Below are 72,089 nucleotides of genomic sequence, written 5' to 3'. Positions count from 1 at the left end.
CCCCCTTAAACAGAACAACTGTCGGCCAGGAATTTTGTATCCCATAAAGCTAAGTTCCATAAATGAAAGAGAATTAAATCATTTTCAGACAAATTCTGATGGAATTTGTCACTACCAAACCAGCACTACAAGAAATACTAAAAGGAGTTCTAAACCTTGAGATAAAAGTTCAATATGCACCAAAATGGAACCTCTTGAAAACTTAAAACTCACAGGTCCTATAAAACAATAACACAATGGGGAAAAAACCCTATCTATGTGACAATTAATATGATGAAGAGAACAGTACCTCATGTCTAAATATTAACATTGAATGTAAAAGCCCTAAATGCATCACTTAAAAGATACAGAATGGCAGAATGAATTAGAAAATCACAGTAGAAATATCTGCTGTCTTCAAGAGACTCCCCTAACACAGAAGGATTCATATAAACTCAAGGTAAAAGAGTGGAAAAAGGTATTCCATGCAGATGGAAGCCAAAAGTGAGCAGGAATAGCTATTCTTAGATAAAACAGACTTCAAAGCAACAACAGTTAAAAAAAGACAAAGACAGTCAATATATGATGATAAAAGGATTAATTCAGCAAGAAGATATTACAATAGAAATTTATATGCACAAAACACTGAAGCTCCTAGATGCATAAAATAATTACTACTAGACCTAATAAATGAGATAAATAGCAAAACAATAATAGTGAGAGACTTCAGTACACCACAGGCAGGACTAGACAGATCTTCAAGACTTAAAGTAAACAGAGAAACAATGGACTTAAATGACACACTAGAATAAATGGGCTTAACAGATATTTATAGAAAACTCTACTCAAGATCTACAGAATATACGTTCTTCTCATCAGCACATGGAACATTCTCCAAGATAGACTATATAATAGGTTACAAAACCAGTCTCAATACGTTAAAAAATTGAAATCATATCAAGTATCTTCTCACACTACAGTGAAATAAAACTAGAAATCAACTCCCAAACAAATCCTTAAAATTCTACAAATACATGGAAATTAAATAATCTCCTGAATAATATCTCGGTTAACAATAAAATCAAAATGTAAATTTAAAAATTCTTTGAATTGAATGACAATAATGAGAAAGTCATCATAATCTCTCTGGGATACAGCAAAAAACAGTGCTAAGAGGAAAGTTTATAGTACTAAATGCCTACATCAAAAAGTCTGAAAGAGCACAAATTGACAACTTAATGTCATTCCTCAAGGAACTGGAGAAACAAAAACAAACTAAACCTAAACCCAGAAGAATAAAGGAAATGACAAAGATCAGAGCAGAACTAAATAAAATTCAAACAAAAAATTACAAAATATCAATGAAACAAAAAGCTGGTTGTTTGAAAGAGAAACAAAATTGATAGAACATTAGCTAGATTAACCCAGGAAAGAGAGAAGGTCCAAATAAGCTTAATTAGAAATGAAACTGGAGACATTACAACTGACACCACAGAAATACAAAAGATCATCTGAGACCACTATGAACACCTTTATGTGCACTAGAAAAACCTAGGGGAAACTGACACGTTCCTGGAAACATACAAATCTCCTAGATTAAATAAGGAAGAAATAGAAACCTTGAACAGACCAATAACAAGCAGCAAGAGTGAATCAGTAATTCAAACATTGCCAACACACAAAAAAAACCCAGGACCAGGCTGGACGCAGTGGCTCTCACCTGTAATCCCAGCGCTTTGGGAGGCCGAGGCGGGCAGATCACGAGGTCAGAGATTGAGACCATCCTGGCTAACACAGTGAAACCCTGTCTCTACTAAAAATACGAAAAAAATTAGCGGGACATGGTGGCGGGTGCCTGTAGTCCCAGCTAGTCGGGAGGCTGAGGCAGGAGAATGGCGTGAACCCAGGAGGCAGAGCTTGCAGTAAGCTGAGATCGTGCCACTGCACTCCAGCCTGGGTGACAAAGCACGACTCTGTCTATAAAAAAAAAAAAAAAAAAAAGGCCCAGGACCAGATGGATTCACTGCTGAATTCTACCAGATATTCAGAGAAGAACTGGTGTCAATCCCACTGAAACTATTTGAAAAGATTAAGAAAAGAGTGCTCCCTAAATCATTCTATGAAGCTAGTATCACCCTCATACCAAAACCAGGAAAGGACACAAGAAAAAAAAAACTGTTGTGGGAAGTCAGGGACCCCAAACGGAGGGACCGGCTGAAGCCATGGCAGAAGAACATGGATTGTGAAGATTTTATGGACATTTATTAGTTCCCCAAATTAATACTTTCATAATTTCTTATGCCTGTCTTTACTGCAGTCTCTAAACATGAATTGTAAAGATTTCATGGACACTTATCACTTCCCCAATCAATACCCTTGTGATTTCCTATGCCTGTCTTTACTTTAATGTCTTAATCCTGTCAGCTGAGGAGGATGTATGTCGCCTCAGGACCATGTGATAATTGCATTAACTGCACAAATTGTACAGCATGTGTGTTTGAGCAGTATGAAATGTGGGCACCTTGAAGAAAGAACTGGATAACAGCAATTGTTCAGGGAATAAGAGAGATAACCTTAAACTCTGACCGCCAGTGAGCCGGGTGGAACAGAGCCATATTTCTCTTCTTTCAAAAAACTACACACCAATTGTTAGCAAAACTTAACAAAATATTAGCTAACTGAATCCAAAAGCACATCAAAAAGATAATTCATCATGATCAAATGGGTTTTATCCCAGGGATGCAGGGATGGTTTAACATATGCAAGTCAATAAATGTGGTAAACCACATAAACAGAATTATAAACAAAAACCATATGATCATCTCAACAGATGCAGAAAAAGCATTTGACAAAACCCAGCACTGCTTTGTGATAAAAACTCTGAAAAAGCTAGGCATAGAAGGGACTACCTCAAAATATTAAAAGCCACATATGACAAACCGACAGCCAATATTATACTGAATTGGGAAAAGTTGAAAGCATATCTTCCAAGAACAAGCCAAGGATGCCCACTTTCACCACTCCTATTCAACATAGTTCTGGAAGCACTAGCCACAGCAGTTAGGCATGAGAAATAAATAAAGGGCATCCAAAATGGAAAAGAGGAGGTCAGACTCTTGCTGTTTGCAAATGATATGATTGCATACCTAGAAAATCCTAAAGACTCCTCCAAAAGACTCTTAGATTTGATAAATTAATTCAGTTAAGTCTTAGGTTACAAAATCAATGTACACAAATCAGTAGCACTGCTATACACCAACAATGACCAAGCTGAGAATCAAATAAAGAATTCAATCCCTTTTACAACAGCTGCAAAAAATAGTAATAATAAAATACCTAGGAATATAGTTAACCAAGGAGGTAAAAGATCTCTATGAGAACTACACAACACTGCTGAAAGAAATCAGAGATAACACAAACAAATGAAAACATATATCATGCTCATGCATTGGAAGAATCAATATTGAGAAAAGGAACATACTGCTCAAAGCAATCTAGAGATTTAATTCAATTCCCATCAAAATACCAACATCAGTTTTCACAGAATTAGAAAAAACAATCCCAAAATCCATATGGAATCAAAAAAGAGCCCAAATAGTCAACACAAACCTGAGCTAAAAGAAAAAATCTGGAGGCATCACATTACCAGATTTCAAATTATGCTATAAGGCTATAGTTACCAAAACAGAATCATACTGGTATAAAAGTAGGCACATAGACCAATGGAACATAATAGAGAATCTGGAAAAGAGGCCAAATATATATAGCCAACTGATCTTCAACAAAGCATACCAAAATGTAAATTGGGGAATGGGCACCCTATTTAATAAATGGTGCTGGGAAAACTAGTAAGCCACATGTAGAAGAATGAAACTGTATCCCAATCTCTCACTATATACAAAAATCAACTCAAGATGGATCAAAGGCTTTAAGACCTGAAACCATAAAAATTCTAGAAGACAACATTGGAAAAATTATTCTACATCGGCCTAGGCAAATAATTCATGACTAAGACCCCAAAAGAAAATGCAACAAAAACACACATAAATAAATGGGACCAAATTAAACAAAAAAAGCTTCTGCACAGCAAAATAAATAATAAACAGACAACCCACAGAATGGGTGAAAGTATTTGCAAACTACACATCCAGCAAAGGACTAGTATCCAGAATTTACAGACAACTCAAATCACCAAGGGAAAACAACAACAACAACAACTAATCCCATTAAAAAGTTGGCAAAGGACATGAATGACATTTCTCAGAAGAAGATATACAAATGGCCAAGAAACATATAAAAATATGCTCAACATCACTAATCATCAGGGAAATGCATTTTTTTGTTTTTGTTTTTGAGGCAGAGTCTCTGTCACCCAGGCTGGAGTGTAGTGGCATGATCTTGGCTCACTGCAACCTCCGCATCCCGGGTTCAAGTGATTCTCCTGCCTCAGCCTCCCAAGTAGCTTGGATTACAGGCATGTGCCACCACACCTGGCTAATTTTTGTATTTTTAGCAGAGATGGAGTTTCACGATGTTGGCCTGGCTGGTCTCGAACTCCTGACCTCAAGTGATCTGCCCGCCTCCCGAAGTGTTGGGGTTATGGGCATGAGACACTGCGCCTGGCAGGGAAATGTAATTTAAAACCACAATGAGATACCACTTTATTTCTTCAGAATGGCCATTATTAAAAAGTCAAAAAATAATAGATGTTGGCATGGATATCGGGAAAAGGGCACTTGTACATTGCTGGTGGGAACGTAAATGAATACACCCTCTGTATAAAAACAGTATAGAGATTCCTTAAAGAGCTAAAAGTAGATCTACAATTAGATCCAGCAATCCCACTGTTGGGTATCCATCCAAAGGAAAAAGGGTCATTATATGAAAAAGATACTTGCACACACATGTTTATAGCAGGCAATTCACAGTTGTAAAGATGTGGAACCAACCTAAGTGTCCATAGAATAATCTCTTCACATAGAATAATCTCTAATCTAATTATTCTATGTGAAGTAATTTTTCACATAGAATAATCTCTAATCTAATTATTTTATGTGAAGTAACACAGGAGTGGAAAACCAAAACCAATATATTCTCACTTACAAGTAGGAGCTAAGCTATGAGTACACAAAGGCATACAGACTGATATAATAGATTTTAGAGACTCAGAAGGGGGAGAGTGAGAGGGGGATAGGGATTAAAAAAAAAACCCAATAAATTAGGTGCAATGTACACTACTTGGGTGTTGAGTGCACTAAAATCTCAGAATTCACCACTAATTCATCCATGTAATAAAAAACATTTGTAGCCTAAAAGCTATTGACATAAAACATTTAAAAACCTACACAAGGACTACTATTCATTACTAGGGGAAAGTATGTAAATATGAAGAATGGGTAAATATGTTCATTTATTCATTTGGGAGATTGTTTGCTGTTTGGCTGTAAACACAAGGTAAGTCTCCTGTGGTGGGTCCAGGTAAGATCTGCTGTATTCTATCCTTACAGATCACGAATGTCTTATAAAGTTACATTATGATTATACATGTGCAAATCCCAGTTGTTACAAACTTACGGAAGTTTTGCAAGACAGCATTGATGGGGTTGATAGAAAACATGCCAGAAAACAAAATGTTACATCCTTGTATGCGACTTGCTAATGTCAGTCTTTCCAACTATACAAGGTAGTTAAGTAGGCTGTTCAGAGTTATGTGGTTGGGGACATAGGAAACTTGGCATAGACAGGCAAAACCTCAGGGATCATACATGAGGAATTAAATAGACTTGAAAAACTGTGCTCACGAAATTCCCCTATCTGCTATTTCCTAGTATACATTTTTGAGAATAAATAATTTGTACTTATCACAGTAAACTAACACTTCCATTGTTTGTATGTGCATGTGTGTTAAAGTACTTATTTTTTATGTATATATATATTTTTATTATACTTTAAGTTCTAGGGCACATGTGCACAACGTGCAGGTTTGTTACATATGTATACATGTGCCATGTTGGTGTACCGCACCCATTAACTTGTCATTTACATTAGGTGTATATCCTAATGCTATCCCTCCCCCATCTTTAAGCTCTCTATCCATTTTTAGGCAGGATTATCCTTTCCCCATCTTGCTATTATTCATTGATAGCTGGGTTCTTAGAAGCAAACTACACATAAATGGATGGATCTTGTTGGCTCATAGGAGAAGTAAATCTGTGTCTTTCATCCTCTTTGGACGAGTGGGGAGGACATGTTCTTCCCATGACAATGACAGAGGCACAAGAGGGAGCACTTCTTAACTGCTCAAGCACATTTCATGCTCTTGCTTGGCTTGTGTCTATTAACCAGTTGGCCAAAGCAAATCACATGACAAAACCAAAGCAAAAGGCTGGGAAATGCCACATGCACATCCAGGGCAGAAGGTATGGTCAGAAAAGACTTGAGAAGACCCAAACATTTCACCTCTGACTCATCCCTGGGTTCAGTGCAAGCAGGAATCAAAGGCTAAGGCAGGGTTGTAAATAGCCCAATTAAATATTGAAGGAGGAAACCAGTGTAGAGCAAATCTGCAAAAACTGGGAGAGCGTTTCTTTTTCTTTTTTTATTCCTTCTTTTCTTCTTTTCCTTCTCCTCCACCTTCCCTCCACCTTCTACTTTTCTTCTCTGTCCTTTCAGCTGGCTTCTGGCATTCTGGAGTTCAAGAAAATCTGTCAAAACAATAGCTAAATCCAAACTAAAGGGGTAGAGACTTCAGACTCCACATATTACAAAAAGAATACAGACTTCACAAAAAATAGTTTAGAAAAGTCATTAAACAAATAGCTAGTGCCTACAATAAATTACAAAAGGCTCTGAGGAAGGGGATGAATGAGATTTCTAGAATTGCCAAATTATAATATTCAAAATGTCCATTTTTTTCAACGGCATTAGGCTGAGCAAAAAAAGCCATTCTTAAATGGTCACATGCTGTATAACTCAATTTGTTAACCTTCTTAATGTCACAAAATTATAGAGATGGAGAACAAATTAATTGCTGGTAAGTGTTAGGGATGGTGGGGAGGAAGGGAATAGGTGTGTGCTACATCTCCTCAGGGAAGCATCTGGAAGATCTTTCAGCTCTGTATCTTGATTGTGATGGTGGCTATATGAATCTACATGCATGATAATGTGATGTGAAAATATACACACACATTAGACCAGTATCAGTTTTCTTGCTTTGATATTGTACTATCATTCTATAAGAAATAATCATTGGGACATGACAGGTGAAGAGTATATGGGAACTGTCTGTGCTATCTTTGCAACTTTCTGTGAATCCGTAATTAGTTCAAAATAAAAATAAATGTTATTTAAAAATGGAAACTTAAAACATATTTTATAATTAGATATTAATGAGTTATAGGAAAGCTATTGATTTTGGGATTAACATCTATATCCAGCCTTTTAAAGAAATTTTAACTAGCACTGATTTGTTTTTTTCTTTTTCATTGTATAACCCATTACTTCAAAAAAGATAGTTTTTAACTTTTCCTTTCTGATATTAATCCCTGGTTAATTTCTCTTTTATTTTCTTGCTGAATTGTTTTGACATTAAGCGCGATAATGAAAAATAAATGTAGTAGCAGACATTCTTGGGTTTTTTCCCCTGGTTTTAAAAAGAATTTCTTTTCATTTTCATACTTACCACTAAGTATGATGCCTACTATAGGGATCTTCTAGATTCTCTTTATTTTGTTAAAAAAATTATTTCTATTCTTGATTATATTTGTGTTTACACCTTATATATACTATCTTTTGAAATTTTATATGTCGATATTTTATGTGGCCCATTTTATGTACTATGACTTTTAAGTCCTAAACTTCCTAAATAAGTTTCTAATGATAGTAGATTAGATATATTTGCCCATTAGTATTATCTTTTATGCTTTCTAAATAAAGGCAAAAGCACACAGAAGGGTAGGTTCAGAGTGATGAATAGGCAAATATGACTTTGTTTCCAAATCTGTCAAGGAAATTCCACATTGGTATCTTGTAGCTGTAATCAGGTTTATTTTATGAGAATCACATTAACTTTTCTAGCGTCTCCTGTGAAATAAAGAATCTGTTGTCTTGAGTTTTCAACCTATTTTTATTGCTAATTTAAGTAAATCAATTAAGATCTTGAGACCTTGGTTTGGCCTTGTATACAGTGGGGGACAATTTTACCTTTCTTTACCCATCTCATAGGGCTATTAGGAAAATAAAGTCATAATAGTAAGAAAAGGAAAGTTATTTATAGATAAAATATATTGTTACTTTTATCATTATTAGATTGAATCTCAGAGAATGAGTAATTCTGGTTTTCAGTCTTGTTTATTCCTTTTATAGCTGAGTACACACAGTCTTTGAGGGTTTATGTCATTGTATAGATAACCAAACAAAAATGGATAATTTTTACTCAATTTAAATATATATGACCTCTGTCCCCATTGTTTCCCATCTTTCTGATATTATCTATTAGGCTACCTTGCTTTGGCCCTTCCAAGTGTCCTCTCAGAACCTTTTTGCATCTAATAAGTTTTCCAGAGATGAGTCACAAATTACATTGTCTAAGAGAGTCAGCTAACCTGATTTAAGACCTCACTGAGTCTTACATAGATATTATCTTCTGTGATTAGCTCTCTTCATTAGTGCTGATAGCCTGTTCTGCTTGAACAGTTGCATAAGTTGGTTTCTCAACCTCAGCTGTTTAGGGTTGCTATAAAACTGAGTTTTTAGACGTTTATATTGATAACTTATATAGATGACACTTATATTGATGATTATATAAAGCTCGGCTTGCTTTGATACTACCTAAAATTTATATACTATAGGGAGGCCTCTGGCCAGGGGAAATATTTTACTCTATTGACATTATCTCTTCTGTACTAGTGGTTCAACCCGTATTTTTTATTTTTCTTTCAGTTCCATGCCAAAGTCAAGTTGCAATATACTGCTTAGTCCTGTCCCTCTGCCTCTTGAAAATACAAAAGAAAAATCATAACAATTTCAGCTTTCTGTGTGATTTTATGCTTCTGTTGAGTGAAATGTTGGCATTCCTATATTTCCTGGAAGTATTTGCACTATTGATCTCATAACAGCTCCTCCAATGCTTACTAGCTTGCCCAAGGACTTGAGCCCTATGGATAGTATCTTCATGAGATTCAAATAATTAAAAGACAAAGAGGTCAATGATTGGTGCCAGGCTAGTGTTCAAGCTAAACCATTGGAATGAGAGTCTCTGAACCATATTAATGAAAGATCTGAAGTCAATTTCTGCTTAATAGGCAACAGATTAAATTGGAAAAAAATAAGAATAAATTCAGGGGAAAAAGGAGGGGGAGAAAAACCTTGTTTATTTCCATTGTAATTTATCAAGTTTTCTTTTTGTTAAAGCTGGGAAAAAGAACAATGACATGTAATTCTTTCTGGATATTGAATGTTCAGAAAGAGATCATGTCTGAAGGGCTAAAAGTCATTCCTGTGGAGATATTGTTCTCAGCAAATTAAGATCTGATTATGACAGCAATACCGTCTAGCGATACTGTTAGTAATATCCTGTTAGAAAATGTGCTAATCTGTACAACAGGCAACTTCTTGGTTTTGAAAAAAATATTTTTACTTTCCATCAATTTAAAAGACAAAAGATCTAGATACAAGAAATATGAATGATATTTTGCTGTATGTTTGGAACTCAAATTCTTGGGAAATGTTTCATCTGAAGACAAAGAAGAGCTAGAAATTTCAATCTGATAATTCTTCATTCACATTGGGCCACCTAATCTCTCTGCTTCCCCTATTTGCCACTATCTGGCCCTGCCTTTCTTCCCAAGGTTTGATAGTGAGAAAATTCTAGAAGCTATAATGGAAGCAGATGGAAGTGACTTATGCCTGTCAGGAGTGGTTGTGGAGGAAGAAGTACCCTCAGAGCCTTCTTTCACTGTACATTTAAAAAAATTGTTGTTGACTTTGTCCTTTATTAAAATGTATGTTTACCTTTTGAAACCGATAAAATCAGCCAGTTATTTACAGAATGCTTCTCAATTTGGATTTCTATAATGTTTCTCCAGGACTTTTTCTTTCATTTTTAGTTCATGTGTAATAATTGCACATATTTATGGGATACAAAGTGATATACTGATACATGCATGCAAAGCATAATGATCAAATCAGGGTAATTAAGATATTCATCACCTTAAACATTTATCCTTTCTTTGTTTTGGGAACACTGAAAACCTTCTCTTCTAGGTGTTTGAAAATATACAAGGAATTGTTGTTATACTCACTATACAGTGCTATAGAACACTAGAACTTATTCTTCCTACCCAGCTGTAATTTTGTATCTATTAATCAATCTCTCCTATCTTTCCCTCCCCGCAACACTTCCCAGCGTCTAATACCATAATTTTCCTCTTTACTTCTGTAAGGTTAAAGTTTTTTAGCTCCCTCATATGAGTGAGAACCTGTGACATTTATCTTTTTGTGTCTGACTTGTTTCACTTAACATAATGTCCTCTAGGCTTATCCATGTTGCTGTGAATGACAGGATTTCATTATTTTTTTCGTGGCTGAATAGTATTCTACTGTATCTTATTTCAGAATGTCTTCTTTCTTTATGAAAAGATTTCTCTCTAATATAACATTGAAAGTGCGTTCGCCATTGTGGATGCTTTAAAAATTGATAATTTAATTTTTGTCGGTTTTGACCTGGTTTCAATGAATGTACTCAGCACATTCAGCCTAATAATTGATTTAAATTAATATTTATCTTACACCCATGCTGGGATCCTTTATGTAATCTTGAATCATTTGATCCTTGTGCTTCTTGCTATTAAACCATCTGTTGTACCTTTGCTTTTCTTTTTCTCTTATGACTCTGCCTCCTTCCTTCTTACTTCATTCTATATCTTGTTTTTTTAAAAAATCCATCTTTCTCCTTTTTCTTAATTCAAGTTTATTTAGTTCCCCTCTTTCTCTTATTCTTGCACATCCTAGCGAGAACAAAATCTGTGAGAAGAGAGAGAAATATTTCTCTTCTAGATGAGAGAGAAAATTACATTTAAAAATTCCATTTTGCCTGCTGACCAAATCAGAGCCTCACTGTGAGGAAGAAATGGATGCTCAGGAAAGCAAGGTGCCTCTGGGATGTGAGAAAAAGTGGGTCATGAAAAGGCAAGTGCATTAGTTTGCTAGGCCTGCTAGAACAAAGTACCACAGATTGGGCAGCTTAAGCAACAGAAATTTAGTTTCAGTTCTGGAAGCTAGAAGCCAAAAATCAAGATATTGGTTCTTCTGAGAGCTTTCTCCTTGGGATGAAGATGGCCATCCTCTCCTCCCCATGTTTTCACATAATCTCCCTCTATGTGTATCTGTGTCTTATTCTCTTCTTCATATAAGTCACCAGTCAGATTGGACTAGAGCCCACTCCAATGGCCTTATGTAACCATAATTACCTCTTTAAGCACTATTTCCAAAGACATTTTAAGTCTTTGGGTTTTAGGGTTAGAACTTCAACACACATTTTTTTGTTGGGGGTGCAATTCAGCAAGTTATACCAAAAATAAATTTGTTTTCTAGTATGTAAAGTGCTTTACTCATTTTTCCCCTGCAGCATGTGTATGAAGCCACATACACTTTTACATTAAGCTTTAATATCACTTCCTCAAAGCAATGAGTTTTCAAAGGCTAATACACACAGGTGGTGGTGGTGGTGGTGGTGGTGGTGGTGGTGGTGGTGGTGGTGGTGGTGGTGGTGGTGGTGGTGGTGGTGGTGGTGATGGTGATGGTGATGGTGGTGGTGGTGGTGGTGGTGGTGGGTAGAAGGAGAGCGTTGGAGGAACCAGCAGTGTTGGGAAGTGGGGCATAGATTTGGTTCCTTTTCTGGGAAATAGAATTGGATCCAGAGTCTATGATGAAGCAGAACAAAAGCATTAATGAAATGTGTTTCCAGATGATTTCTGAACATGACTATGACTGTGAACGTTGACTTGGCACTGTGTAATCCCACAGTGCAGATATTGCCACCTCAGTTGGCAAATACATATGTTGGAGAGAGGGGAAGTGGCAAAAGACATATTTCTATGTTGGGAAGGTCCTTTCCTGTGGAGATTTCAGAGCACTTGGAAGTGAAGAAGGAGGTGTCATTTGGCAACATGGGGCACTCTCCTTTCAAGTGCAGAAGCATTCTAGGAAGTTATCCTAAGTGTGGGCTTCTCTTAATGGCAGGAAAGCTTGTCATGCATGGAACAGCAAGCACAATTATCAATTTAAACTCTTCTGGCGAGACATTATTCCTTAAGTGATTCCCAGTCTATAGCAGCCTTTTGCCAACAAAATCAGAGCCTCATTGTGAGAAAGAAATGGGTGCTCAGGAAAGCAAAGGTGGCTCTGGGATATGAGAAAAAGTGGGTCACCTTTCTGGCTCTCAGTAATGACTCAGTTTGAGTAATGCTTTCCCTGGAGTGTAGACTCATTTGTGAAAGTTTAAAAAGTGAGACATGGGGATGTGGAGCATTATGTTCCTAATTATGTTCACTCCTCCATTTTAGTCTCTATCTTGTAAGTCTTGGAAAATGAAGAGGAGGTGGGGCAGGGTCAGGAAGGCCAGCATGGTCACTTGGCACCAGAAATTTTTCTCTCACAGACCACCTTTGGAAAACTCATTTGCATATTTAACCTTTAGATAGCAATAGTTTTAAAGAACAGTGGTATTCAACCATGCCTATATACTAGGAAGAGGTGTGTATGTGTGTGGATGCATGCACGTGTGTGTGTGTTAATATCAAGACCTTATACCAGATATATTAAATCAGAATTGCTGGCAGTGGGGTCTGGGGATTGGTATTTTAATATCTGGAGAGGGAAAGCAGGACATCCTGAGTTGTCAAGTCATTAGCATTTGGAGGACAATTGCTGAGCACAATGGGGAGTTCAACAAGCCCATCCTCACAGCCTGACAATTTGCTGAAGGCATGAAAAATGTCAACTCAAATGAGGTTGTAGTCTACAAATTCCTTAGAATGATTGGTAAAGTCAGGCACATTGTAGAAAATAATATTGTTTTACCATTTATAGTTCACAAAGACCTTAATAAATTGTAGTAGCTGTTTTGCATTGTAGACATTATTTAGGCCAGTGGTTCTCAAATGTTAAATGTGCATCAGAATCACCTGAAAGGCTTCCTAAAACCAGATTGCTGGACCCTAGCCCCAGAGTTCTGGATTGGGTAGGTTTTCAGTATAGCCCTGGAATTTGCATTTCTTATAAACTCCCAGGTGATGCTGATGGTACAGGCTTGGAACTACACTTTGAGAATACTGCTTTAATGAATCGCTTAGAAGAGGCATACTTTTAATAATATTTTGTTGTCAGTTGGTTTAGTCATATCCACAACTAGTAAGATAATTTAAGTTCCTTCTTAATAGTTACAGATTATTAAAATAACATAGTTACAAAAACATGGGGAACTGAGGGCTGAGGACATGTGAGGCTTCAATGATCAAAAGGAATAGGATGTCCTTTATTCCAAAGTCCATTTGTAAGTCAGCTGTTCCGGGCATGAGGTATTTTTTTCCCCCCAGGGAGCATTGTCTTGAGTAGGGGCTGAGATGCTCAGCTAATCTGTAAAGCCTATTCAATCAATAGAACTGGTGGTGTGCTGGTTCTTAAATTATGTGTGTCAGCTCATTGTAACTCAGTTTTATTATAGTTGGTTCTTTATCATTGCAGTGTGAAATTTAATTTTTCACAGACTCTTGGGATTCACCTGAAGCAATGAACTCTCTGAACCTGAGGAGACTTACCTTGGACTGCCCACAGCTCCTTATGGAGATATTTCAGGTTGTGGATAAAACCCAACTCCAAGTAGAAAATTCTCATGAAAGTGTTAAGTTAGAAGCAATTACCATTGAAATATATTTGCAAGAAAATCTGTTTGGAGCCTCCTCCCTGCCTCCAAAATTGACTTTTCTTTTGAGGCTAACAGAAAAAGCAATATTTGTTTAGCTTCAATTGGAAAACCTGATATTGATATTGAATATTTGAGAACAGTCAACTACAAACCCTTTTGGGAGAGGGAGGGTTGTGATTATTATTTCATTATCTTTTAAATTTTTATTAGTTATTTAAGTTCTCTATTTCTTTTTGTACTTGTGTTGGCTTTTTATAATTTTTAAATAATTTATCCTTTTAATATTGGTCATCACCTTGATTAGAGTATAGTAGACTATAATACCTTTACTCTGTTTGAATCTGTTATGTCCAGCCAGGTTCGCTTTGTTCATTTTGTATTTTGCTTATTTGCATCTTGTCTCTTTCTGTCCTTAGCCAATGATGGCAGAGGTCCATTTTATTTCCATCTGGAATTCTTTGATGTCTGAATTGTACAGAAGTATTTTTTTTAAAAAAATCAAATATTTGGGGGGTTCCTGTTGTTTCTATGTTATTTATTTCATATTTTGTTGCATTGTGGTCAAAGATCATGGTCTTAGAATATTGTCCTATGATTTTTTTTTGAGTCTTGCTTTGAGGGTTTGTAGTGGGTAGATTTTATACATGTTTCACATGTGTTTAGGGAGAATGTGTATTCTCTAATTGTTATCCTCTTTTTCTATCTTGCCCATAGATGAAGGATTTTGTGTGAGCATTAGATCATGCTTCGTAACTGTGATGGTTCAATCTTTTAGATCTCTATTTTTTCTAAAAAATCTAGTATTACTCGAAGGGTATCAATCACTTTTGCTATGATTGTCAATTTATCAACTACTCCCTGTAATTCTGTTAATATTTTTTTCATATATTTCAAGGCTGTGGTTTTTCTCTTTGATACTACAATTTATTAAGGTATTTGTGAACAATAGATGGTAAAACAATATTATTTTCCACAATGTGCCTGACTTGACTTGCCATTCTAAGGAATATGTAGACTGCAACCTCATTTGAGTTGACATTTTTCATGCCTCCAGCAAATTGTCAGACTGAGAGGATGCGCTTGCTGAGCTCCCCATCGTGCTCAGCAATTGTCCTCCAGATGCTAATGACAACTCAGAATGCTCTGTTCTCTCTCTCTAGATATTAATGAGGAGCTATATTAAAATATAACCTTATACTGTCTATAGCCCTACAAAAACCTGGAATTTACTTTTGCCTCAATAGTTGTTGTTGTTGTTATTTTTCCTCTCTCTCCCCCAGGAACTTTGAGGCTGGACAAAAATGGGTTGGCCACTAAAACATAAGATCATGGGAGTGTGTGGTATGTGAGATCCCTGCCCTGTGCCATGACCTGATTAAAGTCCACTGTGAGGCATGTCCCTCCAGAGAAGAAGAATCCTAGAACCTGCAGGGGCTTCACTTCTGGTGCTATCTAATGTTGACATGGTCTACCTAATAAGCTTCATGAGCACTGCAAATTGCAAAGAGAAATATTCTCTCTTTAATTTCCTGAAGTGGGGTTACCTCACATTCTTCAACCTCTGTAGACCAATGTTTTGGTTCTTTAAAATTGTAGTTACCTGTAGTTAAATTCCTGCTGCAGTGTTTCTGGAGTAATTCATCTGGGTATTAATCTGGAGTAATTTTTACTGCATGTATGAATCATACTATTTGGGGCCTATACATTTGTTGTTTTTTGTTTGTTTGTTTTACTGCTACTTAGTACAATGGAAGACATTTTAGGAGATTTTATGTACCAATTTAAATTTGGCAGGAAGTGAAAAACATGCTTACTTCGTATGTAAATATAGTTAAGATTTGCATAAAGAGATAATAAAATTTACCAGTTTCTGAGTATCTATTATGTGGTAGACATTGTGCTAAATATAAGGACAAATAAACAAATGTTAGAGGCTTAATTTTCGCTGTTGAAAATAAGGGAAGAGACTCTCCTTAGAGCATTTACTTTAGAATATTTGTAATTATAAGTCTTTTCTCTTTGTAATTATAAGTCTTTGAAGTGTATATAAATCTTTTTAAAAGCTAAATAAGCCCCTTGACAGCTCTAAGACCCCAGCATATCTTTCTCAAGGACCTAGGACCCATCTCTTTGGAAAGTAATAATTAAAGCACATAGCATCCCTATCTCCATTTCTGTTGGAGAGTAGGAGCCTAGCTTTGGTGGCCCATTGCTCCAAGTTGCAGAACTACCTCCTGTCACAAAGATATGAGAAGATCATTTTTCCTTTGGATAAAGCTAATTAGCTGACACAGATGGCCACCCCAATTACCAGGTGAATTTAGGATGAACTATGTGTGACAAATGATGGTGTGAAATTCTCTCAAATGGGGACTAGATACTGTTTACCTTGAGAACATGGGGGCTGTATCTGCTTGACTAGATAAAAGCATGAGTTTTTCTTTTTTTTTTTTTTTTTTTTTTTTTCCCCTTTTCTGTGTCTTAGTGGTTGCCTGTGGTCTACAACACATTCTGGCTTAATGCTTATTCAATAATAAAATTTTTGTTTCTATTTTACCTTACTGGAAAGATTATCGGGTGGGCAGAAGATTTTTTTTCTTTTCTTTTTTATTTATTTTATTTTTTTGAGTCGAAATCTTGCTCTGTTACCCACGCTGGAGTGCAGTGGCACGATCTCAGCTCACCACAACCTACACCTTCCGGGTTCAAGCAATTCTCCTGCCTCAACCTCCCAAGTAGCTGGGACTACAGGCGTGTGCCACTGAGCCTGGCTAATTTTTTATATTTTTAGTAGAGATGGGGTTTCACCAGGTTGTCCAGGCTGGTCTTGAACTCCTCACCTCAGGTGATCTGCCTGCCTCGGCCTCCCAAAGTGCTGGGATTACAGGCGTGAGCCACCGCGCCTGGCCAATTTTATTTTTAATTATATTTCTCCAACATACATTTGCTCTATTTATATTTGCTGGATAGTTTTTTTATCAGTGTGTTGGAATAGATGGGTCGAGTTTAGAGAAGCTGACTTACCAAAGTCCTTACAACTTGTAAATGAAGAATAGGATTTGAGCCCAATTTTCTCTGGACCCACAGCCAGTGTTAATTTCATTCGCACATTTCTCACAGATGGGCATATCACTTAATTATTTATTTACATGTTGCCATGTTACATTCATAAACATTGGCTTGTTATTGTTTTTGACAAGGCAATTACCAAGGTTTCCTTGTTAGCGTCATTCAATTGACTTAGGGGCCAAGTCTGAGCAGAGGCAAATCTCTTCATTTATATAGGAAGCACTAACTTTGTGCCGGTACTCCACAATTTCATTGTATTTGGTAGTGAATAATGTATTTATCTCTGGAAAAATGGCCTTAGGCCTTTTATTTAAAGTACCTAGAGCCCAGAGAAACCACAAACATTTGGATTATAGTATGTGTTAAACTAGTATCTTCTCTCAATTAAAACAAATGATTTCTTTCTCTTACCTGATTTAGCAATATAAACAAACCAAAATTGACTACCTGGTATTTTTTTTTCCTATTTGCCTTAAGTCCTGCATTAAATATTGTTATTCACTGAGAGTGCTTACAAAAATCAAATAGCATTTCCTGCCTAAAAAATCCTTGTAAAAACTAAACAGTAATGTTTATAGACACAACAATCGTAGGTTATACATTGATTTTAAATGACGTTAGCACCTACATCTTTTATATTTCTTTTCTGTTTCTCACTGCATTCTTCTTCTTATGAAACAAAACTCTTTTTCAAAGAAGGATATATGTTCTTAGCTTCATACAAATTCAGAATGTTGATGTGTTTGTGGCTTCTTGAAATTTTCAAAAATGTCCTACAAAAGAGATATCTCAAGTTGAAGCTAGCATTTTGCAGGTGGAGATGGAAAAGACATCATCTTATAAGGCACCTGCCTTGGGTGAGGTCTTTGCAGGGGGCCCAGGCAAGGGACGGTTTCTCTTAAACAAGAAGTGGGTATTTGCTACTATGAACTTGGGCATTCATGTGTCTCAGGTTTCTTCAGGCAAGTGGACTTTTCCTAGGTATCAAGGTAGTTTTCCTAGGTATCACTTTCTCTGTTAGGGCCCTGGTTTTGGTGTAGGGATCCTGCAGAATATATTTCATCTTGTAAGTGTGCCACCTGTACTGTTGAACCCTGAGCCTGAGGGCCTTAAACGTAGCCATGAAGGCTTTCTGACTTTCCTAGTGTGCTTTGAACTGAGTTGTTTAGCCTGAGCCTGTCTTGTTTTTTTTTTTTTTTTTCTTTTCAAGACTCTAAAAGCAGTTAAGGCAGCCAATTCTACAGAGCTCATAATTACCATTGACCCACAAACCTTTCAAGGGCTATCCCTACATCATAAGCCAGTGCTTCTCTGTCACCTACAACCTGTCCCAGTCCACCATGGGTTAGTGTTAGTCATTATAATGCTACTACAACCAGCAATTTTCACCACTTCCCCTACCGATGGCACTGGGGTCCTGACTGCCAACTGACTTGAAAATCATCCAGAATCATCGAGGATCCTAACTTGGGGACTTTCCCAGCCTGAAGATTTCCTGGCAAGGGTCACTTCTAGGATAATGGTTTTAGCCTGAGCACCCCTAGAAGCAGAAGTTGAGACAAAGGCTGGCCTTGCAAATAGCTTATTTTGGAATGTGATTCTAGAGACTCACAGTTGGAGGCCTGAGATGAATAAATCAAGGCAGAAGGGAAAGTCTATTCAAAGTTGTATCATTGAACTTGTTACTGTTTTGGGAAACTAGGGCTCAGTTCTGTTGTGCACCTTTTGAAAAGCAGTGTAGATTTCACCTCAGAATTTTCCATTCAAAACATGAGCAAGGTTAATATTTATCCAAGCACTCCTGTATTAGTTTTCTATTGCTGCCATAACAAATTCCCACAAACTAGCAGCTTAAAATAATAACATTTATTATCTCACAGTTTTGTAGGTCAGAAATCTGACATGGATCTTACTGAGCTGAAATCAAGCTCTTGGCAGGGCTGAATTCTTTTCGGGAGACACTACAGGAATCTATTTCCTTGCTCAAATTAGTTGCTGGCAGAATTAAGTTCTTGCTTTTTATTCTTTTCAGAATATCCATGTTTCTACCCTATATAACTTCCCTACAACTTGAAGAATTTTCTGTAGCATTTTTTGTTAGTGCAAATATACTGGCAATAATTCTTCTTAGTTTTCTTTTACCTGAAAATGTCTGTGATTTGCCTTATTCTTAAAAGAAAATATCCTTAATATCTAGAATTCAGATAGCATCTTATTTCTGAGATTTTCTATATTTTATCAAATCGAGAAATTCTTTATTATATTTCAAATAAAATTTTCTGCCTCATTCTGTCTCTCCTTATTCTTGTATTTCAGTTACATGCGTATTAGACCATTAGCTATCATCTAATCAGTTCCCTAGTCTGTCACCTCAACCCCAATCTTTTATCCTCCTTTTCTTTATCATCGGTAGTTTCCTGTTTCTTTACTGATATTTTCATTCATTGAGAAAATATTGTGTTTTAGTTAACTGATGATAATTATAAAAGTCATTTTTAAATCTTATATGTTTCAGCATCTTGTTTATATCATTGTCAAATTTTATTGATATTCTTTTCTTAAAAATGCATTCTAGTTTCTTTTTTTAACATTGGACAATTTTGAATTATATTCACTGCATTATAAAAGTTAAGTTGTAGAGATTCTGATTTTGTTATTTTTCTGTAATGAAGGTTATTTTATTTTTCAGCAGGTAATTGTCTTGGTTAGATTTGAACTATAAAGTCTGTTGCTTAGGCATCAGCTCTGATCTTGATTTAGATCTTTTGTCTTTGAGCTGCATTGAGTCTGTTCTGCTTTGAGTGTATTCAGGGTCAGTTGGAGATATGGGCAGAAGAGATTGGGGATCCTTTCTCTGGTTTTTACCATTCCAGAATTTCCACACTGCTTCAATATTTGCCATTGTCTGGCTTTACTTTTCAGTTCTCCAGACCAGAAAGACTGCACATTTTCCCATGAGAGCCCCTCTCAACACTCTATGCAGCATGTGGAATGCACTTGGCCTCAGGCTAAAAGCCAGAAAAGATGGGAACTAATTTGTAGAACATACCCTTTTCCTGACTCCATGAGAGTGTATACTTCCTATCAGATATGATGTGTTCTGTTCATTCTCCAGTACCTTCAGATAGTTGCTTTTTAAATGTCTCTTAAAGTTCTAAGTTGCTTTCTGCAGAGGAGTCCATCTAGTAGACTAAATTTGTCCTACTTGGAGGTGGAAAGTTCCAATGTAATCTGAACCTTGGCTGTTAAGGACACAGTGGTCACTATTGGTTTCATTTTTATTTCCCTCTCAGAGAAAGGCAATATTCTCAGGATCATAGGCTCCCAGCACATCCTGCAGTTCCACTATACAGAGAGGCCATGGGTACCATATGCTGCCAGTGGTCTCCCTCTTGAGATTTAGGCATAAACTCTACAATTACAAAAATTCTGGGCGTTATTTTCTTCACCTACTTAGTAGTAGAATTGTAGTTCACATTATTTTCATTTTTTCATTTAACAAATATTGAGATTCTACTAAGTGTCTGGCATGATGCTATATTTTGGGTAATAACAGTAAACAATGCATACATGGCATATTTACAACAACATATACCTGATAGGACAGTTTATGTTCTGTTGAGAAAGACATTATCATTAATAAAATAAAGTGTGATGTAAGATATTATAGGGAGAGTTCAGGGTGGTACAGAAGTCCACATAAAAGACATATAATTTAGCCAAGATACCTAGAGATGGCTCTATACCAAAGTGATGTTCAACTGGTACCTGAAGGGTAACTGAGAATTATTCAAGTGAGGGAGTAGAGGCAAGGAAAGAATAGTATATGCAGAGAGAACACTATGTGCTGATGTCCCCAACAAAGTAAAAATATGGAAGATTCTAGGAAGTAAAAGAAAGTCAGAGTGACTGTAGCATCTAGAGTGTGAGAAAATGATGGTCAGCAATGGTAGAAAGGTCTGGTGTGTCATGTGCACTCTATGTGCTGCATATCTTCTAGATTCCACATGCCCTGCTCTCTGCCAGAGGCTGACACGTGTGGATTATGTCAATGGTGGGTTCTGGTTGTGTTCTGTCAATGAGGCGCCCAGGCAGTAAACCGGGAGAGGGGAGGAGAATAAAATCAGGGTATTTTCTTCCCAATTGTCCTTCCTATGGAGCCGTCTTGAAGTAGCTTTGTTCCACACTGAAGGTCCCACCTTGTCTCAGACAGGCTTTCTCTACATGATTCTCTCCTTTTTTCCTTTCACCTTAGGGATAACAATAGTCCCGGACTACTACACTATCGGCAAATCAGGGAAGCAGAATTTCTATGGTATTGTGGAATAAAGAATTATTACAGAAATAAGACTTTACACAACTGTGGGAGAATCTGGGGGAAAATAATGGTCCAATAGGGAGAATTGGAGGATCAGAGAAATATCACAAATAAGCCTTTTGAAGCACTGGCAGAGGGGGCCAAGTCAGAGCTTGCCAGGGAATCTGTGAAGTTAGTCACATTAAGCTGCTGGCCTGGGGACAATGAAAGAGAGCCGGTGAAGAAGTCTTCACCTATGGTGAGACTGGGGTCGCTGTTGGTCAGAAGAGTCAGGAGTTGGTCAGCAGCAGAACTGGACATGGGGCAGGGAGAGAAAACAAGCGGGATCCATTTTCGTTTCTGTATCTGTCCTTTACTACTCTAAAACACCTACTTGCAGAATGTAATGGCCCCTGCCTCACTCTTGGCTTCCAAATCTCAAAATAATTTTCTCTTCTGGTCAACTTAAATCCAGAACCATACAGTAAAAATAAATGGGGGGAAAATGTGGTTCTAATTTAGCCAGACCGACATGGTAAAATCCCACCATGCTATTCTTTATGGTTTCCCTGCATCCCACCCACGATTTAGAAAATTCACCTGAAATAACCCCAATTTAAGTAGGCTATATCTTTCCCATTAGTACCCTGGCTGATACTGCATTTAAATATGCATGGGTTTATCCTCAGGAAAATAAAGAACTTTTGGATTTCACATAAGGAAGTAATGGAGTGGATCTGGATATTGAGGGATTATTTTAGACGCAATGTATAAAGAATGAAACAGAGACATAGAATTGTGTTAGCTATGAATTAGGAGAAAATGGATTTGGAAAAAAAATTTGGAAGCAGGGAGATCAAGACCAGTTGGAAATCTCTTGTAATTATTATTCATGTGTGTGGCAGTGGAGACGGAGGAAAATGGAAAGATTTAAAAATACAGTCAAGTGCTGCATAATGCCATTTCAATGATAGATCCCATATATAATGGTGGTCTATAAGTTAATAATAACTGTACCTTTTTTTTCTGTGTTTAGACACACAAAAAATTTTCATTGTGTTACAGTTGTCTATAGTATTCAGTACAGTAACATGCTGTGCAGGTTTGTAGCCTAAGAGATATAGGCTACACCATACAGCCTAGGTGTGTAGTAGGCTATGCCATCTACATTTGTGCATGTACACTTGTGTTCTTGTGTTCACACAAAGACAAAAGTCACCTAACAATGCATTCCTCAGAACATATCCCTGTGGTTGAGCAGCACCACATGACTGCAGTTATATCAGGCAGAAAGAGTGGGTTTGATTACTAATAGGGGAAAGAGAAAGAGAGAGAGAGAGAAGGAAAGAGACAGAAACAGAGAGGTTTCCCTGCAGACTGACATGACAGGCACCACAGAGGGAGATATAATTGTTATTACACCTAATAGGAAATTCATAAATATAAACTGATATGAATAAAATCTACAATTTTAGAGAGGTGGGCATTATTTATATGGTACAGTGAGCAAAAATGTAACTTCCCATATAATTCTTTATGAAGCCCTTATCTAATGTTGGTAGAAGAAAAAGGAAAACTTGCCAATTTGAGGTAACTTTCTTCTAGCCTTTAGCCATCTATTTCCCTCTGACTTAACACTGTGGTGTAAACCCTCGGCCTCTCTGGATTTCTTCCATCTCTCTTCTCCTTTATGCCTCTTCTTTCTCCAACTGTGGAGAAGGCTTCTGGAAAGCAGCCTCACTGTGGCAAGGGAGGGGAGTCTAGGTCATGTTAGTGCTCTCCGTGGGCTCTGGCTGACTCTCATTGCAGCCATTGCAGCACAGCCTGGGCTTGCATATATTCTAGCTTGATCTTTTCACACAGCCAAGGCCTAATGGAGCTCCACACTGATTTTTCCTGAAGGCATGATTGACCCTTGGAGGCCTGGCTGCAGCACCATTTTTAAAATCCAGAATTGGTATGTTCTTCCCTTTGTCTTTCTGCTCCAATGCAAGTTTTGTTCCTCATTGTGATGAAACATCTCCCACAACCACCGATGGACATTTGAGAATATCTGGATTCTTTTAACATCACACAGATCAAGGAGACTTGGGTCCAATCTCCCAGCATGGTCTACCCAGACCCATTTCTATCTTGTGACTGTCTCATTCTGTGCCATATTGGAAGCAGTGAGGAAGCTTACCACTAGCTTGAAAATCTGACAGTTTTTCAGACTTTTTTCTCAATGCTGTGTTCAGAAACCCAGAGATCAAGTTTTCCTAGTCTTATTCTCTCCACATCTCTTTCCATTTCCCAAAGATTTTCTACTTCCTCTTCCTGTCAGATGGCAACATTTCCTTTTGTCATATTATCTATCCTTTCAAAAGTAATATTTATAAAACTCAATGGACATAAAGCACTTTAGGGCTTCGACATGTAAAGGGAGGCTTCATCTCTCAATAAGGCCTAGCTATCAAGCCTCCTGGAAATCACCATGGAATGAACAAATTAAATTTGCAACTAAAACTGAGCAACATTGTCTGTTTTAAAAGCTGTATCGGTCCTTGCACTGAAGCAAGGAGTGTCCTTGGATTAATAGCTTAGGTTTCTAAAAGTCAAGGGGAATTAAAAAATACAGGAGTTTGATATATAAAAAATAGAAAAAACTGTTTATTTGGAATGATGGTTGTAATCTGTCATAAAGCGTTACCAGTCAGAAGCATGTAGAAATCTATAGAGAATCGGAGGGCTGAAGGGATGGATAAATTTGGGCCTATCTCTGCAGATATTATGGAGCCCACCTCTACAGTTGTGATGTTACAACACCCAGTATCACATAATTTGCTTAAACTTAAACATACTTAAATATTGCTTTTCACTGGTTCCAAGCAAATAGATTGCTTCTAGCTTTGCTCACCAGCTCATGTGAAATGGAGACAGAAGGAGTTTTTATGTAATATTCAGATATTATCTAACATTGAACTCTCCCTCTAGACTGGAAGGAGATCCTGAAAAAACAAAGTTATAACAGAAAGGGCAATAAACTTTGAACCTTTACTCCCAAGGTATTGAATTAAAACCTTTCCCAGGGAAAATGTCACTGTATTAAGAAAAATATCAACACGCCTACTGCAAAATTTTGACATGAAGGCTAGTAAGTTCAGGCAGAGAGCATGCATGTCCTCATTCATGTGGCACACGAAGCTATGGACTGGAGAAGAAAAGACTGAAAAATGACACCAGATTCTAAGAACATTAATATTTAGATATCATCCCTCCTCCTTCCTACTCTGAAGTTTTTTCTTGACATTTAATGATTCTGAAGGTTTACTGGTTCTTTTTGACATTCTAGAATTCAATCAAATTGAGCTAAAATATTTAAATATTCCAGGAATACATTTGAATGAACACAGCTAAATAGTGGAGAAAGGTCATTTCATTTTGAAAACAAAAATAAATTACCCTCAAGTATTAAAAGTCATTATTATAAAGATTCTGGAAGTCTCTCCTGTTGATCTTTGTGATTCTGATATAAGCTAGCCAAAGCTTCCAATTTCTGAAGGATTACTGAACAGTAAAGGGACTGCTAAAGCAGCGACTTAGCTGGTGCCTCAAAAAAGAACTCAGAAGGAATAGAGAAAGACATTGGAACCTGCATTTGAGTTACCCAAGGGCTGGTTTAGGGTTGATAAAAAGATGTTTCTCTGATATGTTTGCCTAGGGAAGAGACTGCCTACTGTGATGATACTTTTCACTGGTTTGTCTCAGAAATACATTATTTTCATCTCCATAACATGTTAGTTGTCTCCAAATGATTTCTAAAAGATAAGCTTAGATTTTCAAAATTTAGGTCATATCAAGAAAGCTTAAAGCCAGTGGTTTATAGGAAGGACATGGGATAATACGAGGAAGATACATTTTAGGAAGCAAAAAGAAGATTTTAATGAGCAGCTACAGTGAGCCACTTGATACAGAAACATACTGAAACTAATTCTTAAAATTACATTTCTAGATTACCTTTGCATTATAAAATTAATTTTTCTTCAGGTTAGAGTACATATATTTCTAAATATAGGGGCCAGCTCATTATGCTGCTTTAGGATAAGAGACTAATATCCACTGTGGCATAATTAGTTGAGACCACTGTCAAAATTGTTCTGCCTAGACAATTCTCCTTTCAGTCCCATGTCATTTAATAATACCAACAAAGGAGCACTATATTGGATGTGCTGGGAATAAGGGTTGGCTGGAGAGAGTCGAATGTGTTTGTCCTTTCTTTTCCGTGTATCAGCCATGGCAGCCTATGTTTGATGACCCACTTTTTGGGGCAGAGGTGACAATAGCCTGTATGAGGAATAATGTCTTTATAGTCCGCAAAAAAAGCAACACTTTAAGCCCATCCTATTTCATAGATGGGAATGTTTTCTTTTTTTTTTTTGAGACGGAGTCTCGCTCTGTCGCCCAGGCTGGAGTGCAGTGGCCCGATCTCGGCTCACTGCAAGCTCCGCCTCCCGGGTTCACGCCATTCTCCTGCCTCAGCCTCCCGCGTAGCTGGGACTACAGGCGCCCGCCACCACGCCCGGCTAATTTTTTGTATTTTTTAGTAGAGACGGGGTTTCACTGTGTTAGCCAGGATGGTCTCGATCTCCTGACCTCGTGATCCGCCCGCCTCGGCCTCCCAAAGTACTGGGATTACAGGCGTGAGCCACCGCGCCCGGCCGGGAATGTTTTCAATTGTTCCTGTCTCTCACTTGAATGGCTTTTTGTATTTATAGACAGATATGACATCCCCATTAATTATGTTTAGATGCCAGTAGAACTTATCATTTTAAGCTAGTTGACAGAGAAAGATATTTTCAAATTATAAAATGTATCTTATCTTTCAATCACATTTAGAAATTAAGAAAATCATTGCCTTAAACCTGGGAATTTTCTAATACATCCATGAAATCATCAAAATTATACTGGTATCTTAGAGTTGTACCACATGTTCAGAAAGTGAAATTATCCCTTTAAAGACAAAGGAAAAAATTGTCCCAGTGTCAGGAAAGTAAATTAATAGATTTTCAGAGCCAGAAGAGCACTACAAGGACAGATGCATGGGGTTGAGAGAATGTTTTCTCGGCAGTTTTGATTTATCAGCAACTGAAAAGGCTACAAATTAGAAGTCCTGTGGAGATTAAAAACACTGCCTTACATACTATTACAGCTAATTTGTTTATGTTAAGGAAATAAAGAATAATTATAGACTAAGCTAACAGGAGCAGCCATTATCAGCTTAATTAAATGCTTCTTGTGACATTTTGCAATTATTCGTCAACGAGCACTGTTTGGATGGAAGTTGCTGGTGAGGTGAGTGGACTCGTTCAGGCTTGTTCTTTACTGTTGTTGCAGTTGTCCTTTTAGTGCATAATCCTATGAAGAGACTTGCTTAGTCCCGAGGGAGAAGACCAGATATTCCTTTTGCAGTTAATCCTTTCTTCTCCCTAAATAATTATATGGATATCATATTCCTCCTCATATTCTTTTCAGTTTGGGAAATGTGCTTCAATATAGCAGTTAGGTGCTTGGTGTTTTTTTTTTTTTTTTCCTTTTTTTTTTTATCAGCTATGTTCTCTTGGTCCCCTTCCTTGTCATTTTGACACCAAATATACTCTGAGTTAGTTAGGTTGTTTCAAGTTTGAATGATCAGGGACACTTCAGGTAGTACCAGCCAATTAAGTATACTTTCCTTTACGGCCTCTGGTTTACTCATGGCTTCTGTGTACCGCCCTTTGTAGGTATATATTTGAGATTATGCCCACTGCCATCACCTTCTGATTCTTTTTAAGGTTTTTAGATTCAAACTCCCTAGGATAAGGGATGTTACTGATGTTATTGACATTTAGGCACTTCTGTCCCTATTGGGCCAATCTGTCATGCCAAGTCACTTCAGATGATACTGGCCATAAAGAGATTGGCTACTTGTGGGAGAGACATAGGTCTCTCTTCTACTCTGGAGTGATTTTTAAGACATTTTAAGGAGCTCTGAAAATGCACATAGAGCATAATAGACTTCCACTTTATACATACAGAAATGTAAAATCCTGTATCATAAGTGACACCTGCCACAATTGAGTGTTTGCCATGTTTCAGATTTTGAATTGAGTTTATCAAACGCCTTGAAACATAACAGGCCCAGGACAAAGTTTTATAAACAAGGAAGTCTAGTCTCAGAAAGGTTAAGTAATATGTTCAGCAGTGTTATATCAGTAAGTGGTAGAGCCAAGTACCCTTAACTACATTCTAGGTAACTGCAATCCTAATTTCCTTGTCTACTACATTGTATTACACCTGAGGTTATGGAAAAGACTAGGATTAAGAGGAGCTGGCTATGCTTTAACTACTAATTTGCTGAATATATTACTTCAAGTTTTTTAATACATTTTCTCACTTGGAAGAGTTTGTTGTCAGATGTTAATACTATCTTTTAAAACAATTTATGTAAATAACAAATGAGAGGTTTACGTAAAGCTCCTAACACAGTTCTTGGCATAAAATAATCACTTAGTACATTATTATTGTTGAGGCTGTTAATCTACTACTCCAGGTAAAGTTTCATGATGCATAGATTAATTACTTGCTAATTCCAAAGGCAAAATACAGGTGCGACTATACCCATTTAAATTATCTTATTTCCAATGGCTTATTATTCTTTTATCATTGATTATTTATCTCTCTCCCTTTCTCTTCTAGGCTGGGCCTCTAGGCATATATAGTGAAGTCGTGTGCCTCTCCCTGTAATGATAAATCACTGGGGAAAGCAGAGGGACTCTATAGGGTGCTTGTTGGCACAAACACCCTAATTGTTTAAAATCCTTTATTGTAATTAAGGATTTTTGTCCTTAAGCATATCCTTGAATAAGAATGGTAAAACAAGCTGCTTGTGTTACTGGGAAATAAATTAAGTAATTCATTCTTCATCTAACCAGTATTGAGTAATATTTGCTACGTAATGAGGGCATATTAACACACTAATATGTAATCTGTTGCTTTCGTTGGATTTTGATGCAAAAAGTCCTCAGATTAGCTTAAATATAAGCTTAAATATAAATGACATATTGGTTAATTATTATTTCTAGCTCATCATTTTTGAATATGGTCTCAAAATTACAACTTAGGACTCATTGTCAGTGATTCACAAATCAAAAATTCTACAACATATATACTATGGATGATTTGTAGCATCGCTCCCAACCAGCCACCAGAAAAAAATTGTGACCAGTAAGTATGCTCACATGAAAAATATAAGAAGATATATAATAAATTAAGAGTCATGTATAGCAAGCATTAACTTCACTATTTTTGCATTTTGAAGACTACATATAATTCACATAAATAGGCATGATGTTTTAATTCTAATTAGCTATGCTTCTGGTTTCAATGGGTTAATCTATTTTTAAAGGGATATAATTAAAGGCTGGGGAACTAGTCAACATATTTACCCAAGCATTGCAGAGCTTTATAATACGTTAAGAATCAACATGATTCAACTTTGAAATATTGTTGTCTTGCTACTTAAAACATGAGCTATTTTTTGAAATACACCCAGGGAAACATTTTTTAGAGTAATTTTGTGGCTAATCTGTAAAAAAGTGCATTTTGGGTTTGATATCAAGGTCTGAGCAAGTTGTTTCTACTTATTAAAATGAAAAACTGATCCAAATCTTAGTTTGCATCAAATAATCCAATATGTTGTATTTAGCTAGGATGAGATTTACATCAGTGACAACCCTGTTTGAAAAGGTTGATTTTGATTAGGCCCCAAGAGGAAAAGCACTTCAAGATTTGTGTGTCTGTGTTTGCACTTACATTTATATTTTTATATTAAAATTCATAGGCTCTGATGTCTTTATTGCATAAAATACAAGTTCTCCATAATCATGGCAACTTTGTTTTTATATTGAAATTAGAAAAAAATAGTATTGACATAGGCATTCCATATATGGTGAATACACCAGAAGGAGAAATAAAGCATAATCTATAGCCACACAGAATACTCTGTGATGGCTCCCACAAAGATAATTAAGATGGTCAGAGAAATTCTCTAAATAATAAAGGTCATGCTCCCCTTCCATATCATTTAGAAAACCTGATTATATTTGTGCCCAGTGATTGGGTTCATCAATGAGAAGAAACAGTTTTTTGCTAAAAGCAATCGCTACTGAACTGATGCTTTGATGACACTGCCACCATACGGGAGCTGATGCATTGAGAAATGAGCCCTGAACTCATGGAGCGTACACTTTAGCCTAGAAGAGGCATCAGGTTGATATTAATTACAAGTAGTATGTGTATGCTAATTAATGAACAGGTAGCTTTGACCAGTGGAACCTAAATATAACTTATCAGAGGCATCAGGAAAGGTTACCTGTCTGTTTATCTGTCTGTCTGTCTGTCTCTCTCTCTCTTTTAATATGGATTTCACCTAGATGGTGATTGTGCCCGGGAGTCTGTTTTGTAAAAGCGCACAAGGTGACATTGATAATGTTTACTATGGTTGGAGTGATTAGAAAAGTAATCATTTGGAAAACAGCATTTGAAATTCTCTATGAATTATAAATAGATTTAGTTTGCTAGTCAGCAAGAAATGGAAAGAACATTTTTGAATGGGGACAAAGGAAGAGAGAAAGACACAAAGCTGAGGGTTGGAAGTTATACTTGGAGGGAATAGAGCAGAGAAATCTATGTGGTAGAGTATAAACTGAAAAGGTAGGTAGTGCAAGGTCTTAGACAGCTTTGAAAGCTAAGTTAAGCTTGCGACCTCTTTTTTAAGAGATCTTCCATTCATTTCTACCTCTTGTGCTGTATTGGCAATTCACAAAATATTTTCATTACTGCTTCATCTGCATGGTTTTTATAAATAGTGGCAAAGTCTCACTAAAGTGTTTCATATTAACTATATTGTTAACACAGAATTTAATGGAATTTACAGTTTCCTAAAAAATGTAAAGGGAAAAAAGGAAGCTCCAACTATTTCTGTTAAAAAATATTGTTTATTTAAAGTGATGATTGGCTGAAAAGATAGTTTAAAAATAAACATTTGATAACTCGCTTACATTTTTCTTTAATAGGAACTTTTATTGTTTAACAAAAGTTTTGCATGCATATAGTTAAGGAATAAATGGTAGAAATGAGATGCTATTCAGAAATGAGAATGAATGATCTATATTCATGTGCAACAATATGGATAAAACTTTCAAGCGGGATATTCAAGGGCTTCAGTTCTGGAAGTTTTTCTTTAAAGGTTTCCCTTCCTCTTCATTTTTCCTGCCATCTCTTTTTGGAACTTCTAGCATTCAGATGATGGGCCTTTTGGGTGATCCTCCAATTATTTTATCTTTTCTATTGTGCATCTTTTGTCTTTGCTGATCTATTCTGTTAGATTTCCTTGATTTTATCTTCCAGTCCCTTCATTAAGCTCAATTTATATGAGCCATCACAGACTTAATGTTCAAAGGCTCTTTCATATTCTGTGACTTTCCTATTTAATAGCACTTTCTTTTTCTTTCTCATCCTATCTGTCAGAGGATATTAATGACAGAACTATAAAAGATTCTACTGCTCCTTCCTGTTTTGTCTGCCTCTGATTTTTTTTTTTTGTCTGTTTTTCTCTCTGTCTTTTATCTTGAATTATTTTTCTTTCCTAAGTGTTTTGTTCTCCTCACTTGTCCATAGTTAAGGGTAAGAAACTTAAAATTTTTAGAAGTTTTGTGAGTTTGGACAGATTTGCAACAGGTTCATAATAGTTTAGGTGATTAGCTTGGTTATTGGTGGAGATGTAGAACTTCTCTCTGGGGATTTTCTTTTTCCCTATAGAAGAAACTTCTAGTCTCCTGCTTGGCCTCCAGGGTCCCTGGACATAGGTGGAAGAAGGTGGCTGATGGTGGGCAAGAAGAGTGGACTTTGGGAGGCCTCATCATTCATTATGCAACCTTTCGGATATGCCTTCTCTATTCAGTCGGGGCCTCCCCACACTTGCCTGTGCCTGGTGTTGCTGAAACTGGAGCCTCCACAGTTCAATCCTCCAGATCCATATCTACTAATTTGTTTCAGGAATAGGGGAGGGATGGTTGCTTCTTTCTTTGGAGTGGGTGAGGGTATCTGGGATTCCAGCCAGACTTTCAGTAATATCTGGTATCAGCCCTTTGTGTTGTCCTTGACTTCTGTGTGCCTGTTGACCCCAAATCCTGAGCTTCTCTGGGATCCTCCAAGTGAATCTGTTTGCTTCTCCGTGTGCACAATTGCAAGCAGTACAATTTCAACTAAGTCAACAATTATTCTTGTGTCCACTTTCCATCTTGCAAAATTTGGATGACCTTTCTTGTCTACTCTTATTTACTCTCTACTTCTCTTTTTCCTTTAGGGCTCACATGTTTGGTTCCCTTATTCTAATTTTAATAAAGTTTCTGAAGGAAACATTATTTTTCAGTACAATCTACCGTGTTTAATAGAATATCTGTAATAATTTTCACTGGACTTTTATAGAGGTGTCTACATGGCTTCTGGAGAGGTAGGTCTGGAGTATAGTGTCAAAATTCTATAGTTGGGCTTCCTATCATGGGTCAAATACTTTCCCTGCCTTCTTGAGTTGAGTTTTCAGAGGCTGACTTCCTGAATGTCCCCAGGTCGTTCCCACATAGGTTCTTCCTATTTGGCTGTTGATGAGATTTCCATTCCCATCCTCTACTCTTGTGAATGTCATCCCCTTACCTGGATAGGCCAGTTCCAGCTACCCACTGATGTCAAATTACAAGTGAGGAGGCTTTGTGTATCACACGCTTAGTTCAAATAAAGTCATAAAATGGCATAGAAACTTATTTCCTGGCCAGTTAGGATTTGCAGTTGTCCCAATTTTACAAGGTGTCAACGGAGCTGAGAAAGGGGAAAGTCTTTCCTATGGTAGGGATCTGGTTTGTCGAGATGTAGGAAATGCAAAGGGAGAATAATGAAAAGATATAAAGTTAGATTCTTTCAATTTGTGGAAGTGTGACCCCATGTTACCTTCTCTAAGTGCTTTGTTACATCTTCATGCATCCCTTTCTCTACTTCAAACAAGTATTATCTAAGATCACTAGGTTCTGTTTTAAGGTTTTATTGTTGTTGCTGTTGTAAATTTTTGCTTATGTTTCTTAGTAATACAGTAACCCTACATGGGCATGTGCACTAACCCAAACTGCACATGAAAGACTTTACATACTGTCGTCCTCTATTGGGCTTCTTGGGTGTGAGACGTTCCTGTCTATAATTACATGTCTTTTCTTTCTTCAAAAGACTGACATTAACTTATATTCAATACATTTATACTGAGTTGATAGGGGGGTTCCCAAGTTAAGATAATTATTGGGACAGGGGGACAAGGGACAAGGATTTTAGTGTTAATGACATAAGCACATTCCAATTAAAGTGAAAAATATCCTGGAAAGTTATTTGTGGGGAAAAGAATATGTACGGGATGGATATAAACCTTCTTAACCCAAAGACTCATAGCCCAGGTACTCCTGGAGGACAGAACCTGTGTTTTATTTATCCATATAGCTCTGAAAACTTTGAACATAATAAATGTTTGATAAATAATTGCCGAATAAATGAAAAAATAAAAATATTAGCGAGGTGGGCCCTGCCTGTCAGAACTACTTTTTGAGCCCAGACTTACAGGAAGTTAGACAAGGCTTAGACAAGAATGACAGTTTTGGGTTCTGTCCCAGCATAGGGCACAAATGATGACTCAGGGTAGTCCAGCTGGTATGCCCAGATAGCTACTAGGCCCTTGGTGGTGATTTTTAAGGACAGTTTTGCTGTGCTGTCATCCTTTTTCTCCATTTCATGCAAAGCCACACTGTTATAATTTCCTCAAATGAGACACTTGCACATTGTCTGCATTAAATGCTCTGTTTGGCCATCATACATCTGTACCTTGAAATTTCTAAGCATCCTAAATGATAGATGAGTTAAGATACAATTAAAATATGCTTTAGTAAATTCATATATTTTAATCATTGAAGCTGGTTTTTCTTGTATTTTACTGATGTGGTTTGATGGTTTTTATACCCTGAGGCTGTTTTTATAAAGGACACATTTTTAGAAACTCAAGAAAATAAACAGATAAATTGTCTTTGCATAGCTCTACATCAGATTAAATGCTCATCACTGGAAGTTCAGTTCTTGCAGGAAGTAAATGAAATGTTCTCATCTCAGCTCATAAAAATCAAGTATAAAGTTTATCTCTTCACAGAGAGTCACTTGGCTGTCTGGGAGGCAAGAGCCTAGGAAGCATCAGCAGCTGATTTTATTGGTATTTTCCTCAATCCCAATCAGCATGTTACCTGGGCAGAGTGTGTACCCCACTTTTGTGTAAGACACAGGTTTAGTCCATGTCAGCCCTGAGTGGGGGCTGTTAAAGAAAAACATTATTTACTTCTTCAGGAACATTAAGGAAGACTTTATTCAGACCATTACAATAGGTGTAGGGACCACTGCAATGGGGTTTTGCATTGGGGAGAGAGATTGGCTCCATTCTGAGTACAACAATAAAATGTGGAAATTTACAGCCAAGGAGATGAGTTAGGGGAGTTGGTGGTTGAAATATTACTAAAAGGAAACATCAGGGGTAACGGGATTCGGGCTAAATTGACCTAACAGGATTCTTGCTAAAGGCAGGCCAGGGTGATCAGACATCACCTGGAGGGTGGTAGAAGATGAAGAACCTAACCAAGTATCAAGGGAGATCAGATATCGAGGGTGGGAGATTCTGGGTAAACTGATTAGCAATATTCCTGCTAAAAGTGGATGGTACAGAAGGAACATGGAAGCCCAAGAGTCAAGGCCTAGTTGAGAAGAGTTCAGAGGAGACATTAGAGTTTGTTCAAGCGGAGACTCTTTCAGTCACCCTCTTGTTCAAGGAAAGAAGAATGAACAATAAAAGTCCATGTCCCATTCAGTCATCTTTTGTTTATTAAGGATCTGCAGAATTATATATTGGAAATTGGTAGTAGAGGATATTTGCTGGATGATGCTAGCAGGCAGGTATTTAAAAAGGGGAGTTTCTATGAAAATAAAAGAAAAACAGAAATTAATGGTTGGAAACCCAGTTTCTGATTCCAGAGGACAGCAAGTCAATATTTCTAAACTTGGGCTGAAAGCGTCTTTAGATGGTGAAGTGAGAATGGTAGTGGCCATCCAAGGAATTTCTTGGTTTACAGTTTGAATGTCTTTGGTGATGGCACTGGTTATTCTGTGATGGCATTGGTTGTTTTGGTGAACTTTCTGAGTGGCCCATATAGCGCAGGCACAAACATTAACTACACATGATCTGTTACCGTTATTTCTTTAAAGTTTATATCAAGCTGTCCAGCTTCAGCTTGCAGGGCTTCTGTTTTAGTCCTCAGCCAAGTCAGGAGGGTAAGATAAAATTTGGAAATGTTAGTCTAGAGGGTTGTAGCTGGATATGAAAGGAAACTAGAAAAATTTAGGATTTAATCCAGTTTACAGGTACATAACAAATTAGAAAGTAAAATGGAGTTTACGCAGGTAAAAAATAGCCGAAAGACAGTCAACGGGATTATAATCAGGTACCCACCACGATGTGCTATATAGCCTTCCATTGAAACACACACTTTCTGTCTATAATCATCCTCATTTCTGTCAAAGATAATAAAAGTAATATTCTTGTTCGCAAAATAAATCTTGTCTCATTAGATTTGGCTCAATTATTTTCCTAAGTCCAGCAAAAATGGTAACTGACTACATAGGTCTTTTTCAGTTTGCTTTGCTGGAGCTTTTAATAAGGAATCTTATGAAAGGAATTAAGACTTTAAAAAGCCTCTCAAAGCTGGGAAGCCAAGCCAGGAATTCACCAGCAAACTTCACCTGCAGTACCTATAGATCTGGGGGAATTCCTCTCATCTTGAGGTTTTCAATTATCTTTGGGTTCTTTGGCCTCCAAGAAAGTGAACTTCCCTACCCATTTATAAGGTTGAGAACCCTGTAAGCCAGGGGGTAGGCCAATTTTTCCAAGAGGGCTTTGTAAGCATTGGATTCATAAAGTCAACCTTGGTTCCTTAAACTTATCTGATCTTATCTGATCATATCACATTCTATGCCTCATTCTCAAATATGACATTCCACTGAAAGCCTTTGTAAGTAACCAAGTTTTGCAATTGTGTCCTGCTGCAAGAACAGATTCTTATTGAACTTATGCAAATAACTATATTGCCATGAAATTAAGAATAGTAAGTAAGAGGTTCAGATTTTGAAGCGATTATATAGGAAGAAAAAATATTTCATTTTTTTTTTGCAAGCTCTTTTAGGAAAGCATCAGAGTAAAACAAAAACTATTTGTGGATGACAAATAAAAAAAATGCCCATGGTTAAAGATCTGAGAGTTTATTTGACAAGAAAATTTTTTTTTCTTTGACACACAACAAAAATAATAATCAGAATTATGACTGATAACATTATACCAAAATATGTCACAGACAGTGAAGTTATTGGCAAATTTCTATGAATTTCATACAATTTCTGAAATATTTATATTAAGAATATTTTCCCATACAAATATAACTAGGGAATTTTAAAGCATCTCTTCTAATTTGATAATGTTTTTAATACAATTTAATATATTGAATAAATTGATTTTTAAAAAACATTTTACAAGATGAAATAAAGAATCCTTTGAAATTTTCCAGGAGCTGTCTGGGAAATGAGTTCAGTTTAAGGACAAGAAGATTTCATTAAGGATTTCATTTTGGGAAGGCAAAATTGTCAACAATGTAAAAACTTTAGTTCATTTAAAAGTGAGAGGTCTTAGTTCTCTTAAATAATGAGGCCATGATAAAAGTTAACAGGAAGGACAAAATCTTAGTTTCCTAGTCAATTTACTTAAAGGGTAAAGAAAAACCTTTTACAATTTCTTATTGTGAGTCCACCCATAATTCAGAAAACTTTGTTATTTTAACAAAGAGAAAACCAAATTCTAGTTTTACATTGGTGTACTTTTGATATTAAAGCTCATTTTTAATAAAACATAAATTAATTTAAATGTTTAGTCAGCTTAACCACATATAAAATTCCTTTTTCACAAACTTTTGCAACTTTCTTATATGCATTCAGGGTTTTTTCACCCCCACATTTTCCTCTTTCTTATTATAGAACAGTAAGTAATTCTACCTTAGAATAAAATTGCTTACTTTTTTCCTGAACAAAAACATATCCTTCAAACCTTATGGCTCCCATAATAATACACCTTATTATTCTTGAATATTTTTCAAAGTTGTTTCCCTTCACCCATATAATTAGTAGTTTCAATTACATGTATTGAATATAATCTTAACCATTAGTAACGTTTTACAGAGAAAACTGGGAAGTGGTCAGTCTATCACATATCAGCATTCTGTATCAAAATAGCAAATGTATGAATACATCTTTTCATAATTTCTATAGGTACCATTTTCCTTATAGTTAAATAATGTGTAAAAAAGAATATTTATTAACAGACTCAAATATCTGTAGTCTCTCTGTAAAAAATTTAAAAGCCAAAGTAAATACACTTATGTTTAGCAATTAAAGTTTCAGTATTCTATCTATTTGGGAATAATCTATTCCTTGAATATTCATAATTAACCAGTGGTAACTTTAGGTTTCAAGTTACCAAAAAGATTGTAGAAACTATTTTCAGGCAGACTTACTGTAACAGTGCAGCTAACCATCTTCTTTTTTTTTATTATTATTATACTTTAAGTTTTAGGGTACATGTGCACAACGTGCAGGTTTGTTACACATGTGTACATGTGCCATGTTGGTGTGCTGCACCCATTAACTCGTCATTTACATTAGGTATGTCTCCTAATGCTATCCCGTCCCCATCCCCCAACCCCATGACAGGCCCCAGTGTGTGATATTCTCCTTCCTATGTCCGAGTGTTCTCATTTTTCAATTCCCACCTATGAGTGAGAACATGTGGTGTTTGTTTTTTGTCCTTGTGATAGTTTGCTGAGAATGATGGTTTCCAGCTTCATCCATGTCCCTACAAAGGACATGAACTCATCATTTTTTATGGCTGCATAGTATTCCATGGTGTATATGTGCCACATTTTCTTAATCCAGTCTATCACTGATGGACATCTGGGTTGGTTCCAAGTCTTTGCTATTGTGACAAACCTGACAAAAACAAGAAATGGGGAAAGGATTCCCTATTTAATAAATGGTGCTGGGAAAACTGGCTAGCCATATGTAGAAAGTTGAAGCTGGATCCCTTCCTTACACCTTTTACAAAAATTAATTCAAGATAGATTAAAGACTTAAATGTTAGACCTAAAACCATAAAAACCCTAGAGGAAAACCTAGGCAATACCATTCAGGACATAGGCATGGACAAAGACTTCATGTCTAAAACACCAAAAGCAATGGCAACAAAAGCCAAAATTGACAAATGGGATCTAATTAAACTAAAGAGCTTCTGCACAGCAAAAGAAACTACCATCAGAGTGAACAGGCAACCTACAGAATGGGAGAAAATGTTTGCAATCTACTCATGTGACAAAGGGCTAATACCCAGAATCTACAAAGAACTCAAACAAATTTACAAGAAAAAAACAACCCCATCAAAAAGTGGGAAGCTAACCATCTTCTAAAGCTATTTCTAGATCATCTATTTTTAACCTTATATGACTTGTAAGCCCAAATAGAATAAAAATGTATGCTCGTATTATATTTAATGCTGATAATGCAGAATACAAAGCTGTTTTTTTAAAAATTAAACCAACAGTATTTAATCTTATTTACCAAAGATTTGAACTCAGGAAACATTTGTGTTAGTTTTTTATTTCTGAGAGTTTGAAGAATACTTAAGTTATATAAGTGCTGTTTTTCTAAGCCAATTTTAGAACTCCAAGAAGGGATTTTACAAATTAATTTGGTGATATCCTCCAGAGGTAGAAAAATATAACATATATCTAACATGCATACCTAGACATAAATAAACACAGACAGATGCAAAAAGAGGTCTTACAGCTGTCATTATTCAATTTTAGCCCTGGGACAGTAAAACATAGCAATACAAGTCTGAAACTCACTGATTCTTCTCCACTCTATATTTTTATCCAGATTGTTTCTCTGACAAAAGTGGGGCAAATTGAGATTATCTACTCAATAAGCTTTTAAAACTTTTATTTTCTTACCAATATTTATGGAGAAGACCTTTTAAATTTTGTTTTGCCCTGATATGTAATTTTAGGAGGGCTGTGGACTATATTTTAGGCTGAGGAGACAACCACGAGCTGTCTTGATGTCTCCAAAGCCCATCTGGGTTGATAAAATATTAAATCTATTTTCATTTAGTCTTTCTGCTTTTTAGCCTCAGGTAGTTGCTTCGGGGGGCACCCTGAGTCCTTTCCCTAGGGGCCCCCGATAGTGATAGAGGCCTTACACTTCAGTGACTGTAGAGAAGTTGAGGCTGAAGTGAGAAGGGAAAGGCCTGGTAGGCCTGGAGATTTGGATGGAGAAGGTAGAGGTTCAATTTAAGGAACCTAAAGCGAAGATTGAAGGTGGCTAGAGGAGAAATAAGGAGCAGAAGCAATGGGAATGGAGAGGTCTTAGAGGAGGGAGATTTAAGTTTCCCAAAGAGACCAGTGAGGTTCCCAGTTACCCTCAGCAAAATTACGCCAATGAGAAGGAGACAGACAGAGTTGGTGGAACATACAGTCAGAAGGGGTTCAATAAGGGAGTTTCAGTAGACTGAGATGTTTCTTTGGAAGGAGCTCGATCAAACAGAACAACAAAGCCTCACAAAGAGCTAGAAAAAAATTTCTATCTCAGAAATTAGACAGTCAATCCCCACTTAAAAAGCCAGGAAGAAGTACTTTCAGCTCAGGAGTCAAGAAATAATCCCCACTAGAGACAGAAAGCTGTCCTCTGTTTGTCTGGGACTAACCCAATTTCTACAGTATACTCAGAATCCTAGGAATAAAAATCTCTCTTTACCAGCTTCCACGGATAATTGTTCAGAACAATGAATGGTTCAGGAGTCTGACTGACCAAAGGATTTGTGATCAATCAGTAAAAAGTGAAGACAAAGGCTTCATAGGTGCACACACTTAAGGTACTAAGTGAGAGGTCCAGGGGTCCAATGATATATCTGATCCTCTTTAAGTCACAGCACATAATGGCTAAAGGAAACAATAATTCATTCACTTAAAAAATGGTAAGGCAGAGTTTATTCAGGACCATCACAATAGTTATAGGGACCACCGCAATTGATTTTTTACAGTGGGGGAAAGGAATTGGGGTCCATCCCAAATATAATAAGGAAAAGTGGGAATTTATAGTCAAGAAGCAGAGTGGTGGGTGGCAGTTAGTTGATGAAAAATTACTAAGGGGAAACGTCAGGGTTAATAGGAATTTTTAGCAAACTGACCTAACAGAATTCTTGCTAAACGCAGGCCAGGGTGATCAGACATCACCTGGGAGATGGTGGAAGATGAGGAAGCCAATCAAATGTCAAGCGATCAGAGTAGAGGATTCTGGTTAAACTGACTTAGTAGAATTCTTGCTAAAATTGGACAATGCAGAGATAAACACAGAAGCTCAATAGTCTGAGTCTAGGTGAGTAGAGAGTTCACTGGAGCCTGATAAGAGTTTGTTCAAGGAGAAAATCTTTGTCAGCACTTATCTTTGAAACAACAAATTATGACATTTTGCTTTCAGTCCAAATCTCCCACAAACTTTTTTTTTTTACTATTATTGTTACTGCTATTTTATTATTTAAAAATATATTGTGATGATTTTTATACTATTATAATTCTGTTCCACTTTATATATTATTCAGAATGTCTACACATTTTATCTACTATTCTCTCACACATAAAATAAGGGTGGTAGCATCATCTATTCAAAGCCAAAAGGGAATATTAAAGATCCAGAAGTTACCCATCTCCTGTCACATTTCTAGAATTGTTTAAGGTAGACAATGTGCATCTTTACAGATACCTCAGCAAATTTTAATTTGCAGAACTAAATTAGATAAGTAGAATGAAGTGCAGAGAAAAGGCTGCCTAGGAAAATTCCTTAAGGCACCAAAACTTGAGTAATCCCATGGCAGCAGTTTGTGGGTATATCTAGCACCATCCTCTGCTTACTTGATATTGTCACTTTCCGTGTGGCCCTCAAGTTGAATGTCACATTCACAGGCTTTCACATTGTTCTCTATTTTAGGTTTGAGTTAGTCATTCTGTGACATTCTAACACAGCAGAACAAAACTTTCTAATGTATCTGTAGTAGTTAACCAAGGAATGAAATGAAGGTTTAGCCAAAACAGAGAAGAATGTATATTCATACAGACAGATGGACTATATGTATATTTGTGTAGAAACCAATCAAGCTCAGAAATTCTGAGTCTGTTTCAAATCCTTGAAAGCTTTTCTTAGAGCTATAATTACTTTCATTGTGGCCCTTGTTGGCTTTCTTCATTTTGAATTGTGCATTGCAGGCAGTTCTAATTTCTGTATGCATCCCTGCAGTTCCATTTAGAAGTTAAAGTGTAGCTTTCCTTATAGATGGGTGGCTACTATTGCCTTTGAAATTGCTTAACTTTCCAAATAGAGACGAATTCCTGAGATAACTTATGGACTCCTAAAAGCATGTGTTTTGTATGGAAATCGCTAATAGAAAGTAGTAAAACACTGGCCAGAGCAGAGCACTTGCCTTGATTTCACTGACTTCAGAAAATAAGGCAAAAGATACTGTAGCACAACCTTTATTTCAGCATCTTGATTGTAGCTTGAAGGAAATAAGCTCATTATCATTGTGCCTCCTACAAAGTAAAAAAAGAAACAGGAGCACAGTAAGAGTCTCTTTTATAATATTGCATAATAACCATCACTTTTCCACATGACTTTTTAAAAAGAATAGTTTCGGTTTTTTATAAGGAATGGAATGCCATGTGGCTCTATTATTAGGTTTTTCTTGTCCCACTGCACGGAAAGGATTTTTTTTTTTTTTTTAATCCAGCCATTTGCAGTGCTTCTGAGAAAGCAGTTTAGAAATACAGGTTGGCAAAGTCAGTGATCAGAACTGGAGTCTCTGACCTTATAGTATGCATCTATTTCAGATTAGGATTGAGAAAAAGGGAGTTGTCAGGGTCACCATGCAGCTCTTTCTTTCCTTCTTGGGCTTCTGGGTTAGAGAATCTTGTAGAGCGAATTTTTTTTTTCTTATTCGCTGTTTGTGTAAGGAGAAAGAGAGAAAAATAGGAGAGGTATTTTTTAGAAAGAATGTCTCCTCCTTTATAATTCTACCATTTTTAAATGCTTTTGTTGGTCTAGAGGTTATATATGCTGTACATTTTACCCCTATGATTTAACATTGTGTGTAGCAAGTTCCCAGTAAATACTGCTGAGTGATGAAGAAATGAATAACAATCATCACAGAGATTCTGTCTGTAAAGACCAACTTAATTTTAAGAATCCCAGTGGTCTCACCTTTAGATTTACTTCCTTCTGTAAAATTTCAGCTAAAACAAACTACTTGGACTTCCTCAATTACCGTCTCATTCTTTCCGGCTCCTGTCTTTTCTTCTTTTCCTTAGAATGCTCTTCCTTCCAAGCTCCATAAATCCTACCTTTCTTTCAAGCCCCAGCTTGAAAATTCCACTTTTCCATGAAGGTGTATAGCCAGACCACCTTGATGTTTCTCTTCTTAGCTGCTCAGAGAAGCCAAAGTCTGGGAGCAGTCAGTTTTGGCTGGGGAGGCTCTTGATGGCATAATGAGGGTTCTCTGCATATTTCACTTGGGGTTGCAATGCAGGAAACAATGATACAGAATGAGAATATTTCTTCCTGAGGTAGGATCGTTATCAAGATTTTTAAAAAGTTTTTAATTTTTATATTTCAATAGGTTTTTGGAGAATAGGTGGTGTTTATTTACATGAATAAGTTCTTTAGTGCTGATTTCTGAGATTCTGGTGCTCCCATCACCCGAACAGTGTACCCAACCCTTTTCCCCAAGCCCCCAAAGTCCAAAGTATCATTCTTATGCCTTGGCGTCCTCACAGCTTAGCTCCCACATATGAGTGAGAACATACGATGTTTGGTTTTCCATTCCTGAGTTACTTCACTTAGAATGACAGTCTCGAATTTCATCCAGGTCACTGTGAATGCCATTATTTCATTCCTTTCTATGGCTGGCTGACTAGTATTCAATGGTGTGTGTGCGTATATATATATATATATATATATATATATATACGCACACACACATATATACATACATTCACATGTGGTGTGTGTGTGTGTATATATATATATATATATATACACCACATTTTCACATTTTCTTTATTCACTTGTTAATTGATGGGAATTTGGGCTGGTTTCATATTTTTGCAATTGCAATTTATTTTTGAGGTTCATTCATGTGGCAGTGCAGTTAATTTTAATTGCTGAGTAGTACTCTATGGAATGGATAAATCACGTTTTGTTTGTCCACTCACCAGTTGATGAATAATTATATTTTTCCAGTATTGGGCTATTAATGCTGCAATAAACATTTGTGTATATTATTTGTGTGGACATATGTTTTCACTTCTTTTGGGTATATACCTAGGCCTGGAATTGCTAGGTTGTATGAGGATCGCTTCAGAGTCTGTCTGCCATATCACCAAACTGTTTTCCAATGTGTTGTAACATTTGACATTACTACAAACAAAACATGAGGGTCCCAATTTCTCCTCATTCTCAATAACATCTGTTATAGGATTTTTTTTGAATAAAGCCATTCTAGTGGGTATAAAGTGGTGTCTCATTTTACTTTAATTTGCATTTCCTTAATAACTTGTATTGTTGGCCATCTTTCATGCACTTATTAGCCATGAGGATATCTTCTTTAGTGAAATATCTATTCAAGTCTTGTCTCATTTTTTTAATTGGGTTGCTTGTCTCCTAATTATTTAGTTATAAGGGTTCTTTGTATATTCTGGATACAAGTTCTTTAATGCATATGTAATTTGCAAATATTTTTTCCAGTTCTGGGTTTATTCGTTTTCCTAATAATATATTTTGAAGTCCAAAAGTTTTCAGTTTTGATGACATTCATTTATCTATATTCTCTTGTATAAATCATGCTCTGTTGTCACATTTAACTCTTTGCCTAATAACAAGTTCTCCATGATTTTCGCTGATGCTTTCTTATAATAGTTCGATAGTTTTAGCTCTTACATTTAGGTTTATAAGTCATTTTGAGTTATGTTTGCGTATGGGGCAAACTAAGGGTCTAAATTCATCCATAATACTAACAATTTGTGCCTTCACTCTTTTTCTTGGTCATTCTTTGTTAATTTTGCTCTTTTTTTATTGACTTCACAATCAATAAAACCAATATTCTTTGGAAAAGAAATCTAATGTTTTCTTATATCTATTTAATCTACTTGGTCTCTAACCTTTATTGATTTCCCTTTTCTGTTTGCTTTGTGTTTTGTTTTATTCTTTTTGTAGTTTCTAATGGTGGAACCTTAGGTTATTGACTTCTGATTGTTCTACTTTTCTAAGATAGGGTTTTAAAGCCATAGACTTCTCACTGAGCATTGCTTTGTGGTGTCCTGCAAATTTTTATCTGTTGTTTTCATTTTTATTTAATTAACAATTGTGTTACTTGCAATTTCTTCGTCAGCCTATGTGTTATTTAGAATTGTGTTATTTAATTTGCAAATATTTGGAACTTTCCTCATTTTTTCCTATTGTTTAATTATAATTTAATTCTGTTGTGATTGGAGAATTTACATTGTAAATCATTTTGCATTGGGACTTGTATTATGGCCTAGCATGTAGTTTATCCTGGAGAAAATTTTATATTCGCTTGAAAAGACTGTGTTTTTGCTCTTATTTGTGAAGTGTTCTATAGATTTCAGTCAGGTCAAGTGGGCTGATGGTGTTAATTAAGTCTTCTTTATTCTTGTTGATTTTCTATTTTGTTGTTACATCAATTATTGAAACTAAGGTATTAACGTCTTCAGCTGTTATTGTTGAATTACCGTTTTTTTCCTCTCAATTATGGCAATTTTTGTTTAATGTATTTTGGGCTTCCTTTATAGATACATATGTGGTAATATTATTATATTTCCCCAATTAAATAACACTTTATCACTATGGAATGTTCCTCTTTGTCTCTAGTATTTTTTTGAAATTGAAAGATTATTTTATCTGATATTAGTATAGCCATTCAAATTTTTTTATGGTTATAGTTTGTGGGATATAACTTTTCCCATCCTTTTACTTTCAATCTATTTTGTAAAAGGCAATGTAATTTAATAATAAAAATACTCAATAAACTAGGAATAGAAGAACTTCCTCAACCAGCTACAGAATATCTACAAAATCCCCCACAGCAAACATCATACTTAATAATGGAACAGTGGATGCTTTCCCCTAAGACCAGCAAAAATATTGGCCACTCACCACTTCTATTCAGTATTGTGCTGGAGGGCCTAGCCAGGGCAATTAGGTAAGAAAAAAATTTAAAAAGACGTTGAGACTGGAAAGAAAGAAGTAAACCTATCTCTATTTGCAGATGATATTATCTTATATATAGAAAATCCTAAGGAATTTACTTAAAAACTATTAAACTAATAAGTTTAGCAAGCTTGAAGGATATAAGATCAATGTACAAAAATCTGTTGTATTTTCGTATAGTTATAAGAAGATTCCAAAAATGAAGTTAAGAAAGCAATTCCATTTACAATAACATCAAGACATAAAATAGGAATGCATTTAGCAAAAGAAGTTCAAAACTTTTAACAACTATAAAACGTTGCAGAAGAAAATTTAAGAAGATTAAAATAATTGGAAAAACATCCCATGTTCATGGATCTGAACACTTAATATTGTTAGAATAACTCTACTTTCCAAATTGAACTACAGATTCAACAAAATCCCTATCAGAATCTCAGCTGACTTTCTTGTAAGTATTGCCCAGATGATTTAAAAAATTCATATGGAATTGCCATGGACCCAAAATACCCAGAATAATTTTGACAAAAGAAAACAAAATTGGGGCACTCACACTTCCTGATTTCAAAACTTACCACAGAGCAGGAGTAATGAAGATATTGTAGTACTGGCATAAGCATATAGATCAGTGGAATAGAATTGAGAGTCCAGAAATAAACCTGTGGTCAACTGCTTTCCAACAAGGTTGCTAAGACTATCCAACAGAAAAAAAGACAGTTATTTTTCAAAAAATAGTGCTGGGACAATTGGATATCTACATTCACAATATAAAGTTGGGCTCTTACCATATACAAAAATTAACTCAAAATGAATCAAAGACCTAAACATATTAGTTAAAACTATATAACTTAAAGAAAAAACCTTAGGGTTAAATATTCATGACAAAGAATTTGACAATGGCTTCTTAGATGTGAAACCAAAAGCATGAAAAACAAAAGAAAAAATAGATGTATTAGACTTCACCAAAATCTAAAATTTTTGCATAAAAACAGTAAGAACATAAAGACAACCCCAAAAAAGACAATAATTGCAAATCGCATATATAATAAAGTATTTATTCTAGACTATACAAATAACTCATACAACTATTAATAAATAAAACCCCAATTAAAAATGGGCAAAGTATCTGATTAGGCATTTTACAAATGAAAATATACAAATGGGCAATAGGCACATGAAAAGATGGTTGACATCCTTAAGCATAGGGGAAGAGCAAATCAAAACCACAATGATATACCACTTCACACACATTAGGATGACTGGAATCAACAAGTCAGATAATAGCAAGTGTGGGTGAACATCAGGAGAAATCAGAATCTTCATACACTGCTGATGGTAGTGCAAAGTGGTACCACCACTTTGGAAAACAGTCTGGCAGTACCATAAACAGCTAAACATAGAAGTTATAGCAATTACACTCCTAGATATATACCTGAGAGAAATATTGACATACATGCATACGCAAACTTGTACATGAATATTTATAGCAGTATTATTCATAATAGCCAAAAGATAGAAACGATTCAAATGCAGATCAACTGATGAATGGTTAAATGTAATGCAGAATGTCCATACAAGTGAAGGTTGACCATAAAAGGAATGAAGAAGTACATGGTACAACATCTATACTTTCTTCCAAGATAAACATGGATGAACCTGAAAATATTAAGTGAAATAAACCAGTAAAAAAAAAAAACCTAGATGTTATATAATTTCATTTATATGAAATGTCTAGAATAGTCAAATGTATAGAGATAGAAAGTAGATTAAAATGCTTAGGACTGAGGGATGGGTAGTCTGGGGGATAGGAGGTGATACCTAAAGGGTACAACATTTCTTTTTGAGGTGATGAAACGACTCTAAAATTGACCATTGAGGTGATGGTTGCACATGTTTGTGACTATACAGAAAAAAAACACTGAATTGTACATTTAAATAGGTGACTTATACATTATGTGCACTATATCTCAATAAGGCTGTTAAAAAGTTCTTTGTACATGGTTGAAAAAATTTCATTGAATATATTTATAATAGCTACTTTAAAGTTTTTATTTGCCGAATCTGACATCTGTACCCTACCCACCAAAGATAGTGTCTATTGGCTATTATTTTCCTGAGTATCAGTGACACTTTCCACCTTTTTGCATGTCTTACATAATTTTTGTTGAAAAATGATCTTAAATAATATAGAAATTCTGGATTCTAATTTTTTTAATTTTTTTTTAGTTACTTACTTGAACAAAATCTGTATTGTCTGTTTCCCCCCACCCCCGCCAGTATGCATTCACTAATGTTTCTGCTCAAAAATTTTTTTTGTTCTTTTTTGTAAATCTGGATTCCAAATGGTCACTCCTGTGTGAACTCAGCCAATGACTGAATAGAAATCGTACTGAAACATTTAGATCAAGTGAGCCTTCCATCCTCCATATGAAATCTGTGTGTGGATTGGAGAATAAATGCACATCTCAGGCTACTACTTTCCGTTGGTTCCTCTTGAATTTCCCTGCATGTGCACATGGTGTCCAGCGAGGGGTAAGTGATGGCTAGGGCACTTTCTTACCTCTTCTGTGCATGCACAGAGCCTTGCAAATGAACTCTGCTTTCTAAACCTGTCAGGATATGGGAATGCTTATCAAAACTCCCTATGTCTATCCCATCACTTAGCTCTTCCTGTTAAATATCTAGCTACTCTGTCATTCCATTGCTTCCCCCAATCAGAACTGCAACCTTAAGTTAGCCATGCAGTTGGCCTTTCCTCTTTGTTACTGAGATTGCTACTGTTTATGACCACGTGCCTGAATGTTTTTCTGCTTTCTGCTCCAAACCTAGTTAGCTGGCAGCAACGCTTGACTTGCCCTGCCATTATAGAACTACTGTGGTGACGAATTTGGTCACCAATTTGGCAGTGTCAGCAGAGAAGCTTCCTCCAAGAAAGCTACAGACTGTCACCGTTTTTTGCCGAAGGTTTAGTAGTTTTTCTTGAATAAGTGCTTCTAGATTTTTCCAAGGCTTTGATTGATTTCCGAAGTCTTGAAATGGTTGTTTGCAAATTCTTTTTTCAATTGTATTGTTGCTTTTTGGAGAAAGGATTGGCAAGTTCTTTTCTTTATGCTAATCACATTTGGTTTCTTTAGTCTTGTAGAGAATGGCTATACAAAAAGTTTTTTTAGTTTGAGTGTCAACTGTTAGCAGCCCAGAGAACAGACAGAAGTTTGAAATTTCGTCCTTCCTTTTTTCCCTGCCAACAAATCTCTAGAAATGGAAGGAGGGAAATACTCAGATAAGTTATCCCACGCTTATGTATTATTTGTTTCTTACGCTGTTCTGTAAGTTCCACCTTCTCCACTAGGATTTTGAAGTGAATTTCTGGAATAAAATTCTCACTAGACACATCTTCTTTACAGCTATAAGTAGCAGACAAATTTCAGAATTTCATCATATGCTTTTTGGATTAGCTATTTACACAAGCATTCATGGGGTGGCTGAAGTACATTTAATCTAAATGTCATGTAGCAATCAACAGTTTTACTGCCTAAATAATTCCTTTATAGCTCTTTTCTTATTCTTCTCCAATGGCATTTTTAACTTTGTGTCTTATCTTAATGTTAACTATGTGTCTATCTTTTCAGGTTTTGAGCTCCTTAAGGCTCTGTGTCTTATTGCCCCTGCACCCCTTGCATAGTTCCTTGAATATAAAAAGATGCTCAATAAATATCTATTGGAAATATGAAAAATATTAAAGTTAGTACTTCAGTATTGTCTTTATCACAAGTTAATTTCTGTCACTTTCTTTGTTCTCTGTCAGCTAGAATATTATTAGCAAACAGTTTGGCATTATTTAGCAACACAACAAACAATGACATTTTTATTCTCAAGGAAGTGCACTTGTTTTCTAAACGTGGTTGCCATAGCAGTATGGCACAGATATTTATTAAGATGTCCATTTTCCAGAAAAATTTAACCTATTCAGTTTTTATTTGTCAACTTCATGTCAAGAAAATTAAAATCTTTTTATTTTTCCTGAAAGTGATGATGAAATAAGCTAAGCACAAACAAAAAATTACAAAGGATGATGTTAGTCCCATTACAAGGACTCAGATACCGTTTTGCTTTCCTCTCTTATTTTTATTTCAGAGTGTGATCCACTTTACAATTTAAAGGATAATTAATTGAATATGGAAAGCAACTGGAATATATTTCATAGCAAATTATGCTAAATATGAACTATAGATTTGAGAAACTGCATGACACAGGCAAGTTCAGCCTTCAAATTTCAAAATCTTTTTTTAAGAGATGATACCAGTGTTGGTACAAAATGGCAACATTTTAAATAACAAATTCCAGTAGCAATGCCTTCTGTTACTTCTCTTGGAAAAAATGAGGAGGATTGCAAATTTTGGGAGGATCTGTGTAATAAGAATAGTAGTTATATATGCTGTTTTTCAATGCAAAATAAATTGACAATAAAATCACAGCCATATTTTTCTATTTTTACAAAAGGAATTTTAGATTAGATACAATTAGGTTGGCAAAAAAGATTGTAAATTAAGTCTAAATGCTTGTTTTTGTAGAAAGCTTGTTTTGAAGTGTAAGAGATTGTTCCGACATTGTAATGTCTGAAATTTGTGAGCTAAGGAACTTTTATTAAAAAAGTTGTTTTACTTTTTTAGCCTCGGTTTCTGTATAAACTAAGAATAGTAATACTATAATATTTGAACCAATGTCTCCTCTTTTAGCAGGCATGGACTTTTGGGGATGCCCAAATAATTTGGGGCCTTCCCTTAAATTTTCTCTTTAGCTCACTGAGTTTATATAATATTCCTCCATTTATTTGTCAACAACCTCACCTTCAACATCTAGTTCTCTTTAGACTAATACTGGCAGTGAGCATTAAGTGATGTTATTGAAAAAAGGAAGTATTTGACAAGCTTCGAAACCCTACTATTATTTTCTGTGCTAATTGCTCATTGTTTCCATATATTGCAAAGTATGAAAATAAAAAAAGCTGTTTACTTGAGATGTTCACGGAGAACAGACAAAAGCTTTGGAATTTCAACCATTCCCTTTTTCCTGTTCCACTAGTCTCTAGAAGGCAATATAGAGATAAGGTATTCCATACTTATGTATTATCTTTTCCCTACTCCAGTCTTACACTCATCCAGAACTAGAAGCAGCTACAGTTTAGCTTTTTTAGAATAATTTTTACTCTGCTATGTAGCAAGATGCCTTAAAACTCTGAATGATCAGTTAGAACATAAATGTCTTCATTGGAATCTGTCTTTTAATTTTATTCAATTAGATCTCAAATTAGAATGAAATTAGAAATTAGATCTTAAATTAGATCTAATTAGATTAGAAAAATTAGATAATACTGTCAATAAAGCTTTCAAATGGCACGAGTTTGCTTTTATTGTGTAACAAATCAGCCCAAAATGTAGTTGCTTCAAAAGTACAATCATTCATGAAATTGTAATTCCAAAATAGCAGTGTAGAGCCAAACTAGCTTCACTCCCCCTCACAGAAAATCAAAAACAAATACACAGTGCTGAGATTTTCGTCAGCAACAACCTGGAACTCAAATATGAGGATGAGAAAATTCCCGGGGCCACAGAGAAGTAGAAAAACTGAGTAGACAGCAAGAGAATTGGACCTCCACGTCCATGATGCCCCTCCCCCTCATTCAACCTGGCACCAAGTATGTGAAAATTTTTTCCCCAATTCATGGTTTCTACACTGGAAAAAGTGAACTTGAGGTGGTCAACCAGCTTCCCCATCTTCGTCCTTTCCCTGGCAGACCTGTCCTCATCTTTTCCCACAGGAAGCATTGTGACTGCCTAAAGAAGGAAATACCCATAACGATAGCTACAGACAAAACAGGAAGGCAGGACTCCCATTCTCAGCCTTGGAAATTTTATTTTATTTTATTTTATTATTTTATTTTATTTTTTATTTTATTTTATTATTTTATTTTATTTATTTTATTTTATTATTTTATTTTATTATTTTATTTTATTTATTTTATTTTATTTTATTTTATTTTATTTTATTTTATTTTATTTTATTTTATTTTATTTTATTTTCAGAAGGAGTCTCGCTCTGTCGCCCAGGCTGGAGTGCAGTGGCGTGAAGCTCTGCCTCCCAGGTTCACGCCATTCTCCTGCCTCAGCCTCCCGAGTAGCTGGGACTACAGGCGCCCGCCACCACGCCCGGCTAATTTTTTGTATTTTTAGTAGAGACGGGGTTTCACCGTGTTAGCCAGAATGGTCTCGATCTCCTGAACTCATGATCCGCCTGCCTCGGCCTCTCAAAGTACTGGGATTACAGGCGTGAGCCACTGCGCCCAGCCGAAATTCTTTTCTGTAACTCAGCCAAAAAGAGGTACCTAATTGGAGTGGCTGTTCAGCAACACCATGCTGTAGCAAGTACATTCTGCAGGTCCTCTGAACACAAACCCTTATCCAGACTTTCCACACTGCTAGGATAATTCCTTTGGGACTTCCCCCATTTCGGACAGGCAGCACTCTAACCATTTACTAGAGTTGAGGTGAACCTGGGCTTAAGATACCACCTACAGCCAAAAAGGAGGCAGCAATCTAATGACCAAGATTTGCTAAGTAAGTATATTCAATAAAAACCAAAATAAGCCAGAGAAAACTGGAAAAGCAATCATTCAATAAAAAGATACAGATGTAGATGCACAAGAAACAACAGCATTAGGGAACTATGACCTCCCCAAAAGGATAAAGCAAAAATCCAGTGACTGATTTTAATGAGATGACAATTTGTGAGCTTTCTGACCAAGAATTCAAAATAACAGTTTTAAGGGAATTCAGTGATCTCCAAGATAACACAGAAAAGCAGTTTAGAAATTTATCAAAGAGATTGAAATAATAAAAAACAAATTTAACAGAAATCTTGGGACTGAGAAATATATTTGCTGAACAGAGGAACTCTTTGGAGGGTCTCAACAGCAGAATGAACCAAGTAGAGGTTGGAATCAGTGGACTTGAAGATCAGCTATTTGAAAATACAAAGCCAGAGGAACAATCTCTCACACTTCAAAACAAGCTTTCTAAGAAAACAGACATTTACAATCTTTTTCTGCCAGCCTAAGTAATTGTATCTAATCTAAAATCCCTTTTGTAAAAATATAAAAATGTGGCTGTGATTTTATTGTCAATTCGTTTTGCATTGAAAAATAGCATACATAACTAATATTCTTATTATGTAAATCCTCCAAAAATTTGCAATCCTCCTCATTTTTTTCCAAGAGAAGTAACAGAAGGCATTGCTACTGGAATTTGTTATTAAAAATGTCACCATTTTGTACCAATGCTGGTATCGTCTCTTAAAAAAAAAAAAAAGAAAATCTATGGGATATGGCAAAAGCAGCACTAAGAAGCAAGTTTATAGCAATAAACACCCCTCAAAAAAGTAGAAACGCTGCAAGCAAACAACCTAACAATGAATCTCAAAAAAGTAGAAAAGCAAGAACAAACCAAACCCCAAACTAGTAGGAGGGAAAAAATAATAAAGATCAGACAAAAAATGAATAAAATTGAGAATAAAAACACAATACAGAAGATAAAATGGAAAGTTGGTTTTTTGAAAAGACAGACAAAATTGACAAACCTTTAGATAGACTAAGAAAAAAAAGAGAGAAGACCCAAATGAATAAAATCAGAAAAAAGGAGCTGTAACAACTGAGACCTCAGAAATATAAAGACTCATTAAAGACTATTATGAACAACTATATGCCAACAAACCGGAAAACGTATGAGGAATGAATAAATTCCTGGACACATACAACTTACCAAGAAATGAATCATGAAGACATAGAAAATCTCAACAAACTAATGATGAGTAATGAGACAGAAGCTGTAATAAAGTCTCCTGTTAAAAAAAGAAGCCCAGGACCTGATGCATTCACTGCTCAACACAACCACAAAATATTTTTCTGGTCAGATTTTGCCAAGTAAGTCACCATCAAAGCTTTGCCTTCTAATAATTTCTCACAATACTACCAAACTTTTCACTCCTTAACAAATTGAAAGTGTGCAGAATTTGAAAAAATGGGCTTCATATGCTTTGGAAGAAACTTATTCCCAGGGATAATTGTAGTTAATGATTTACAATCGAGCATTTCAGGACATTATCTCTAAAGATCACATCTATATTCATCAATAAAATGTCTACACTGGTGCTTCTGGAAAAAGTTGTTTGTTTCCCTTATGTCCGAGGTCTGAAACTGCCATTCTAATTTGGTTTTAGAAATTGGTTGGACTGTTGAATTTCTGGTGAAAAAGGAATATAAACTACTGGAAATTGAACAAGTGGAATGTACTCTTTCCTGAACAAAGAGACTTCCAAGAGCCTCTGGCTTTATATTATTGACATTTTGCTTCAGCTCCTGCATATCACCTGGGAAATGGCTCAAGCACAGTAACATGCTTTTTAAAAATTATGCCCCCTTTGTATTCATTATATTCATGCAGGCTCTGAGCATACAAATTGATATAGCAAGATATCTTGGCCTGAGGAACCAAAACAATATCCAACAGTTTCTGAATTTTAACTAAGGTGTCCTGTGGTCGGGCCACATTTAATTGTTAAGAGAAGTTACAAAAACAGTGAAAGTTTTGTTTTTGGACTTTTGCTATTGTCATCACTGTCATTCTGTGCAAGATTAATACATTCGAATTTGACCAGCCACTGCTCTTCTCCAGTGAAAACTTCTAAATTTACAAGCTAAAGAAGTACATTTCTGCAAATACCCTAAATAAATAGTATCTTGAAACCTAATCCCTATTTTCATAAATTGTGGAGTTTTTGGTACATGCTATTCACTTCTGAAGCAATAAAGTTAGCACCTCTTAAACATAAGATTATCAAAAAATCCCTCAGTAGTTTTTTGTCTACAGCAACAATTTCCCAACACCCCCTCATTCATTAGCAATTTAACATTTCCTATATGTGCTCCATAAGTAAATTATATGAGCTTTATTCACCCTTCAAACAAACAATGGATTCTAAACCAAAAATATCCTCAAAAGTGTTTTTTAAAAGTCTTATTTTATGTATTTTTTAAAGCAGAGAGAAAAATGATAATTATCGTCATTGTGAGAGAAGACAATTTTTCTTCTAAAAATAAATACATAAGATAAAATTAAGCTTAAAAGTTCTCATTTCCAAAAATAAAGGTTCTGAGTGCTTTAGGCATTTTGTAACTATAGAATTCAAATAATTAATCACCCTGTGTTTCTGTTTCTACTGTCTTTTTGCTGTTTCTGTTTCACTATGAATTAATTTTATTTTTTAGCTTGCCTCGTATTTTTTTTTTTGTCACCAGATATTGAAGATGAAAAATTGTAGAGGAGGGTGGAGTGCCAGTGGACTACTTTAATCCTGTTGATCAGGGGTAACTAAACTATGTTCCATGGGCCACATCTGGTCTCCTGCCTGTTACTGTAAATAAAGTTTTATTAGAAAGCAGCTGATTTATATATTTTTATGACTACTACTGGGGTTTAGTAAAAGAGACCCCAAAATGTGGTACTTTGGCAGGCTGAACACTTTGAATTAAAAGAAATTATAAAACCTTAGAAGCTGCCTCAGAACCAAGACTCTCTCATCTTCTCTTGCTTCTTTTCTCCCTAAGCACAAGGAAAGACTCTCTGGAATTTTCTTAACTGACCGAGGGCACTTCTTTTCAAAACAAATGCAATTGTCTTAAGACTACCTCTCTAGGAATCTCATCAAATAATCGGGAAAGATTAACCACCAGAGATAAGAAGGGACTCAAAGTCATCACCCTGACCAGATATACTTTTCATCTAATCTTCCGAGGGCAGCTTTGAGAGATTACCTGAGAGACTTTATATAATAAGGAAACCATCGTCCATGGTGCAGTTATATCTCTCACCTTCTCAAATCTTGCTGGTCCCATTCAGTTTCCTAAGAGAATCACTTACAAGATCATGTCTGCCTCTTCAGCTTATTCAATTTCCCTAACAATAATATAGAACCCCTCAAATTGCCTACATTTGTCTCATCTCCCTCTCCCCTAGGTAGAGAGTATATAAGCCTCAACCATCTGGTCCTTCTTCTTTGAGTGTCATATTTGTGGAATTCACGTGTCCATGTGCAAGTTAATAAATTTGTATGCCTTTTCTGCTATTGTCAGCCATATCAGTGAACTTTCAGAGCGTGGGAAGGAAGCTTTCTCTGCCCTAACACTGCTTTCATATTACAGCAGCAGAGTCATATGTCTGCAAAAGAGTTCTAAAATATTTACTATCTGGTCCTTTATGGGAAAAGTTTGCTGACTCACAATCTGTATCAAATTGTTTAGACTAAAGGTCTAGACCAGAAAGTTTTAAAATTTCTGTTTTTATTTAGATACATCATTTTCTTATAGTCAAGTTTTCAGATTAATTGCAGTATCACTTTTAAAAATAAGATGGGAAGAGGGTGGAATTTGTTGTATTTGCCCCAAACACCATCTTTTCTTGATGGTCAGGCACACATTTTATGATAAGCGTGGTAACTCCACCTAACTGGTCTGTAATGCAAGGGCATAACTTTAATTAAAATGATTTTAGCAACTAGTAAGACAACATAAAAGAGCAAGAAAAATACATCCTGGGGACTTTGGAATACAGTCACAAAATAACATCAAGAAACAGAAAATGCAGGTTCACAGTTACAATTTTAAGGGAGGTGTGGGTCTGCCTGAGTGAATGACTTTTTCACATACTAATAAACATTAAAATATGATGGACCATTCTCTGTAAAAAGTTAAATTCCAAGGAAATAGCATACTTTCTGAGAAAACCAGACATGAGTAATTTTTTCATGTGTCTTTCATTTAAGGTATTTACAAAGGACTGAGTAGATATTGGGTACTTGGAGCAAGACAGATCATGAGGATACAAACATAAATTACCATTATCTACTCTGAATAATTGACGTTGAACAGAGAAAGGATGGAAGTAAAAACTGTTTACAGTAATGTAGCCACTCTTCTGCTGCACACAATTCTGTCTGCATCCTGCAGTAGAATCTTATGTAGCCCAGCAGACAGAGGGGCCAACAAACCTGGTGTATGTGGAGAGTCTCAAGAGATGTGGGCTTTATACTTGGAAGAAAAGTGAGGTGAAGACACTAGAGATAGAAACAACAGCATTAAAAATGAACAGAAATACAAAAAAGCATGCCAGAAGTGGGAAAGAACATGGCGTTTTTGCAGATGTGTGAGCTAGCGGGCACTCTTTGCGTATCCTATTTATATTCAGGCTGGTGGCTCCTTAAGCTCTGTCTGAAGGCCCCTCTGACGGTAGGAACCTGTACAGCCTGCAGGCTGGAAGTGTTGGAGAGGGCAAATGAATGTGCTCTGGAGCTGCTCTCAAAGTGTGACAGATGGGAGTGAAAAATTAATATCCCAGCATCCTTGCTCTTTGGATGGAGTAACTCTGAAGTGTGTTCCACATGGCCACCCAGTATCTGCTGGGGAATTGTGTGCATCTGAGCCCACAAAAGTAATCATTTATTAGCAAGCTCTAATCGACTTTCTTCTCTTGACTTTCTCAGTTTCACACTTCCTTACTGGTGCTTTTTGGGACCACTTTCCTGATAAAATTCTTGCCATTTCATCCTGTTCCAGGGTCATCGTCTTGGGAAACCTAACCTAGAGGAGGAGTATAATGGTGTAACTAGAATTTAGTCATCATGAGAGTGTAGCTGAAAATGGTAAGAGAGACTTATATTCCGATGCCTTCAGACTTTCTCTTGTAAGTGATGAGAAGTCATCAGAGGAGTGTAAGTAGGGAAATGACATGGTCAGTTTAGTACCTTCAAAATAATTCTAGCAATAATAGAATGCAAGAGTGATTCCTCCTATCTGTAGCTATTGTAATAATTTAGAAAATAAATAATAAGGGCCCAAACAAGATATAAGAGGTGATATTAAGAGAAGCCACAGACTTAAGAAACTTTGTGATAGAAGAAATGGCAAATTGTACTGACTAGGCTGAACGTAGGCAGGGGTGGTTCCAGGGCAACACTTGAAACAAAAATTGGCGCTTGGATAGGTAATACTATTAGCCAAGACAAAGAACAGAGATGGGCTGGATTTACTTTTACTTACAAGTCACAAGTGAACTTGTAGGCATCTACTCTAATTAAATAAACAAACATCTTTACTTACTTCACTTAAGAACAAGAAGGAGATGAGCTTTGTTATACGTCTATAGCATCCTCTCTGTTGCCACACTTGTGTGTCTCTTCCCTACCCTAACATCTGTTAATATCTAGTTACAAAAATAGGGAGCTATACTGACTTAAGAAAATTTATTCTAATAATTGGGTTACCAACAAGGGCACCATTGTTATTGAAAATACAAACCACAAATTAAAAATAATATGTTAACTCTATGTACCAAAAAATCCTAGTCACTTACTGTTTTATAAGGAAAAAATAAGGCTTTAGCTCTGTGACTCACTTAGCAAACAGTTTGATGTTCACTTGGAAAGTAGACTACAAGAGGGAACTGACCGGCATCAGAAGGGTTGATTCTCTGCCCAGTAATTCAGGAAATAAAACTCTGCTCCCTTTAAGGCCAGTATAGCTCTGTATTTTTGTGATTAGATATGAATAGATGTTGGGGTAGGGAAGGGAGCACACGGTGTGGCAATAGAGAGGATGCTATAGAAGTATAACATAGTATCCTATAGGTATGTTATAAGTATAGAAGCTCGTCTCCTTCTTCTTAAGAGTACCACTGAAATGACCTTTGGCTTGGGGATAGAATCCATTTCCTCACTTATCCTCAGTGTTTCCCTGTGAATTAGAGGAGGCTGAGAACGGTGGCAAGTTTGAAAAGAGCAGCTGCTACCATATGTGTTGCACAGATGGAGAAACTGGAGCATGGACATGACATGGATTTCCTGGAGCCCCAAGATGAGTCAATGGTCATTATTAGAACCCCACCTTCTGAGAGTTAGCCCAGTTTGTTATACATAGTAAGTGAAGTAAGTGAAGATACTTGTTTATTTAATTAGAGTGGATGCCTAGAAATTGGTTGGAGCATTAGAATATTATAACAAGGGGGGACTAAAGAGCTTGTTCAGTTGAAACTTTTCCATGCTCCTTCAACTCTGCTAGATTTAGTAGACTGTGACAGGCTACTGGCAAATTGATTTCATCCAATGGCTTCAAGGCTCCCTTGATAAATAGTTGTCCTTTGACAGCACATATACTTTCAACACATTTAAAACTAAGTCTGTGAACCTTGTCAATTGGTAAATTGAAATCAATAGTGGCCGGACAGAGAGATTCACTGCATGATAGATCAATACACATCTCTCCATTGCAAATAGACGTTGACCATAGAGGGAAGAAGATTTTATTCCATTCTAGGAGGCTAGGGATTTTCTACAAATTTTATTGCTTTGTAAAATGTGCTACACACTTTAGCAAACATTCAAGGTCTTCTGGACTATGGGATTTGCACTATTTGCTAAGTGAGCCACAGAGCTAAAGTCCTTTGTTTTTTGTGCTAATTATGATAATAGACACTTAGGTCAAAGGTCCATTTTACACATTTAGAAATTCTAGTTGAGAAACTGAATGCCAAATTTAAAATTTTCTGTGTGAAACCAAGGTCAGGAGTGTTGGTTCAAGCTATAAACATAAACTTCCTACAGCCACAATCTAACGATAACAAAAAATTTATTCAATAAGAATTTATTAAGTGCATGCTGATTTTAAATCATCATACATATTACTTCAGTAGATGCCAAAATTCCTTCACTAGACACACAATTCCTAACTTTGAAAGGGTTCTTACTTAATTGGTTCTTACAACTGTGTTGCTAGTGATTTAGCATAATAGTGAAATGAATTAGAATGCTTTAAACTTGCTCACCTGAATGATCAGTGAGAGAGTGTTTTACTTCATATATTTTTTTTCTTATAAAACACTAAGTGACCAGGATTTTTTGCTATATAGAGGTAACATCATTTTTAATTTGTGGTTTGTATCTTTTCCATAAAAATTATGCCCTTCTTGATATTCCAGTTACTAAAGTAATTTTCTTAATGTCACCCAGTTATAAACCCGTCTTGCTTTGCACACGGTTTTTTTCTCTCTCTTTGATACTCATGACATTTCCCATTGTATTCGGCTTTCTGTTGCATTAATTATGTGTAATTTTGTTCACCAGGGATACTGTACATAATCTATTAGAATAATTTATTTTGCTTATTTTTGAAGTAATTTGTTAAGGATAAAAACATGCTCTGCCAGTAGTCTCTGCCAGTTCTAAACCCAGGAGCTTAGTTAGACGTCTTTGATTGCTTGGTTCAAAGGATTGTTTCTTATCATGGAAGGCCTGCCAAAGAACCAGATATTCTAGCCCCTTCTTTCTGGCTAATGACTTTTAAGGACTAGAGTCTGCCATTTGTATTGTGAAGCCAAATATTACTCATGAAGCAGACACAGGCTTTGTTATTATAGTCTATACCTCTGCCTTTCAGTAGGAGCACCCCCTTCTCCAGGAGATAATTAGCAATTAAAGAAAAGTTACAGCACTTTGAGAGGCCAAGGTGGGTAGATTGCCTGAGCTCGGGATTTCCAGACCAGCCTGGGCAACATGCTGAAACCCTGTCACCACTAAAAATACAAAAATTAGCTGGGCATAGTGGCATGTGCCTGTAATCCCAATTACTTGGGAGGCTGAGGCACGAGAATTGCTTGAGCCCGGGAGGCGGAGGTTGCAGCGAGCTGAGATCGTGCCAATGCACTCCATCCTGGGAGACAGAGTGAGACCCTGTCTAGAAAAAAAAAAGTTAGTCTATCCTGACAACTTGGATTCACATATGAGTATTTTACTCGAAAGTGGCTTAAGAATTTCATTCCAACTTTCAGTGGAAAAATGCATTCTCCTTCACCTCAGCAGTAAAATCTGTGAAGGATATGGTTCTCATCATTGGCCACTTTTAATAACACATATAACTGAGGTCATTTTATGAAAAAAAACAAACAAAAAACAACAAAACAAACAGCTCTTCTAGATTTATTAATCCAGATTTGTACTTTGAAACTTTAATTCTTAAAACTAAGCCATCCTACTTTTTTCAATTAATAAAAGTGAGATTCTGGTACAGTCCAAGAGTGCTCATAGAAGAGCAACATAAAGCATTAAATGTATAAAAATTTATAAATACATTTATATATGAAGAAAAATTTGTCTTCTAATTCCTCAGAACAGATATCTATGATGTTGTGAAAACATAATTTTTAATATGTTTACTCAACCAAACATATCCTGTGTTTCTTCAACTGAAAATGAAGAGAATAACAAGAATACGTAATTCAAGGGTTTTGTGAGGAATAAATAATGTAAATCCAATAAGTACTAACCACTTATAGTGGTTAGTGGCACTATTATATAGTGCCAAGCATATAATACTCATTTAATAATGGTTCGTTATTATAATGTTGGCTTTCAAATAAGTTAATAGTCCCAGAGTCAGTTTTTTACTTCTATTATTGCTAAAAACACCTTTCTGGTGACAGGCGTATAGTCATTCATAGCTATCTTTATACTCCTTTGTACAGACCAAATTTATAAAGCTTGATCAACATGACAAATACAATCTCAATTAAATGTATATTTCCTTTTTCCTAAAAAATTCAGTTGCATGTTCATCCCATTATATTGATTGCATATTTGTGTTGTCTATTGTCGATGCTAAAAAATGTATGAGACATTTTTGTATAAGTTATAAATGTATAAGTTTGGTGCCCAAATTTATGAGACTTCAATTTACTGGAAGACAAATTCATATTAAAAGCGAACATAATACAAAGCAGAGCATGATACATGAGCCAAGAGTGGTGCAAAGTGCTCTGAAAGTTCAGAAGAGGGAGCCATCATTTCAGCTGGGGAAATCAGAAAACATTGAAGAAATGAGGTGGTGTGCGGGTCCTTTAAGAAGAATTTAGATTTCAACAGGATGAGATGGAGGCAAATGGACATTATAGGGAGAGAGAAGAGCATGAGAAAAATAAAGGGTGGGCAAGTGCCAGTACCATTATGGGAAGTTAGTGGTCCAATTTTGCCCTAGAGGGAGGGAATGGGAACATGAAGATAAAAAGGCACATGAGAGAGTAGAGCCAAGAAATCCTTAATTGCTAAGAAATTCAAACTTTCTCTAGAGGTGGTAGAGAGTTACTGAAAGAGTAAGAAAGATCCATGATCAGAACAGTGAGATTGAGAAATCAAGGTGATTGCTTTGGATGCAATTGTAGCCATCCTTGCAGGAGGCATAAAAGTGCTGAGAGAAGGTACTGCCAAGAAGAATATAATGGACAGGGGTCAGGAAGGGCCAAGTAACTCCACATGAAGAAAGAAAAGAGAAGGCCCAAAGATTTAATTCTTCCTGGAGGATTGGGAGAAAAGCGAAGATATTATCCAAAATAGGGAGATCTTAAAACCCACCACACATGCACTTGCCTAAGGACATTTGCATTGACCTTTCTTTTTGCCTAGACTGTTTTCCCTCCAGATATTCAAATATGGCTCACTTCCTTACCTACTTTAAATCGTTTTTAAAAATTTCACCTTATCAATGAGGGGTATCCTGGGCATCAGATTTAAGCTGTATCCTGTACCATTCCCACACCCTGTCCACCATTTCTGATGCCCCTTAATTAGCTCTACTTTTTCTTTTTCCCATATCATTTATCACCTTCTAAAATACTGGATAATTTTCTTACTCATTCTTTTTACTGTTTATTTCCCTTTCCCCTCTCCTATTTTTTTATTCATGGGTGTGTCCCAGGTACCTAAAAGATGACAGAGTATGTGCTCAATAAATATTGATTGAACAAAGTATTGTTTATAAGTGTTTCTTAGAAGATACATTTTAACAAACAAAAGCTATTGTTAGGGTACAGAGAACAAGATCCCAAAGTATGGGGCTTTGGCATTCTGAGCATATTAGAATTAGAAGGCCTTAGGGGCTGCCTCAGCAAAAACATTCTAGTCTTTTATTTCTTCTTCCCTCAAGGGCAGGAATAGGCTCTCTCTGGCATTTCCTTATCTGACAAAGGAAACTTCTTTTTAAAAGAAAGGCAATTGTCTTAAGACCCCCTCCCTAGGAATATCATCAAATAACTAGAAAAGATTAACCACTGGAGAAGAGAAGAGACGAAAAGCTATCACCATGCTGAGAGAGACTTTTCAATCATTCTGAGGGCAGCTTCAAGAGATCATCTGAGAGACTTTATCTACATAATAAGAAAACCTTTGTTCACAGTATAGCTCTGCCCCTCACCTTCCCATAACTTGCTGTCCCATTCAGTTTCCTAAAAGAATAATTTACAAGATAACATCTACCTCTTGGATTTATTCAATTCCACTAAAAATCATTTAGAACCCCTCAAATTGTCTATATTTTCCCTTCTCCTTTTCTCTTATGAAGAGGGTATATAAGCCTCATCTACTGTGTATTCTTTGAGTTTCATATTTTATATGGCTTCCATGCTTATGCACATTAACAAATGTCTATGAATTTTCTCCTATTGTTTCTTGTCAGTCATTGCAGTGAACCTTCAGAGAGCAGCAGGGGGAGGGACATTTTCCTTCTACCCTACAGTTCTAAACTGTATTTGTTATATGTATGTTTGTAGAAGGTATTGTTGGTGTTTCTGGAACATGATTTGTTCATTAAAGCATTTTAAATGTTTTGAAACCACCTTTGCAAAATTATGACTGAGACAGTGAAAGAGATCTAACCTAACTGACACCATCTTGCTTCTAACATTTAAGCCTTCCTGGGTGTAAGCTGAACTAACTTTGGGAGGTACTTAGTTTATAGTTTAAAACAAAGATTACAGTGTTTTCCCAAAACAAACCTCCTTCTATCTTGGGGATTAGACTACTAACATCAGCTGCAAGATTAGAAATTACGGTTTAGGAGTCATGCAGTTGGAGGCTACAAGATTCTGACCCTCCCTAGACTGCTCCTAAGATCAGCACTTGAGATATTTTGGAGACCCTGCACTTGATGGATCAACTGGCACCACCAGATCAATAAACTGGCTCATCTGATCTTGTGACCCTCATCCAGGAACTGATTCCGCAATAAGACAGTAACGCCCTATGATTTAATCTCCAACCCAACCAATCAGCACTCCCTGACTCACTGCCCTTCCCCGCCCACCAAATTGTCTTTAAAGACTCTGATCCCTGAATACTCTGGCAGACTGATTTGAGTAATAATAAAACTCCAGTCTCCTGCACAGCAGGCGCTCTTTCTATATTGCAATTCCCTTGTCTTGATAAATAGGCTCTGTCTACGCAGCAGACAAGGTGAACCCATTGTGCAGTTGCAGTCTTTCCTTACAGTCTTGTTTATAATACTTCAAAAATAGAGGTACAATTTGCATAGGAAACGTAAAATATAACTTATTTCTGTTTAAATGTTTGCATTACTAATTGACAAAGTTTAAAGTGATGGAAAGTTATCGTAAGAAGAATAGCATTTCTGAACAAGGAATAGAATTCTAGTTTGTGTTATTGATGTTTTCACTCTCTGGTGAGCATGTGAAAAACGGATTTTGTTATCACTCAGCCTCTAGAGATACTTAATTTAAGCCCAAAAGATACTTTCTTTAACAATGTCCTTCATTAGACTTTAGATGCCAATCCCTGAAGAACATTCTTATTATAACTCTTCAGGAAAATGCAGACCGAGAACTGCCGTCATGACCCATAAAACTGGCATAGACTTACAGAAAATTCTTGGACAAATATATTCCTGCCAAGAAAGTATTTTCCTGAATGATTCTGCCAATCAGTTACCATTCAATTTGTAATAAATATATATAAAATAACTAAGATATTTCCAGCTTAAACTAATTTCATTTACAGTTGATTTATAGGGCAGTATTGTGATCTCAATTTAATATTTTATTTAAGAAATTATTCTCAGAATGTTCAGAATTTTTTAAAAAAGCTTTCCCTTGAGAATCACTGTGACCTCAAGGAGAGTAAAAAATTATAGATAAAACTATGATTTTATTTTTGAATATGATATATCATTTTCGGAATCTGGACTTGATGGAATACAATGAGGTAGAATGGTGAACCAGGTCTTTTCTAGAGGGCTTTAATTTTTACAGCAAGTGAAAATTAAGCGGTCTAACATCTAAACTAAGTTTCATTTTTTCTCCTGGTTTCTAACTGTTCTTTTCCTTGGTATTTTCTTTGTTTCTCTGATATCACAATGAAACTAAATTAATAACAAATGAAATATATTGAAGAAATCCTCAACGGATGAATGGATAGACAAAACATTGCATACCCGTACAATGGAGCACTATTTAGTCATAAAAAGAAATGGAATATTGATTGGTGTTACACAGGGACGAATCTTAAAAACATATGCCAAGAAAAAAAAGCCAGACACAAAAGGCCACATGCTGGGTGATTCCATTTATATGAAATGTTCAAAATAAGCAAATATATGGAGACAGAAAACAGATTAGCAGCTACTAGGAGCAAAGGGGAGAAAGGAATGAAGAGTGACTACTAATGGGCACTGGATTTCTTGCTGAGATGCAGGAAATGTCCTGGAATTATAGTGGTGATAGTTTCACAGCTTTGAAAATATCCTAAAATCCACTGAATTGTACATTTTGAAAAGATGTGTATTTTTTGGTATTGGGTGAAATGTTATATCAATTCAGTAATTTTGTTTGATTGTATTATTCAAGTCTTTTATATCCCTATTGGTTTCTTATCCTCTATTTATTAGATTATATCATTTCCATTATTTTATTATTTATTTATTTCTCAAGACAGAGTCTTGCTTCATCACCCAGGCTGGAATATAGTGGAGCAATCTGCAACTTCCGCCCCCTGGGTTCAAGCAATTCTCCTGACTCAGCCTCCCAAGTAGCTGGGATTACAGGCACGCACCACCACATGTGGATAATTTTTTTTTCTTTTGTATTTTTAGTAGAGACTGGGTTTCACTATGTTGGCCAGGCTGGTCTTGAACTCCTGACCTCAAGTAATTTGCCTGTCTCAGGGATTACAGGTATGAGCCACTGTACCCAGCCTCATTTCCATTCTTTAAAAATTCTCATGTATATATCTGTACCTTTTTTTGATTTCATTGGTTTTTGCTTCATATAATTTGATGCTCTGTTTTCAGGTGCATTCATATTTAGGATTATTACATCTTCTTGATGAATTGAACCTCTTTATTTTTATTTACTTATTTATTTGTTTTTTCTTGAGCTGGAGTCTCCCTCTGTCACCCACGCTGGAGTGCAGTGGCACAAACTAAGCTCACCACAACCTCTGCTTCCTGGGTTCAAGCGATTCTTCTGCCTCAGCCTCCTGAGGCTGGGATTACAGGTGTGCACCATAATGCCCAGCTAAATTTTTTTTGTATTTTTAGTAGAACGAGGTTTTGCCATGTTGGCCAGGCTGGTCTCGAACTCCTGACCTCAAGTGATCTGCCTGCCTCGGCCTCCCAAAGTGTTGGGATTACAGGCGTGAGCCACTGCACCTGGCCAAACCCTCTTTATTTCCAAAGAAAATTACGCCTGGCACATTTTAATCAAATTGTTGAAAAGTGGCAACAAAGAAAATATTAAAATATTAAAAGCAGCCAGTACTGATAAGAATGTTCACAGACCTTTTGTCAGAAACTATGTAGTTCCTCTTTATCTCTGGCAATACTCCCTGTCCTTGTCCTTGTCTACTTTGATATTAATGTAGCCAATCCTGCTTTGTAATTTATGTTTATATGTTATATTATTTTCATTCCTTTTAACCCATCTGTGTTATTATATTAAAAATGCACTTCCAGTATACAGCTGGCCTTTTAAACCAATCTAACAATCTCTGTTTTTTATGTATTTATTTATTATTTATTATTATTTTTGACAAGAATCTTACTGTGTCACCCAGGCTGGAGTGCAGTGATGTGATCTCGGTTCACTGCAACCTCCACCTCCTGGGTTCAAGCAATTCCCATGCCTCAGCCTCCTGAGTAGCTGGGATTACAGGCGCCTGCTATCACGCCTGGCTAATTTTTGTATTTTTAGTAGAGACGGGGTTTCGCCATATTGCCCAAGCTAGTCTTGATCTCCTAACCTCAAGTGATCTGCCCGCCTCAGCCCTCGAAGTGCTGGGATTACAGGCGTCAGCCACCGTGCCTGGCACCTCTGCTTTTTTATTGGTGTGTTTAGACTATTTCCATTTTACATAATTAAAATTTTATAACATCTTTTTTCCTGCTATTTGTTTCATTTTTTGTTTTCTCTTCCATTTTTGACTTTTTTTTTGAATTTACTAGTTATTTTAAGTATTCTATTTTACTTCCACAATTGGGTTTATTAGTTTATGTCTTGTATTTACTTCATTAAAATTTGCTCTAGGGAAGTGGTAATGAAAGTTTTTAATTAAAAAAATGAGAAAATAAGTATTTTATATTTACCTGTGAATTTACCATTTCTGACATTCTTCCTTCCCATGTAGATCAGGGCAACACACAAGAAAGTGTGCCACCTGCTTTTGTAAATAAGTTTTATGGAATGCAAACTCATTCATTCATTCACATATTGTAGGCTGTGGTCTGAATGTTTGTGTCCCTCAAAAACTCATGTGCTGAAATCCTAACCCCCCAAGTGATGGTATTTGGAGGTGGGGTCCTAGGGAGGTGATTAGTTCATGAGAGCTCTGCCTGTATCAGTAGAATTAATGCCCTTCTACAAGAAGTCTGAGAGAGACTTCTAGTGCTTTCTGTCTGCCATGCGGGACATCATCTATGAATAGGAAATAGGTCCTCATGAGATATCACATCTATTGGCACTTTGATCTTGGACTTCTCGGCCTCTAGAACTGTGAGAAATAAATTTCTGTTGTTTAATAGCCACCCAGTCTATGATATTTCTATTGTACCAGCATAATACAGACTAAGATATTGTATACAGCTACTTTCATGCCACTATGGCAGAGTTGAGGACTTGCAGCAGAATCTGTGCAGCCCATAAAACCTACTTTTTAACTATTTACTGATTCTATATGGAAAATATTTGCCGACCCCTGGTGTAGATTCAAGCTTTCAATTTATTTATTTACTAATTTTTTTGCCAAAGAACATCTCTTAACAATTTGGACTGTAGGCCTACTGGTAATGATTTCTCCCAGTGCAGACCTACAATGGTGTAGGCCCAGGCCAGTAGTTTTCTGCCTTCTCCTTAGCATAGAGGACATCTCTTCTCTTCTCTTTCCCCACCTGCAGTAGATTTTAAGCTGTGGGGATAACAGTCTTTGCTGCCCTTCCTTTGTAGTCCTAAGGCTTTTGTTCCACAGGGAAGAAGGATCTGGACAAGGTTGCTTGACTTACCTGCTTTTATTGATGCCCAATCTTGATCTTTGATTACCACGTGGAAATCTGCAGAAAAGATCCTGCGAGGGGGTGCAAACTCTCCTTGAGTCTGTGGATGCAGGAGTTCTAGTATCTCACACTCACCTACCTGTGTGGCCTTTAGTACCTTGCTAAAAATTTTAGCTTCCCCGCTTGTGTGCTGGTTCATATATCTCCTGTGTTCTGCCCCTGATGAGTCAGCTCTCATGCCCAAGCATTTCTTGGAAGTGCCTGACTTCCCTTAGATTTTTAGTCTAGTTGATTTTGTGGAACTTTAACTCTTCAATTGGTTCATTAAACAGTATGTTTTTGTAGATTTTATGCAAAATAGCCACCTGGTCTATGATATTTCTGTTATAGCAGCATTCTATAGGCTAAAAGGATACAAACTCCCTTTGTGTCAATGGGTCCTAGGAGTTCCTCTGAAGTTCCTGCGGATCCTAGGAGTGTCTCAGAACTCCAGAGGACCTCCTGGGACCCAGAGATACAAGGGGAGTTTGCACCCCCCGTAGGCTCTTTTCTGCAGATTTCCACATGGTAATCAAAGACCAGGATGGGGTATCAATGAAGTCAGGTCAAGTCAGGCAGCCCCGTCCAGATCCTTCTCCCCTGTGGAACAAAAGCCTTAGGACTACAAAGGAAGAGCAGCAAAGACTGTTATCTTCGGGCTTCTTTTTGTTAGGGCTAAAGCAAAGTTCTTTCCAGATGTTGACCACCTAAGCACAAGCAAGAAGCCCAATTATTTCTTCATATGTGTTTTTTCCATTCTCCTCCTTTTCTCTAGTCCTTCTAGGACTCTAATGACATGCATGCTAGAAAATGTAGTATCTTTTCCCAGGTCATTGCTTTACTCTTTTATTTTTTTCTCTCCGAACTTGATTTTGGGTAGTTTCTGTTATTTTATAGTTCCCTGATCTTTTGTTCTACAGTGTCTAATCTATCTGTCCTGTTCCTTGAGATTTTTGTTTTTGGTACTTCCTGTTTTCTTAATTTTCCATTTTTCTTGTTTTTATTCTATCTGTTTTCACACAGTTATAGTCATGTGCTGCACAGCAATGTTTTGATCAATGACTAAGCAAGTATATGACAGTGGTCTCATAACATTATAATGGAGCTGAAAAATTCCTATCACCTAGTAATGTTGTAGCCATCTTACCATTGTAGATCAATTGCTTTGTTATTTTATAAATTTAGTGTAGCCTAGGTGTACAATGTTTATAAAGTCTAAAGTAGTGTACAATAATGTCCAAGGCCTTCATATTCACTCACCACTCACTCACTGACTCACCCAGAGCAACTTCCAGTCATCCAAGCTCCATTCTTGTAAGTGCCCTGTATGTATAGGTATATCATTTTTTAAATCTTTTAGACTGTATTTTTACTGTACCTTATCTTTTTTCTTTTTTTTGAGACGGAGTTTTGCTCTTGTTGCCCAAGCTGAAGTGCAATGGTGCAATCTTGGCCTCTGCACTGCAACCTCCACCTCCCGGGTTTAAGCGATTCTCCTGCCTCAGCCTCCCAAGTAGTTGGGATTACAGGTGTGTGCCACCATGCCAGGCTAATTTTTTGTATTTTTAATAGAAATGGGGTTTCACCATGTTAGCCAGGCTGGTCTCGAACTCCTGACCTCAGGTGATAAACCCACCTCGGCCTCCCATAGTGTTGGGATTACAGGTGTGAGCCACCACGTCTGGCCTACTGTACCTTATCTATGCTTAGATATGTTTAGATACACAAATACTTACCATTGTGTTATAATTGCCTATACTATTGAGTATTACAGTAACATGCTGTAAATGTTTATAGCCTAGGAACAATAGGTTACACCATTAGCCTAGATGTGTCGTAGGCTATATCATCTAGGTTTCTGTATGCACACTCTATAATGTTTGCACAACAATGAGGTCTAATGGTGCATTTCTTAGGATGTATTCCTGTCAATAAGTAATGTATGACTGTACCTTCTTTTATTAAAAAGTCAGGTTTATTAAAATATAATTTATATACAATTAATCTTATTCTTTCAACATACTCAGTTCAGTAAGTTTTGACAAAGGTATATAATCATGTAATTGCTACCACAATCAAGAAACATTTTCACAAATTAAGAATGCTCTGAAGTCCACCAAAGTCCAAAGCGATTTAATCACCTTGCAAAGTTTTTTCCTGCTCCATTGCAACAAATTCCCTATCTCTACCTCTGGCCCTTGGCAACCTCTGATCTGTTTTCTGTCCCCATAATTTTGCATTTTCTGTCACTTTAAGTACAGGGGATAATGTTGTGTGTAATCTTATGTGTCTGGCTTCTTTCACTCAGTGCTTTGGTGATTCTTGTTACGACATGTATTAGTGATTCATTTCCTTTAATTGCTGAGTAATACAATAGGTATTTGAATGTCCTTGTCTGCTAATTTCATCATCTATGTGATTCCCAAATCTCTTTTTATTTACTGATTCTTTTTTCTTCCTGGAAATGGGTCACATATTCCTTCTTTTGTTGCCTGAGTGGCAATTCCGATTGGATCTCAGACATCGTAAATGTTGTCCATATGTATAATGTGTTGTATTTACTTAGATAGCCACTATTGGCCTTTTGCCCTGAAGGGAATTACAGTTCTGGCATAGCCGTTTCATTTAAAGCCTTTTTAAGGACATGTATGTTGTAGTCTTTACACTAGGGCTAATTTAGCTCCCCCACTACATTACTGTTGTTTAGGGTCTCTACTTTAAGCTCCATGTATTCGGCAAGGTCTCTCCATTCTGGCTTGTGAGGCCTTGGATGAGTCCAAGCCTTGTGTGAGCCCTTGGAATTGTTTGGCTTATAGCTCTCCAGAATATTTTCTTTTCCTGAAAATTGTTCTTCACCTGCCTATTTTACCCTCGGAGTGAACAACTTAGTATTTGGCCAAAGACTCCAAAGGTCCACAGATGTATGGAGATTTTTCTCTGTGTAGTTCCTTCCTCTTATTACTCTGTGCTGTAAGTTCCCACCATATTAGCATCTCCGTCTCCTCTACTCACTGAGAGACCATCAGGTTCTCTTTGCATCCCACTTCCTTGTCTAAAAATTGCTTAGAAGTAGAAATACGGGGTAATCAAAAGAATGATTTCATTTTTTTCTCTTTCTTTTAGGGATTTTAGTTAAGTAGTACTTATAGTTTAATGGCTGCAAAGAGTGATTTCATATGCATTTGCCCAGTTTTCTAATTGTTTATGGTGTAAGACACCCCTCCTGACCTGTGACAGAAGTCCTTTATGATGTTTTTTGATAAGTGGAATTTCTTATTTTTAATATAGTTAATGTCACTCTTTTTCTTCATGATTTTTGCTTCCTATGTCGTATATAAGATACTCTGTTTTCTTCTAAAGGTTTTAAAGTTTTGTCTTTCACATATATGTGCCTATCACTCTAATATTGATTTCTATGTGAGGTATCAATTCCTTATTTTTTCACTATAGACTACCAATTATCCTACCACTATTTCTTGAACAGTCAATCCTTTACTTGCTATTCTGCAGTGCTGGCTTGGCTGTGTATCAGATTTCTGCGTGTGCCTGTGAGTATTTCTTAACTTACCAGTCTATTGCATTTTTTTCTTTATCTACTAATCTATCCTATTCCTTCACCACATTGATTTAATTACTGAATTTTATATTGAAGTCTTGAGTCATGTAGGGGAAGTCCTTTTGTTTTCTTTCATCAGTGTCTTAGAAATGTTTTAATCTTTATTCTTCCACATTTTAGAATTACTATCAAATTCCATAAAATATAGTGTTGAAATCCCATTTGGAATTGCATTTTGGGTACATTGCTTTTTTTTTTTAAACTAATTTTTATATCAATAAACATGGTATGCTTTGCCATATATCTAACTCTTCTGTAATATATTTTTTTCACAGTTACATACAGGTCTTGTACATGTTTTGTTTGATTATTCCTGGGTAGTATATCTCTTTGTCACTCCTAAAAATGACATCATTTAAAATTTATTTTCCAATTGTTTTCAGCTAATGCACAAAATATTCATTATGCTTTTTATCCTATATGCAGAAACCTTGCACTTATTAATTCTAATATTTTGTTTACTTTTTCTGAGCTTCCTATAGACAATTATATCATTTTTAAATGATTACAGCTTTGTGTATACATTGACAATTCTTATGATGGTTTTTCTTATTCCATTTCTAGAACTTCTAGTATAGTGTTGTAGTGAAGTATTGATAGTGGGCATCCTTGCGTTCCTTATATTTTAAAGGAAATGTTCTTAAGACTCAACACTGAGTTTAAAATCCGTTGTAGAATTTTCATCATTTTTATTGAAGCAGAACATATATTAAGAGAAGTTCTCAAGTGATAATTGTACAGGTGGATAATGTTTACGATATGAACACATACTTGAAAGTATCACTCTTTATAATTATTTTTGTTTCTGATTCCATAAATTGATCCCATCAAGTTCATGAATATATTCTTCTAAAAGCTTTGTTATTTTACTTATTACATATAGACTCACAATCTTTCTGATATTAATTTGTTATGGTGTGATGTACAGTTTATTTTCATTTTTCCCACATGAACATATAAATTATCCAGCACCATTTATTGGAAAGACTCTATTCCTTCCCTACTATCTGCACTGTCAATTTTTGCCATATTTCAAGGGGTCATGTATTTAGGGATTTGTTTTTAAATGCTTCATTCTGTTCCATTGATTCATTTGTCATTTTGCTTGGACACCACATTGTTGTAATTACTACAACTTTATGAAGAGTCTTAATATCCTCTAGAATACTTCCCTCCAGCCCCCACATAGTCTGGGCTATTCTTACCTTTTTCAGAGAATCAGGTTGTC

Source organism: Gorilla gorilla, chromosome 19 (assembly GCF_029281585.2).
Source record: "Gorilla gorilla gorilla isolate KB3781 chromosome 19, NHGRI_mGorGor1-v2.1_pri, whole genome shotgun sequence".
NCBI lineage: Eukaryota > Metazoa > Chordata > Mammalia > Primates > Hominidae > Gorilla > Gorilla gorilla.
The sequence above is the reverse complement of the archived record's forward strand: the minus strand, read 5'-3'. Positions refer to the sequence as shown.